A 72,089-nucleotide genomic window follows, 5' to 3' on the forward strand; every position below is an offset into this window, starting at 1 on the left:
CCAAACACTCCCCCACACTTCCTCTCACTGTGTATCTTCAGTCTCCTTGACCATCAATACGACACCTTCAACATACCCGTTGGAAGAAAGTGGTTAGGGGCTGTGGAAATATGAAGGAAAAACATTCCAATTTGTGTTGATGACTAAAATTGAAAAGTAAAATTTATTGTTTTTTAAAGAGTCTTATCTGTTTTTGTCTGTTTGCACACAGGCACAATCACATACAGATGGATGCACGGCGACACACACAAGCATGCACAATGATGATACAAATAAATAAAAATAATAATAACAATAATTATTATTGTGACAGACTAAAGTAACTTTACGACAGCTGTTAGTGTAGAACATTGAATACTGAGTATGTGGTGACAGATTCCAGGGACGCTACTCTTTATAGCAAAAGACGGTAAGTCACCCTAGATAGCCTCCCTTGATTGCTAGACTGCTACCTGATGCCGCCACTGTCTAAGGGACACAATCGACGATTGTTGTTAGGCGAGGTAACTAATCCTCCACTAGCAGGGGAGCTCTAGATGGCGCTGCACTAATATCAGGCCACCCGGCCTATCGACGCTTTCTTAGAGAAATTCCTCATTTATTCAAACAAACGATCAGTCTTGAATGAATTGAAATTTAATTAAATATTTTATAGTTTATAAATAACTTTTTATCGGTTGTGCTTACAGAAGTGTACAACCACACTAATGTATGCATTAATAATTCCACTCAAAAAAAAAAAAAATAATAACAGCATCTAATCAGCACATCGTTGTCTAAGAGGCAAGATCTCTCATAACCCAACCAACCACTACGACTACTGGCATAAATGGGGTGGTGATGACGATGAGGATGCAGCTGATGACGACGGCAGCAAAGAAAAGAATGGTAGGTCCTAAGCAAACAGCGTCCCTATGGCAATGTGGGCGGAGCCACAGATTCATAGACGTGTGTGGGCGGAGCGGTTTAGCAAAGAGCACAGCACCGTGTCATTCCCCTCTGGCCACTGCTACAGTCTGAATGTCAGGGCATCTGCAATCTCTAGCAGCCTGCTGCCATATCTACACTTGTTAGTGCGTGCACAGTGCACCACACCAGCCACTGCATAAACACGTTCAACTCGTCCTGAGAGAGACAGAGACGCTTGGGGGGGAGAGAATTATAATGTGAGCGAGACTTGCTTTATTTATTACAAGACTTGAGCAACAAATGACGTGAGTGAGTAAACACAGATACACTACAGAGCTGATGATATCTACAAACACAGACACACTAAAGATTTCATGATATTTACACACATTCTTAGTGGTTCACGAGAGTGTAGAGCAGAAAAGACGATTAAGAAGAAAGAAGAAGAAATACAAATCGCTAGGGACACAGCACATCAAGAGTATCACCTCTCTTATTGACACTGTCACCGTCTCGCTCTCTTGTGGCAGCACAAACAAACAAAGTTCCTCGTCTAACATCAAAGTTTCCATGTTACCTCAGGGGTAACAGTAGTAACAATGAATAGACAGCGATACACGGACAACGGAGAACACACAGGGTGGAGGCAACCAGGGTACCCAGCGAACCCCTCCCTCTATTAGTATTAGTATTTCCCTCGTACGTGTTATTAGTTACCCCTTTCTCTCTCTCTCATAAGTTATATACCTTTCTTTGTGTGCTGGGAGAGCTTTGGGTACTGAGAGGGTATGGAGTACAGAGATACTGAGAGAGATACTGAGTACAGAGAGGTTCTGATTAGAGAGGTACTGAGTACAGAGATATTGAGAGAGATACTGAGTACAGAGAAGTTCTGATTAGAGAGGTACTGAGTACAGAGATACTGAGAGAGATGTACAGTGAGAGAAGTACTGAGTGTAGAGATACTAAGAGAGAGGTACAGTAAGACAGAGGTACTGAGAGAGGAAGGAAGCACACAGACGGTTACTGAGAGAGAGGGAGGGAGAAGTGCGAGCTCACAGTGAAGGGGGCGCTGTTTCACCTGCCATGTGTAGCGAGGCGAGTCAGTGGCCGCCTGTGGTGTCGGAGGAGAGCGCGGCGGTTTCCCGCTGCACGTGCTGTGGTTGGAGCAGGCGGCGGACCAGACGCCAAGATGCTGTGCGGCGAGGTGCACGTGGCGACGCCTGGTGGTGACGGTGGTCGGAGTCGCTTGTCTGCCCCTGACGGCGTTGGACGTTACGGCGGATGTGCTTGTGGAAGTCGTTGTCGTATCAGCTGTTGTCGTTGTCGGCGGAGTTGTGGACCGATGACGGCGCCGGCAGTGGTGGTTGTGGTGCTGGTGCTGCTGGTGGTGGTGGGACCTCAGGAATGTGTGGGTAGCAAGGACCAGAGTCACAAGCGGGAGTCGGGTAAGTGAGACATGTTGTGACTCTTGACACACCCGCTTTATTAGGGCACGTGACACACATGCTACCCTGTAAATCAACATCCACACAGTATGTTGTGACACACTCCGCACGTAACCATCTACCCGACATGCATGAACCACGTGTCACGTGATCGTCACGTACTGTAGCTGAACGTGACTCACGGTTTCTATCGCGTTAAACCTTGAGTAACCCTGAATACTGACATGCAATGTGAGTCTCACAGCCATGAGATGGAGGATAAATAATTATAAAACTGTGTAATGGTTGTGTAAAAATGCCAACATTCGGGTACAGGTGCGGGTATTCGTGTCACGTCGTTTAGCGGTGAAAATGTCTGAAATGATGATCTGCAGGTGTTCAACGAGAAGGTATTATAAACACTTTTGTGGTGAAGGAGGAACTTTCTAGCATCAAACCTAAAAGCTATTAAAAGCTTCGTAAGTTTGTATTACGATCCAAAAAGGATAAATTATCATAAACAAGATTTTTACTTAGTTGTTTGTCTTCACGTGGGCGGACAGCTCTTTCATCTTTGGAAATGATGGACGTACTGCGCATCCTCTGTCCCTAGTTGTGTTCTAAAAATAGATTTAAGATACAATACGAGGGCATTGTGGGAGTTGAAACTCAAAAACAAGGACTCATAATTCTTCCTGGATTACCTGCCTTATGGTACTACTCTGGGGACATAACTCATGGACCTTTCAACATGTGGGTTAATGGGGAGTAACTCACTGCAGCCGCAGCCTGGCCAAAGGTAAAATTCCTGATCACGTGGTTAGCACGATTAGTAGGGATACCAGTAAAAACATTTTCGTCCCGTGCCAGTGTGGACGCATCCTTTCAAGATGAGAGGAAGCAGTGGTAGCAGCAGCCTCGCGCTCATTAAGTCGGGAAAAGGTCAGAGGTCAAAACCCAGCCGCCAAGACCTGGTTTTAATTAATTTCTGAGGATGGTTAGAGAGTTATTATCATCGTCATTATCGTTCTCAATGACGATTTTATTACCAGGTTTCGCCATCTGTGTTTTGGGTGGCTGCCCTTCTCTGGGATGCGACCAGTGTCCAGTCAGCCTCCACTTGATTATTGTCTGCCCCTTGTTTTTATATCTCCCTTTTCTTCTGACTCGCTGCGCTGTTCCCAGCATGCTCTCCTATCAAGTCTGGGTGATCTTCGGACCACTGAAGAGAACCAAGGAAAGGGAAAACCGTTTGCAATGAGGGTTTGATCCAGTGTCGACTGAACATTTTTCAGCAGGTGTCTAGATAATTGCACACATTCTTCTCCCACTGCATCCCTAAAGGGCCTCGCATCAGATGGGAGAGAAGGGGATGCCTAGTAAACGGTCTTAGTGACGAATGAAGTTCCTGTGCAGAATCATTAATAATCTTGATACCATTGCAGACTGAAAAGCACATGTGTTCCCAAAAGTTCACCTCCACCCCCTTACACAGCACCCTACCACCCCAGTACCCAGGGTATAGCAGTTCAGACTCTTTTTTGACAGCAGTTTCGACTTTATTGAAGAATTTTTTTTTTAAAAACTTGCCCAATTTTATTCGTGGAAAATTCAAACAAGCAGGAGGTGCCACATACAAACAACAATGTCTTGAAAGCTAATTTCAGATTCATGAAAACAAACATACTAATTGTATTTTATGTCAGTACTTTCCTTTTTTCACTCGTTGACACACCTTTAATCAACCCTTGACCTTTCATCTCCTTGATTTCATTTTATCGTTGTAACGGTCCACGAGTTCTGTGTTGTTTTTTTGAAGTGGAATGACGAAGTCTCTGTATAGAGGTAGGGCTGTTTCCTTGGTGACCACACCTTTGTTTATTGTTTATTGTTTATTAGTGGCACCCAGGGTGGTATTTCAGTCGTGCCTTCCACGTAATAAAGCTTTTGCACCAAATTTACCAATTACCGTTAAACTCACGTGACTTCAACAACTACAAATTGTCCAGAACTTTGCTCACCCACTGGGTTCGGGTGAGTAAAACACATCCCCACCATCCGAGTGAATGCCACCCGGGTTTCCTTCTTTTCTAGCGATTTTCGCACGGAGGTTCAACCTGTGACATTATGAATTTCCACCCAGTAATGTTTATATTCAAACGAGGGACAAGAGATACAAAAAGCCTTTGAAGATTACAAATCTCAAGGGTTTGCAATGAGGTCAGAACATCCCTTCCCATGACCTCACAGACGTTGGCTCTCTGACTGGGTCACGTGACATTAGCAAAAATAAGACAAAGAAGACATTCAGACATACAGCATTCAGTGACTTCCTAGGTAAAAATGTTTGTCAGTCCACTTGTACAAACAAACAAACAAACAAACAAACAAACAAACAAACAAACAAACAAACAAACTTTGCGTGTTTGTAGGAGCTAATGTTCCGATAACTTCAGAAACTCGACCTCAGACTAATATTTGACTCAAGTTAGCCTTCAGCATCTGGTACCCGGTCTCCAGCTGTTTGTTTGTAAACCATTCCTGATATCACAATGTTTGAGCATTTCTTTCTGTACGCGGGATGTGGGAAATTATTCTATTTCACTGATTTCAACCCAACTCTGTGTGTGTGTGTGTGAGCAGTGAGAACCTTCAGTTAAGAATTATTATTCAGTAAGATCATTATTATTACCATTATTTCCTTCGGAAAGAGAGAATTCAGACGGTTGCTGTGGACATATCCAACAAACCAGAAGCAATTTCCATGATCCCAGTGGCTCTGTGTTTAGTCTGGTGAAGGAGGAAATGGCTGACTGGTGCCCACCCTCCCCTCACCGCCAGATGGCATCGCGATGTGTTAGAGGAGGATGGCGGCACTTATCTCCACCCAGGGTATTTAGCAGACGGAATTAACTCTGAGTTCGCTTTCTGAGATCTTCTCTCAGAGACACTGAAGAACAAAGTATCTGTAGGTGTGTGGAGGTTGTAAAGGAAGGTTAGCATCTCACCTGTAGAGCAGCAAGTTAACGGTTCAACGCTTTCTCCAGCCTGTGATTGGAAAACACTTCCATCCAGAAGTTTCCAGAAGGAAGGAAACTGATATATAATAGGAAAACAAAGGCAAAGGAAGGAGAGTCGTTTCCACCTGTCGGCCTAGATACGATGAACCACACACATCAAGTCAATATAAGAGAGATATAATTTTTACAGGAAACCGTGCAATAGATTGTTTGTTTGTTTGTAACTTGACTCCGGGAAAAATAATTTGAAGATCACTCCGAGTCGCGTGCAGGGACCAGTTGCTTATCACATCTCTAATTGTAAACACTGTTCGGCCTTACATCTTTTTAATCAGTTTTATACATATACAGAGCTCACAGTTTTATAAATGTTTGAAGTAAAATTGTTTTAAACAATAAAGAAACTGTTTTCGCCAGACGTTCGCTCCTGTCAGCACGTGTGCACCGCGTGCAAATAGCAAAAGATGGATTCGGGGAAAATCGTTTTAAATTTTCTTCTTTAGAACAGATTGAAGGTTTAGAAACCTGCCCCAGGACTGGAATTTTCAGACATCATGTTGAAGAGTTTATGACAGTTGAGTATTGTTTTTCTCTGACGATTGCATTTTTTTTCTCTGCTGTCATTTGTTGTTGTTGATGTTGTTGTTACTCTCTGGGGTCATCGAGTGCACGTTAATGAACTCTAGCCTTAACCATGTAAATATTAATTGCATCCATTCATTAAATTTCTATCTCAACTTAAAAGTTTCATACAATCATTATTTCAGCAACATTTTATTCAATCACGTTTTCCTCCACAGTTCAGTCAATCCTCAATTTCAGTCTATTTTCAAAATTTTATCGATATTGCTCATGATCCTATATTTCAGTCCATATTTCACACAACATTGATAATTTCAATCATACACACTTCAGCTGCATTTCACTCCAATGTCCAAATTTCAGGCGGACTCTACCCATCGCCAAACTTGTAAACATGGTACATTTAACATTCCATTGCCAGCGACATCTGGTGGAGAGACACGAGGTGGATGTTTGTGAGGACAAAGTGCACTCCAGGGAGGACTGGCACGGTGCACAGAAACTTTTTGTATTTTGATTGAAGACAGGATGGGGGCGAGTAGTGGAAGCCGTGAATTAAATGTCTGAGGCATTCAATCAAGGTGGGACCTTTCAGCTTGGACCTCTGTCAGGTGACTGGAGGACGGCGAGAACCTCCACACCCAGTTAATTAACCCCTCGCCTGCTGTAACACGTTCGTTTCTTGCGCCTGGCAACGAGTGATGGACAGGAGAAGACGAGGGAGGAGAGAGAGATGGATGGGGGAAATAGGGGATGAGAGGTAGGATGGAGGGAAGGAAACAGATTTGTCACGTGACATCCAAACTGCACTCTCCTCCAACAGGGGACACACGATGGCGCTATGGTTACACAGGAAGGAGGAGCTGGCTTCACTTGTGCTGACCTGCACTCAAGCACCTCGTTTCATCAATGTTTCTCCTCTCCTTGGTCATGCGATAGTAAATTTGCTATCCACTAATGCATCTTAATGAAGCCATTATCAAATAATGCCCTCAGTTTCAAGGCAACACGGCGACATGGAGAAGGTCGGACCTCGTGATTTGAGTCAGTAAATGACTTTTGTTGCCCGATGATTGCCGTATCGCTTGCCTGCGCTCAGCCAATCATTGCAATCCTATGATATTCCATGATATTCCTGTTACAGCCATTACAGGATCGATCAGGAGCTGGAGGCTGAGGTCATGGAGGACGCTTAGTTTTGGAGATGGAATATTACTGGTCGCGATCTTTGCTTTATCATGACATCGTTGTTGTCTGTCGATCTGTGAGTCTGTCTGTCTGTCTGTCTGTCCTTCTGTGGGTTTGTCTGACATTCGCACACAAATCACACGAAGGGCTGTGTTTTGAGTTCTCAGTTGTCAGAGCGACTACCCGCAGTCAAAGATGGGTGCAGCCTGTGTTTTGATACAGAGACAGGAACAGGTCCCGGTAGTGAGATGCGTTCAGCCGCAGCGAAACTCGTCCTCTCCCTCCTTCCTTCACTGATCTGCTCCTTACAACCTCGACAACCAGCGTAGCTGCGGGGTACAGCAGACGTGTGCTGTTTCCATCCCCAGGCTGTGGAGATGTTTGACACTCCAGGCAGGAGGGCAACACCTTCTACCCTCAGTCTTTCAGTTGTACAGAATATGATGCGTGTGTCTGTGTGTGTGCGTGAAACTGTGTGGTTGTGCGTTCGTTTATGGATCCATGCGTGCACAGAAATAAATTGGTGTGTACTGGTCTGAACTGAACCTGTCACATCGGGCAACGAGGCACAATGAATGTACCCGCACCCGTCCTCCCCACCCCACTGGTAGACACGTGCCACACACACAAACCATTCGCACGTGCAACACGTTACAGTTCGGCTTGGTGTCACGTGATCAGCAAAAGTGCGTGACATGGACAATAAGTGCACAGAAATAAGGGATGTGTGTGTGTGTCCATAAAGATTTATATGTGAGTTCATGTCCGATTCGAAAAAGTTACATTTTTAATTCGTTGTTTATAATTTTGACGCAGTTTCTGTTTACAATGCAAACATCCTCAGAGTGTGAAGAGGTTAATAAGCAAAACGCTTTGTATGTGAATGGAAGCAGTGAGAGGTAGATGGCACTAGTTGTCATCTTGTAATCTAGGCCTGAACTTTGTATACAAAAAGTGACTGAGAATGACAGTAACGAAGTACGTGTATATAAAAGGTGGAAGTGATGTTGTTCACACAGATATCATAGATATCAACCCATACCTGACACACACACACACCACTGCACACTCACACACTCACACACTCACACTCACACACCACACACTCACACACAGACACTTCATCACCGTGATGTAGCCTAGTTGCTGGCACGGCGTGAAAGGCAAACAACCAACCATCTCGCATCCATCAGCCGATTGCCGGGTGTCCGGTCAGCTGGTTTACCTGCACCTCGTTTGTGTGTTTACACTCTCCATCATATTGTTTGTTTAAGAGGCTGTCGAGCTTTAAGTGCTGCAGCCCCCGTTATGGCGGCTTCCTTGCCTCGAGCTGCGTCTTGCCTCCCTGCCAGTCTTTGTGCTCGTGTTCCAAGAACAGCAAGATTTAAGAAAAACAAAGCAGATACGTAAAGTCACTGATGGTCACGTAGTTGGAATGACAGTAGCCTCTTGATCAAATAGTTGGGTAGGATGTCAGAATAAGTGATCCTACGACAGAAACAGCAAGTCAGTGGACTGTTGCCTTCCCACATGAGATGCTTCTTAAGAAGAATGACTGCCCCTGTTTATACAGAAAAACTGTGACCGTTACTAAACATGAAAAAATTTCTCTTTTTCTGTATATTTACTCTGTAGAAAAAACATGGTTCTACTTCTGTATAAATATACCCCTTTACTCTGTAAAAGTATATCTTGACTTGTGTGGAGTAATGTGGTGCCAGACTGGGAGGCTAATGGCGGTCGTGTGTGTACACTGGTGTCCAGATTCCGCCACACCCTCCACGCTGCTGCAACGGCGTGTACACAGGCAACAGATGGCGAGGGTTTGTTCCTCAAACACTAGACCGGGTGTGTTACAACAACACCTCCCCCACTACTCCGAACTAGAAAAACAACCCCCCCCCCACTCCTTGTAAATCAGGTTTTAAGAGCAGATCGCGGGTGACTGCATCATTAATAATAATAAAGACTCACATCGATGTGGACTGCTCCTGCTTGGATGACGAAGGAAACTCGTTGTCGCCAATGGCGGCAGGTCTTAGCGGCTCCTCGATGGCTGCCTTGCTCATTGTGTCTTGAACTCGGCAGCAGACTGTCAGAACTGGTCGCCGGCACCAAGTAGATTGAGTTGTTGTTGTTGTTTTCTGGTCTTTCAAACATCAAGGCTGTCCCACAGAAACCTTTCCGAATGTTAATGTCTTTCTTTGTTGGTCGGTTCTTCTGTAGGACATGGCGGACAATACAAACATTTTAGACTTGCCGAAGCTGTTAATCCCGCCAGTAGAACTTTATTACAGGAGGAGTTTGGAAAAGCAAGTTCGCACTTCAGAAAAGGTGGTTCAGGAGGTATGCGACATTGTTTAAAAATAAAAATCCCGGTCAGATCAAGTGGTTAGCGTGAGGACCACGTAGACACGCGCCATTTGTCCATGAGGACCTCACTACAGGTCCAGTGTCCCTTCAAACTGAAAAGTTGGATTAGATGCCAGATAGCCAAATGAATCGTAAACAAGAACAAAAACAACAACAGCCACCAAACCCCCAGAAATAACAAACCTGACACAGTGCAAGCTGTGAAGTATCACCTGGCAAAATGCTCTACCAGCTAGAAAGGAGAGAACACGTGACAAAGGATGTAAGATCTCTTAGTTACCAGTCGCCAGTCTATAGGGCTAACGTCCGTTTATTACAAACTCCAGCGCTCCGCGAAGCTGAGATCAGGTTGTCATGCCACCCGTAAGTTCGCCACGTGACAGCGATGGAGAATATTCAGCCCTCCTCCCAAATACAAAAGACAGAAAGAAAAAACAGCCCACAGACGGTGCGGTCAGCGGGAGATGGAGTTTTGCAAACAAATCATCCGTCATGCCGCCTGGCGCTGGGAGGGAGAGGAAGGGAGGTAATGTCTGGGTAAGTCCACCGCAACAGTTGCCGTTCCTGTTGCAGACCGGAAGGAAAGGGAACACATACTGGAATAAAGTCTGGAATGTCTCCCGCAGCGCCAACAGCACGTGAAATTGTGCGCCGTCACAGGGAGGAAGTTGGCGGCTGCTTGATGAGCAATTTGTATTCACTTGTCTGATGCAGACGACGACGACGACAACAACAACAAACGTATCGGCCCAAAACACGATCTAAAATTAAAAATTAAAAATTAAATGCTTTACAAACATATTTATCATTCACATAGTATTGTATACCTCACATTATTTGAGGATTTGCCGATCTCATGTTTCTATTATTATTTTGAGTATAGCTGCTGGTTTGGTGACGTCAGTGGATTGTATCTGACGTCATGGATGATTACTTCCGGCTGTTAGAGTAGGCGGAGAAGCTGGACCACAATTTGATGGGCTGAGATGGCGGTCATTGCCCGGTAAGATGCAGACGATGTCAGGAAAACGGAAAGTTGTTTGGTGGTCGAGTGGGGGAGGGGTATTTAAAACTGGGGGTGGGAGGGGGAACACGACTTACAGGTTGGTCGGCAGAGTTACTGTTCATTGGCCCTCTTATGGTGCACTTCTGTCAGACTCCAGTCAGGACATGAGATGGGAAACAGCACAGAAGAAAAGAGAAGTATCAATCATTGGTCTCTCACATTAGACTAGGCAAGTAATTATCAATCATTGGTCTCTTTCATTAGATAAGGGAACCATTATCAATCATTGGTTTCTTGCTTTCCATCGGGAAAGTGTACAAAATGCATAAATGTTCTCCACGAGGAAAATTCATAGTTAAAATAAATAAATAGAAACCTGGATAGTTTGCAGGTCAGTCATTTGAACATGTTAGCATTAGCGGTGTTTGTGTGTGTGTGTTACTAGTGTTTCTCTGTGTGTGTGTTACCAGTGTGTGTGTTTGTGTGTGTTACCAGTGTATCTGTGTGTGTGTGTCAGTGGTGTTTCTGTGTTACTAGTGTGTGTGCTCGTGTGTGTTACCAGTGTGTCTGTGTGTGTGTGTCAGTGGTGTTTCTGTGTTACTAGTGTGTGTGCTCGTGTGTGTTACCAGTGTGTCTGTGTGTGTGTGTCAGCGGTGTTTCTGTGTGCGTGGCGGGTATCAAAGGAAGCTGGGTGAGGAGATCACGACGGATGGGGCTGGCAACAAAATAAACAGCCAACATCCTCTTAATTAATCTCGTCAAGGGCAACGAGTCGTCAGCCACCGCAAATTATTTCCATTACCAACGGCGTCCACAAGAAACATTGTCCGCGGTGTGGCGCTGTAATCACAGACCGGAAGTGCGTGAAGCGCCGCCAGACCAGCGGTTTGGTGAGACACGGACACAGCAAAGCCTTCTCTTGCCGGCTCGCCATCCAGAGGAGCAGCACTTCCAGGAATAATGAAATGCGATGCTGATTTATTGCCAGTGTGATGCTGGACTTGCGTGTCTCTTCGCTGTTCTCGAGAAATGAGTGGCTCACTGGATCAAGAGTCAAGCAAGGAACATTAACTCCGACAATTCGTTAGTCCCCCCACTCCCACTCAGCAGACACAAACACTGGCACTCTGTGCTTGTGTGGATTTTGTACAGGACTGTATACAAGGTTGTAGTACAAGACTGTACTTGGGGCCGCTCAACGTATGTAACGGACTGATATACTATCTAAAAAAGTAGTGTGCTCTTGTCACCTCAGACACACCTGGTTGTCTGCCCTTGGCACACGTAGCTCAATGCAAAAAAGACATTTTTTTCTGTAGGAGCAGAAAAAGCAGAGTGGTTCACCTGGTCTAGAGCAAAGCAACGGAAAGACAGAGCGGAGCCTGCATCTCTCTTGTACATCGGGTACCCAGGTACCCAGGTCTGCAGGACGGGTGGTGGTGGTTGCTAGTTACCCAACCTCCAGACTACAGTTCCCTCCCCGAACAGACAGCTTTCTAATGAGAAAACCAATGAGAAATGTGATGGAAACTTTACAATGTTATGAGCTCGGGTAGGAAGAAAAACAGTTGGCTGCAGCGACCTTATCTCACGGTGCCGGCATTATGGTAGTTGTATTTTTCTTTTTGTATTTTGTTTTGAAAGGTTGGAAATGTCAGGTCTACTTACCTGCGCTCAGTAGTCTTGTGGGCGGACTTTCTCACCTGCTGCCTCCATCCATCCTTTTCTTCCCCCTTACAACCCCCTCCTCCCCGGAGGACGAGTGGAGGACAAAGAAGTGAGTAGAATGTCAGGAAAAATATAATGAGAACTATTCTGAGAAAAGGTTTAGTATCGTTTAATGGTTATTGAACTCTGACCTATACAGTGTTTATGTACATTTGATGCACGTGAACGAAGTCTTGCTTCACTGGCTGCTGTATCCAAGAGTCTGTCCAGTTATAGCGAGAGGTGGTCAACAAAATATTTTTGAGTTTATTTGGATGTGGAAGTTATTCTATTTACTGATACGCAAAGTTTGCGAATATAAGCTTCTCTTTTTCTCTCATTCTCATCACACGCACACACAGACACCAGCGCCCTCTCACCGCCCACACGATTTGAACTAGGACTTCCGGCCTGTGATTGGTGGCGGTACAGATGACTGACGGGCCTGGGCGAGCTCTTGGAAAAAAAAAACTGTTTTCTTTTTCTTTGAGTTTGTTTCGGTTGCCAAGAGAGAGGCAAAGCCTAAGTTAAGTCTAGAAGTGTGTGAGTGGTAAAGCGATGCAAATGCAGGTCACGGGACGAGTTTGGAGCCAAAAATAAAAGAAGACCGAAGCCGCTAAAAAATGTTGCAGGTGAATTTTTTAGACTGCAGACTGCTTTTGCACTCCTCTCTTTACCCTTTGTGATTTATGCAACGTTTTTACATAAACTGTGAAGTTAATGATTTCAGCAATTTCTGGCTGCTCCTGCTCGCTCGGCGGTTTTTGTGGAATAAACTTTGATGTCCTGCGCTCAGTGTTCGTGCAGTCAACCTCGGTGGACTCTCGTCATTTTCTGTGCAGCAAACCGTGACGAACGCTTCACAGCAGCTGTTCATCTTGTCTCACAGACTTACGGACGTCACAGGGTCTGGTTCATCACACTGGTCTGCATTAGTTTAAACCTTGGAGAAAACTGGGAGGGAAGGAAAGAGTCAGTAGTGTTGGACAACTTGTCTGTCCCTGCAAGTACCTTTAGTCTGTTGGCCTGTCTTTCCAGTCCTACACCGCACTGCTGCAAGTACAAGTACTTTATTTAAATGGCAACACGAGCTCTCAGAAAAAAAATCGTTGGCAACAGATAATAAAGTATCACAAAAAATATATTCCGGTGATATTTTATGACGAGGAGGAACGAGAAATTTTATATTAATGTTTTTTTTTTTCTGAAGCACATCTGGATTTGTCGAGAAAACAGGAAGAGACCAAATTGTAGTATTTATAGCAATAGCACCGTCTGCATGAGCTACTCGAAGAGGAAGGATGGAATCCTCGGTAGAAGAAAACAGACCAGGACACAATGTGCTGTCGCTGAATGGAGTCGGATTGTACTCATTGTCGTTTCCTACATGAAGCTTAATGAGGAAGAACAAAGTTTTTACATCTATAAATATCTAATTTTGAACAGTAAAATGTCATTACGGCAGTCAGTTGTAACTTTATTAAAACTGCGATGTTGGAAATCAAACCAACTAGCAAAAAAAAAAAAAAAAAAAAAAAAAAATGTACAGGAGTTTATCTTAGGGCAACGGATATTTTTAATGTTTTTATTTTATTAACAATAATACACCTGGAAACATTAACTCCATGACATCCACCGATGTTTGAAGATATATCTTGAAAATTAAGCATAATTATGTATTCATATTTCGGAATTATTATTTAAAAGGAACTTGGTCTTATCCTAAAAAAACAAACTGTTGCCCTCGTGTTGTCCTTTAAGTTTTGCGCAATAAAGTGCGCTCCGCTCTCAACGGCTTCTATGCACCAAGGCGCGATGTTTCACGGCGATGATAGACGACAAATAAGAAGGGAGGATAAAAGAAGCTCGGCGAGGGGACACGTCATCGTCAGGCAGTTGCCGGGCTCCTCCGAGGAAGCACTTCTCCGCTCCTGCCTGCGATAAACACCTGAATATCGCTTTGCCACTCCCTTTCAGATGCCACATTAAAAAAAATCTCAGAAAGTTGCTTCAGCTCCTGTGTGTGCCAGGCCGACGGTGACCCCACGCTGGGGACGAGTGCAGCGGAGGTTTGATGGCGGCCTCAACCCACGAGGACAATTTACATCAGGAATTCCATCATCAGCTGCTATTTGCTTCCAGGGGCTGAGTGCAGCTCGCGGGATCCCACTTCTCTGGTACTCGAGGAGAATAGGGAAGGGACGATTGAGTGGAGGGATGTAACAACCAAACTATCAGAGGAGCTTTCAAACTGGTTTGTGAGGAAAAACTTTTATACACTAGAGTTGAAACAGGTTTATGGGTTTGAAACTGATTCACTGAGTTTTGAAACCGGGTTCCTAGAAATGTTGCAAAGATTATTTTTTACTACAGGAGACTTCACAAAGCAGACTAAAGAATAAGAGCGATTGACAAACAAAATCAAGATGAGCAATTGTCTTTAACAAGTTGATCAACTGATCAACGTGAAAATCACCGTCCTGTAACACAAATATATCGTCTTCTGACACAAACATATCGCCGTAGTCTCTTGTCCAACAGCGCAACTGACGTCACAGGGGTAGGGGGCGCTGCTAGAGAGTCGGTTGCTGTGCAAGATGGAGGAGGAATGCCTTGTCCCGCGGTAGGGGATGGACCCCTGGGGTCGGAGGGGGCAGCAACTGTTGCCGGCACACCACGTGTTCAGTTATCCCCCACCTCACCCTCTGGTCCGGAGGAGCAGAGGCGGGGAGGGAATAGGGTGGGGTACGACCACTGGAATAGTGGGAGGGGTTGGTTCTCACTCGTTGGCCGGTGTAGCAATATGAATCGTTGAGCCATATGAATCGTTGAAGCGAGGCATTCGAAGAGAATGTACTGAACCTAACAAGAAATAAAATACTACAAAGTTAAATTTAACAGTTGATAAACAAATGAAACTTTTAGGTTCCAATTATTATAGCTTGCAAGTGATGTGGATAGTGGACTATTTTTGTTTGATATCACTGCGCGAGTGGGTGTTTGATCGTCTGCTAAAGAGTAAATACGCGTCAAATTTAAATAAAATTAACATGAAAAAGCTAAACACATACAACTCACGCTTTATTATTGGTTTTGATTTAGAAAAATACCACGAAAATGTCTGCTAATTCATTCAACAACACTAGAAGATCCATAGTTTCTACGCATGAGCATGCCTCGCTTCAACGGGTCATATTAGTCAACGATTCATCCTGCTACACCGGCAGCGATAGGGTTAATACGGGTGGAATGTTGGGGTACCAGCACTCGGCAGTTTGACACCGAGATTCCTTCTCGCTGCACATTTCGTCTCACCGCAACAGGGTACTTCTGTGATGTCATATCCGGAGTGACGAGTGCTCACGTGACTGATGATCACGTGTTAAATTTCAACCAGCGTGAGAACATCACGTGGTTATTCCTTCCAGTCTGTTCTTATGAAAACAAACCACTACAGGTCTTTATATCTCTTTATTAAAATAAAGCGTGGGGTGGGTTATTGATGGCAGGTCATTACATCTCCTTATTAAAAACAAAACAGAAGACAATTGGCGTGGGGAGGAAGGGGAAGGGGATGCTGGCCCCCTACCGTGAGTGAGCTGTGTTCGCCCAATAAACTAACAAAAGTCTCCACACACAGACACAGACTCCACATCCGTCCCCAGCAATTAGGCGAAACCCTGGCAGCATCCCTGTGACTGCGGGTACCCGGAGTGTGGCAGCTGCCTGCAGTGAGTTGTGCTCAGGCAGCTAATAGGCAGACACAGTCTCTAACCGTCTCCACAACCCCTCCCGCGGCTTTTATTGTTGCTCGCTCAGTGGAATGCGAACCTTACAAGTTACTGTCAGTTTGAAACACAGACTCACAAAACTGTTTTGTTGAAGCTTTTTTGCGACTGCGAATCTGCGAAGCACGAGGCTCGTCATGAACCACTCACAACAACCTTGCAAGGCTTGTAGTCTGAGGGCTGAGGGCAATCAAGATGGCAGCTTTATTCGCCGACGATGATAAAGATGTTTTGTCAGCGTGAGGCCATCTCGACTATAATCCACATAATGAAAACGCTTCATCAACCTACAAAAATCAAAATTAAAACTTCATAAACCCTCTGTAATCAACATTCACTAGGATGTGGAGCTGATTTTGCTCATCACTGAGTGAAGCTCAGCACTAGATGCCACTACCCCGAGTGTAAGGGACGAGCTCCTCCCTCTCCTTGACATACCCGCCTACAAACAATGTCAGGGTGGAGGAGAGTTCAACAACTCGGATGTCGGGAATTCGCAAACACTTTCCTTGTGAAGATCTCAGCCAATGGGAGAGCTTGGAACAAATGATATAAGTATATGTGTACAACCGTTTCATCACGATTTACCTCCCTCTGCGCAAAGTGATGTGTAGGAGAATGGAAGAAAGATATCTTGCACTCAGCTTTACTCATCCAGTCAAAGCAGATTTCCACCCCACTAGACCGTTAATGAAGATGTCAACCAACAGCTTTTTGCTACATTATACTCGACATTTCATCTCTGTCTCAACACTTCTTTGTCATGTTTTTTTTTTAACCATCCCCCAATATCAGTTTTTGTTACCTCAGCTAACATGCTACCTCTCAGATAGACAAACTAAACACCAAAGATTGGACCACCAGCAAACACGTATTAAAAAAAAGTAAGCAGCTATTTAAAAAAAACTCATTTTGACGAAAAGACATAAAAAGATGATGAAAAAAGAGGGAAACGAGAACAATCTGTCTGCCACGCCCACTGAGTGATGACAGCTTTGACGATAAGTGCGAGGAGGCGGCTCCTGCTCCGGCACCAGGCGTGTCCACGGAGCGTGAAGAGATTTCAGGCGAGAAGCGGAGCATCCTCCTCCACCACCTCCACCATCACCACCTCCACCTCCACCACCACCACCACCACCACCGCCGCCGTTTAATTTGGAGACGTTGCAGTCTTGTGAGGGGAGAATATTGCAGTGCGCATGCCCAGGGCATTCCGGCATGCCAGTGGATAAATAACCGGAAATGAAGGGAGCTGGCAGAGTATAAATAACATCAACTGAATGACGAGGTGCGCACAACCTCTGGAAGCCAACCTGAATTCATTAATGTCCTTCGATCCTAGCGGAAATAGCGAGAAGTGATGATAAAGATAATGAGGCATTACCAATTATTAAAACAGTTTAATGATGACATGGCCGCCAACAGAGAGAAGAGTTACTTGTCTTGCTTCTTTAAAGCAGATAATGGAATAATTCAACTATTCTGTAAGATAAGGCTAGACGCTTGAGATTCAATTTTGTTGTTGTTTACGGCACAGGTCCACGTGCACTGACTGACCCCAGATTTAAACAGAAAATGCTGTTTGACGTGAAAGATGAAATAAAGACAAGAAGAGAGGAATGAAGTTTTCGTTCAGTCGGCAAAGTCCTGCGAGAAGTTGGGAGAATCTCGGAAGGGCTGGTCGTCCCGGTCTGGCTCAGCCTCCAATCACGTGACCCTTCAGGCCGGACAGCGCCCCCTTTGTACGCCATATCAACCAGGAACGATAACCTAAGCCCTGATAAAACGATAACTTCCGGCATATCACAAGTTTGTCTGAGACACACGGCTCCGACTGATCCCTCCATCCCAAGTTGGGAGGAAAGGCGGAAAAGTGGAACATGCATAATGGAGGCAGAGAGCGTGTGCTATCAGTTCATGAATAAGTGTTTGGGCCAGCCAGCCAGCCAGCCATCCAGCCTCTTCCTCCGCCGGAAGGTCGGAAGTTTTATTTTAGTGAAAAAATAATTTTAGATTGAGTCGGGACTGAGGTTCATTCGTTGTGTCCCCGCTAATTATTCAGAAATTAGAGGGTTTATATCAATGAGTGAATGGTCTGTCTGTTTTAGGGAGTGGAGGGATGCTGGCTACTCCCCTTCCCTGTCTCTGTCTCCTGATATGTCGTTTGTTGTGACACCTGCCGGCGTGTTTAGTTTGTAATATTCGGACCCACCGTCTGCCTGTAGGAGAATCATGGCGTCTGGCTCAACAGACGATAAATTCCGAGACCAAAGTAAGAGCACTGCACTGGGAGTCGGACCTCCAGACATTTCCCCAACTTGGAGATTTTATGTGACAAGAGTACACTCCCTTAGTGCGGCTGACGCCCCTTAGTGTCTGTGTTGTGGCAGACTTTCATTGGTGCTGTCGCGAGTCTGTCCTCTCGCACACCCGATGTCTCCCTCTCTGGCCATTTCACAGAAGTGAGGTTGATCTTGTGGTGCACGTGAAACCCGGACACCAGCTGCACTCAAGTGATGCTCGCGCAAGTCACGTGTCTGTCCACAAGAGGCACTCTAGTAAATTAATGCAGTTCATACATTAAAATAGAGTTATGTAGCAGCAATAACAATAACGGTTGCTAACACCGTGGACACACACACACACGTACACAGTCACACACCCACACCTTCTCTCTCTTACATACGGGTGCACGTTTGTAACAAGCCCACCGCCGGGTGGCTGTTGTTTCCGGGGTGCGCGATGTGGGCGGCGAGACGTAAACAACTGCTGCAGGAAGGAGCGGGGAAGAGGAAGGAACTTGAAGCTCTTCTGGAAGGCGCACATGAAAGGGGAAATCCAATTTTCATTAACCTTCCTCAAATCCTTAACCGCTAGATTGCAAGGAAAAGTCCGTTACTAACTGTAGACTGGTCCAGGACTCGTCTTTTCTCTCAGAGGGAAGAAAAATGTTGTACTGGGGTAAGTCTGTAAACAATAAACAACATATTTTCATTATGAACGGGTAAAAGCGTATTAAACAGTGTAGTAATGTAGCAACAGGATTGTCTCAAGCAGCTGAGTCACAGCTGTACACAGTATTTGTACACAGCCACAGCTGTAGAAAATGTCTATATATAGTCACAGCTGTACAAGTCTCTGTAAACAGCCACAGCTGTACAAGTGTCTGTATACTGTCGAAGCTGTACAAAATGTCTATACATAGTCACAGCTGTACAAAGCCTCTGTAAACAGCCACAGCTGTACAAAATGACTCTATACAGTCACAGCTGTACACGTCTCTATATAGTCACAGCTGTACACGTCTCTGTATACTGTGGAAGCTGTACACAGAAGTGAAGTCTGTGGCTTTGCCAACACACACCCAACCTCCGCTCGCACTAGTCTCTGTGATGAAGACTCAGAAGTCGAAGATGCTTTGCCAGTCATTCGTCTTGCTGGGAGTGACAGCCTTCCTGAAACTCTTGCAGGGGAGTGCTGGTGTGAATTCGTTTATAATCCAGATAGCTTTATAATCCAAACCGGCTTTCCTCGGAAAATGAAGAGCTCCACAGGAGATGGTGCTTACATGAGGTGTGTCAGACATGGCGCGTGGCCCAGTGGGAAACAACCTTCAACAGAAATAGAAACAGAAACATGGCGGGTGGGCAGGTCTCGCCCACAAGATGCATGGAGTCTGTGTGGGGCCATCAGGAGGTTAGTCAACGATCGACGCCTGTTTGTCTAGCAATCTTAGCTCCATGGTACTTCTAGTCCAGCAATCATTGCTCACTGGCACTAGAGTCCAGACGTTTCACTCCTTGACACGTGAGTCCAACATTGTATGTCTTGGGATATGGCTCGCTGCATACATTTGACACTAAGCTACTTGACAATAAGAACAATCAACAACAGTTTAATAATGATTTTAGTCTCTTTCTATCTCACCCCAACTCCTCTCTCTCTCACACACCCACACACGCGCTGGAGAAGGAACTAGGGACCTTTGACTAGTCAGGACGGCGAATCCTATTGAAAACCCATCCTCCAGAAGCCCCCGACAGTAATGTTCAAAGCAAACATATGGCAGCTGGCAAAAAATGTGTTCTTCTCGACATCAATCGTTGTCGAGTGTCGAGTCGTACACGCCTCGTTAGCAAAGAAAGCGACGAGTGCGGCGAGCCCCGAGATAAATTACAGAGTCTCCCTCACCCCACCATCCCACTTGAAGGATGGCATTCAGGCATTTCTGCCTCCAGACCAACACCACTACTCATCCCACTTGATGCTTCATAAACGAGAACATGTTGTAAGCAGTGGGAGATGTAGGATGGAGGAGTGTTGCAGCTTCCCAGCCCCTGTACAACACTCCTGGCTGAGGGAGATGCTCTGTGAGTCACTCACCTCACAGGAACATCATTCGCCATTACAGTTAGACATCATAAACTGTCGTTATGGCCAACTTCAAACTTTAATAACAAACTGTCAGAGGAGGAATATTTACAACTCATTAAAATGTACTTAAGACGTATCTGCTCCGTGAATGTTATTCCATCCTGCAAGTTCTGTTTCCTGTTTCCTGTTTATTTGTTTACATTTATTGTTTGCATTTTTTCCCCTTTGCCTGACTTGTCTGATTTTTGTTTGCCTGATGTAGATATGAACACACGTTGTTTGTTCTCTGCTGTTATTCGATTTTCTCCTCTGTCTTTTTTTTTCTTCTTGACAGAAATAAATTCCAGGTGAGCACTTACGTGATATAAAATGAGAATGTCCGATACAAGCAATAAGAATCAAACCATCCTCCTCCTCATCATCATCGTCATTGTATTTATTGCTGCTAATTGTTTTAATGACTTAAAGCGTGTATTCCTCTGATGACTCCTTTCATTATCCCGAGTGTTTTCATTATTTTGAGGTAAGAGGTCACGCACGTAGCAAAGACAGAAAAACGCTGTTTGGTGCTGGAAGCAGTCAGTACAGTGATGGAGTAGATGACGTCGATAATGACAATGACGACGACGACGATGTCAGTGTTAGTGTCGTTTTGTTTCACCTCAGGCCTGACAGCGCCGCCCTCGGTGAATCCCGCTGTAACCTCTCCTCGCGGCAAGTCGCGGTGGGAAGCGAATCCTCGCAAGTTCTCGCGTAATGTGACGTGACGACGTCGCCCCTGCAGTCTGGCCCCCAACTGACGCACGTCACCGTAGATCTTCCACCCCGTGGCAGGTGACGTCGGAAGCTGCTGCTGCACTGCGCTGCACGTCGTCCCACATTAATCACGTGATGCCCTTACGTGCCTACGTCATCGCACATTAATCACGTAAGGCCTTCACGTGCGTGCGCCGTGCGTCTTCCCCAGCAGCAGCAGCAGCAAGGTGTGTGCAGTGAGACAAACAGACATCGTGAGATGTTAGGGCAGAGACCACACAGCTGTGACATGCACCACCCGGGGTGGACTGTGAGACCCTGTTCTCTGGCTCCAAGTTCCCGCTAAGGAGATCAACATGAGAGAAGTGGGAGATAATCACATGACGAGTTTCTCTTTGTCCATCTATTGAATGTTTATTTATCTCGTCAGTCTGCAATTGTCAACACTAACACCCGAACCAATCGCCACCCGATCATCGTCTGCCTGAGATCGACTGCAACACATCTGCTCTGACTTTTTTTAAGATATAAAATTTTAAACTAAGAGTTGATGGTGGCGCTGGCGTGCTGACGTGTCTGTCTTGCACGTGCCGGGTTGAGGCTATCAATCATGCGGGTGCGTCATTACGGGTGGCACTTGTAGAAGAAACATATGTTGCTGGAAATTCACCTTCCTTGCCCCGACCTCCAGTTGCCTGCCTGTTGCTGCGGCGATCCCCCGAGTCTGCATCACGCGCCAGCGACATCGCATCCCTGTGCTGGATACAGGCCGTTGTACCCACGAGTTGTCTCCCATCAAAACTCGTTTATCACCAACAACAGCTGGCGACACAGGGTTTCTCGCCACGAAAATGAGTCTTTCTCCCCCTCCCGCTGTGTCTGGACTGCCGCTTCTTCATCCCTCTCCCCTTCCCCGACATCTTTCTCTCTACAGCGCGCACCGGGAGGCGAGTTCTCTTCCCCTCCCTCTCTCAGTCCTGCTGGCTAGTCCCTCGCCACCTAGCGGGTCCTTTACATGGCGCGAGGCCAGAGCACGTCTGTCTTGGGGTGAGCATGTGTGATGGACAATGTTCTCGTTATTCACTATTCAGACCGAGGCGTTCATTTCGTTTCCAAGAGAAACGTGTAAACAACATTTGTTGTCAGAAAACGTACACCTCAAGTTCCATCATCGTGGAGCAGGTCACCCACAGCGACGAGCGTTAACGAAACTGAATGTTTAGGGCCAGCTGGATCACGTGACATGGTTTGTCACGTGGTGCCCCTAGTAGCGAGGTCGGTCTGACGTCAGCGATAAGCACGTGCGTGATGTTACACTGAGCGCGTCACCTGGCGGTCAGTAAGGTGACGGTGAGCGTGTTTCACGCCATCTTGTTTATCGTTTATCGCAGGCCCAACACCAAACAAAGCTTGCTGCAAGCTGCGGTCCGCTGCCGGCGCCGGCTTCTGGGAGGGTGGGGTTGTGGAGGGAGTTGTCTTCATGTCCCCCGCCCCACAATCCCCCATACGGTAGCCAGGGAAACGCCCTGAGTAGTCTACAGCCGTCTGATGTCGTCTGGTATTATCGTTGGCATAGCTACTCATTATCGTTAGCGCAGCAACTCATTTTCTGACCTTCAACCTTTTCTAAACTCCCCGGGCAGTAGTTATCAAGCTAGAGTCGCTTTTTCAGAAAAGAAAATCGGAGAAAACAAGTAAAGGAAAGGCTCGTTGTTTTGTAGTTTCAACGCGATTCCCAGACCCCCGAGGTCACTACCTGATGTTTCTTTACCCCGGGACATCTTTGTTGTTGCTTTATAACTACAGCTCCATGTGGAGAACATCTGAACACCGCTTTATATTCACAAACAACAGGCTGGTCCTTGAGTTCCTCCTGTTGCAACAACTTGTCCTACATTGTTAACTGCATCCTCCCGACATTCTCGACTTCAATTTGTTCGAAATTCACTTGACAGACTGCGAGAGGTTTGCATGATACGAGTGGGGACATCAAGTGAGATAAGTAAAACTGAAACAAGTCAGAGAAGTCAGGTTCACGATGCGAACAGAATAAAAGATACATTTATTATGATTGTAGAAAGTGTGATGATAGTTTGATGGTCTTTCTGAAATAAATATTTTGGAAATATATAAATAGAGAGAATGTATATATTATATAGCAGACATATACAAAGTGTCAAACTATGTATGACATATCTAAGCCAATGTATCTTGCGTGACCAAGGTGAATGGACCTGCATGCTCTTATTTGTTCGAATGATTAATTACTGATCCTCCGTGTTCAGCAGACGAGTGAAACCTTTGAACTCTTTGCTAAAAGCGTTTATTTCAAATGTTGTTCAATGCTTCAATGTTCCCTCCCACCAACGGTCATGAAACAACAAGTCTCACAGCTTCCTCCTAAAGGTGATACCAAACTGTGTTTATTTTCTCCAATCAGGTAAGGACTCGCAGCTTTACTGTAAATAAACAACTTGTCTCTGTGTGTACAGCTCAGCTAACAGTCGTGGGATCGTGGGATCGTGGGATCTCTAGGATGCGTGCAATAGATTCTGGTTTGCAATAAACATAAGTGCTTATCTGTACATGAAATCCAGTTTTAAAAGAAGTAAAGATGGCGGATGTCAGGGTTGCCAACGAGACCAATCAAAATATAACTGACAGCTTGACGTGCAATCTAGGAAAGTCGGAGACATGACGTGGCGATACGTCACAGATAAGCCAGGCTAGCTCACCCTCAGTAGCTGACCTCTGACCTGCGGATACCAGATAGACACCAGCGCAAAAGTGTGTCAGGGTTGTCACATGATAGATGAACCCATCTCAGCGCTCAGAGCGCCCTCTGTTGCCTTATCTCCCTTGTTGTAGGACGTCAGCTGCTGCCGACTGTGAAAGACATCAGACTAAGATGGCGATAGTTCTACCCAAACTTAAAAACCCGCTACTGTAGGATGCCAGTAATTGGAATGACATCCTGTGTTGAAAGCCGCTGCTATGATGAGCAGAGGATCTGAAAGAGACAAAGACAGACATCAAATGTGATTTTTTCTTTCCTTCTATCATGCCGTGCGTTCGTGTGTATGAGAGAGAGAGAGAAGGGGGGAGAGAAGGGGGCAGAGAGAGAGAGAGTCTGGATGAATGCCATCAGATGACCATCTCAGACATCCCTGACACCATCACTGAGGTAGCGACTAGAAGAGCAAATGCTGCCCCCTGTCTGTTGTATCAGACATCAGGGCCGACCACTCATTAGTCACACCACGTGTCTGTTTACTACCTCAAGATGGAGAGAGTGCACTTGCCTCTATCTGACGAGAGTGAGAGAAGACTAGCGAGAGTGGAGGATGGTGGATGAATGTGATGAATCGTCCATCAATCTTCCGTTTGTTTTCTCGTCGCGAAAGCCGGACTGGGTGGTGGCCAAGGTAAATATTTGTACGACAGGGGGAGACAAGCATCCAGCACGCACACAGACAGAGGGGATCATGGACACCCAAGAGTCCGGTAAATGGGGTTTAACAAACCCCAACCTACAGGGTTCCTTGCAAAACCCAGAGAAAATATCTGGGAGATCAAACGGCTTTTCTGACGTGCTCGGCACGTGGTTAGTCAGCACGCGCATCAGACAACAAGCTGCTGCTATATATATACATCACTATAAATATCCTAGAATTTATTTATATACTACACTGTTGTGTAATTTGTTTTCCTGCAAGAAAGGTTTGTTATTGTTTGTAACTATTTGGGTCTCGACACCCACAATGCTTCATAAAAAGCAGACAAATAGTTTCCATGGACCAGCACCATGGGGGTCCCCCGAGGTAAACATTCAAGTCAGGGACATTGTACATACAGTACATGACAGGTGTAGCTGTGAGTACAACATGTAGTCAGGTGTTACATCATCTCAGTTTCAATGGAAGCTTACTTAAAGTCTGCATCCTCCGTGTCCAACCCATCCAACCAACCTTGTTACAAGCACACCACGTGACTACTATTGGTTAACAAGGTTTTACGAGGATTTTTATACATTATACGAAGGTTTATAATAGGTTTACAAAATTTGTAATTACAAAATTCTAGCAAAATCATTCGTCAAGCTGACTTGCTTATAAATATATAGTTATGTATAGGACCGTCACCTGTCTATAGATATACATATGTAAGTCCCTGACCTGTACAAAGGTCACCAAGCATGCACCATGAAGTGGTCCAGTGGTTTCCGAGTGTCTATCTCTTCTTATTTTGCTCTTCTTCGCATTGCATTCACGAAAGCAAAGAATCAACAGGTTTGTGGGGCTGGTAACATTTACCGACCTCAGCCCACGACTGGTATGTTGCAGTAAATTTCAAGAATGATTCTCCACACGTTCTTGGAGAACCCGGAGTAAACTTGGCAGCACAACAATGGAGGGGCAGAGGGAGGTCTGGTGGCCTGCAGCACATTACCAGCCTTCTGTCAATCACACGATTGAGGTCTGCATCTGCAAGCGAGCAGTGAGCAGGCGGAGAGAGAACGCTTTGTTAAAGTCATTGAAAACATCTGCTTAACTACAGTCTGTGGAGTTTTGTGGGAAACAACAACCAGACTCTGTCCCTGAGTGACTGCAGTGATTAACATTCCATGGACCCTCGCCTTGAGCCGCAAGGGCAAGTCTCCACAACCCTGGATGTAAACTTGGACAACCAAAACACAATCAACCCACAAACAATCAAACAGACCTGAGCAATAGAAACAAACTTTCATTTCCTTGGCCATGTGATGGACACTATACCATGAACTAGTATTTCTTTCATTTTTTACTGATTTTTTTTGTGTTTCCTTCTCTCCATCTCTCTTGCTCTCGGTCTCTGAAAAGCTGAAAAATAAGAACACCCATTAACCAGGGAAAGAAAACTTGGGAAACTCGAAAGCAGAAACAGTTATGAACTTTGACCTCTTAATTAACCTCATTTTCTTGAGGACTGGCGCAGCGGCACATGTTGAAACGCCAAGGCCGGCAACTCCTGCTGGCGTCAGACGGCGAAACAAAAGCAAGTTCCTCTGTAGGGGAACCTGGGGAACATTCACGTAGACCTGCAAATGCCGGCACTGGCGCCATCTGGTGTCGAGGACCCGAAGTGGGGTAACGGACCGGCGGTGTGGCACCCTGTCGAGCCCAGGCAGTGGTGGCCGTTCTTCGGGGTGGCGAAAACAGCTTGTGAAAGGGAAACCACTCTGTTGTGCAAGGGCAGCAACTCTATGGTGGTGAAATGATGAGAAGCGACACTCTCAGGACGATTCTCTCTCTCGGCAGAGCTTGGTGGGTGGCACAGACGGCAATAAATCTGGATCCGCTTGGATACTTTTTTCTTTCTGAATAATTTAGGATGTTTCCTCTAAGTTTATATTTCATAAAGTCCTGAACATGTTCTGGAATTATTTATGCAAGGCATAAAACACTCTCTGTCGACCATCTGACGAAGGAATAGCAAGTAAAAGAGGCTTCTGGACCTAAAGTGACCTTTGACATCGTGGTGTGCAACCTTAAGACGATTCTACTGATGTGTCGAGAGAATAAATTTCTTTACTTTGTCAAATGTTACTTTCGCAAAGTTTGACAGCAAAAACTTTGTTTGCCTTTCATTTCTACAACCTGACAGAGGCGCAGGCGCGTGAAACATCCGCCTGGTGTCAGCATCTGTGTTGCGATGACAGCAACATATCTGTTGTCATGACAGCAACCTCTTAGTGTCATGACAGGTTACTCGGGTTATCGGCCCGCTTTCTGTGGGTCAGATACCCGCTGTCATCCTGATGACATCCTCGACATCCCACCTTCAGCTTCCGCCAGGGGGAAATAACTCTGTACAAGGCACCCTGTAGTCTGACCTCTTGTGGTAGGACAGAGACTTCTACAGACCTGACCTCTGTGAACTCGACTTCACATCTTGGACCGAGAGTTTCGCTAGTGGTATGTGTGTGAGGGTGTTGTGTGTGTGTGTGTGTGTGTGTGTGTTGTGTGTGTGTGTGTGTGTGTGTGTGTGTGTGTGCGTGTCAAATGACACAGCTATTGAATGGGTGAGGTGACAGGGGTGTGATGACTGACATGTGGGGTGAGATGACAGGTGTGTGATGACTGACATGCTTACACTGGGGGGAGCTGAGCTGCGTGAGAAGTGTGGTGTCAGGTTGGAACATGACAGGTGCTTGATTAGGGGGAAACGATTTTCTTTAGATAATCTCCAGACATCACCGACGTAAAATAAATAATAAAAAATAGTCGGATAATAAGCTGATCAGAAACAATAACAAAAGACACACATAAAAAGAATAAACATCTTGATTAAAGGATTTCTCCTTGATCGCCTAGAAAGTTGTCCTCGAAATAAAGTGAAACGAAAGGTTTGAAGTTATCAGGGGAAAAGCGGGGTCAGAGTTCAAGCTCGGTCATAAAGTGGACGGAGGGTGGGCAGGGCTACCGACTCTCTCTTTCTCTCTTTCATGCTGCTAAATATTTCCAGATCGAAACACGAGAAGGCTGCTTGGTGATCTGGTGGAGATTAAAAAAAGTTGACCAAGATGGAGTTCTCGAAATGGAAGCCACATGTTTATGGACGGTTGTGACAAAAAGTGCCGCCTGGTGCTGGGAAAGCTGCATAATGGCAGGTCACATGATCACATATCACCACAACTTTTAGTTGTCGGCTGAATAGGGTACAGCGTGCAGGCAAAAAAAAGGAAGAAAAAAAGATTTTAAAAAGTAAAAAAAAACAGAAAGATTAAAAGAAAAGACGAAAGAGAGAGAAAAATTAATGAAAATTTAAGAAAGATAACAAAAAAAAAAAAAAAAAAAAAAATGAAAAGGGTTAGCAGACAAAAAAACGGAGAGGCGAGAGTAAAAATCGCAGAAAGAAAAATAAAAGGGGGAAAGAGATGAGTAGAACAAGGGTGAGTAGAGTTCATTTGTCACGTGCTGAAGCTCTTGACGCTGACTAAACAACTGAAGTTTTTGTTGCTAAGCTTCTGTCTTTCCCTCAATATTTGCTCAAAGTGAAAGGTAATTCCCCAACTTAGGAGAAACTGGAATTTCAAATAATTTTGCATTAAAAAAGGCAAAACAGCTAACACGAAGTGTTTGTCAAAACTGCCGATGATCCAGTTTCTGCGCCTCCCTGGCTGAACTAATGAGCGACCTAGTGAGGACACCCTGTGTGCATTCTTGTGAGAGGTTGGCATCCTTTCTCGCCAGCAACAGAACTCTTTGTTGATCAGCTTGACATGACAAAGCAGGGGCCCAACAGGAAACTGCACAGGGAGAAAGAAACATGCTTGTAATAAATGTTGCCACCATTATGTGATTACTACGGTCTGTGAGTGCAGCTCACCTCAACACCGGAATGTCGACTTCTTCATGTGTTCACTCGTCTTTATTAGTAGAAAATGTAGAATGTGTCCCCCTGGGTCCCTATCCAGCCCTCAAGGCTCATTCATCTCGGGTGGGACGAAGTGCTGAGTGATTGGAGGAGGTGGTGAAGATGGCGGGAGGGATGGCAGACATGTTGGGCAGATGAAACTTATTTGAGGAGGTCGGGACTAGTGGCATCTGTCACATGCATCGTTCAAACCGGGAGCTTGCTGCTCGGGTGGTTGGGAGCATACAGGGTGGACCTGGTAGCTGAGTCGATGGAGAGAAGACATTCTGAAAGTAGTTAGTCATTGAGGTCACGGTCTAATGTCCACGACAATCAACATAGTATTGTCATTGTCATTGTCATAATCAGTGAAAAACACTCTAGCATTGTCATTGAGAATGATTGAGAATTAATTACCATCCTTACCTGAGCCTGTCTACCTCTGTAAGTTACCTGAACACACTTACCTGTAAAGTTACTTTAATCTACTGTCTATCAATGTTGAGATCCTCTTTCGTGTTTATCCTTTCCTCTTTTTTCTCTTTAACAAAACAAGATGGACAGCAAGACCACACCACCCACACCATCTTCAGATAGACACTCCTTCCGGCTCCGACAAAGTGAACCTGTGTCTACTTTCTTTTGAAGAAGTCAAAAGCCAAGATAAACAAGCCGGTTGTAGAAACCGAACTAGAATTCACCCCGATGTCAATTTATTTTCATTTTGCGATCAAGGCCGATCTGAAGTGGCTGCATCCTAACAGTTTGCATTCTGTAAGAATCTCAGTCGTGTCGGGCTGTGGAAATGAAAGCTGGCGACACAACAGCAAATGGTTAAAAATATTTATTTATTTATTTTCTACCCTCCACCTACCCCACGTCTCGCTGTCAGTTCGCCATTCGTGCTGATTCCGGCGGAAACAGGGATGCATCACATGCGCACTGAGTCTAACAAGCTGCACGTGCAGGGTGAAGCAATGGCCGTGAGATGGCGCCAGTGTGCGGCTTCCTTTGTTTCTTTCATCTTGCTGCTAGAGGATTCCCAACCCTCCCTCACCCACCCCTGTTCCTACGCCTTCCCATCTTCCGCACGCGATTGGTTGCCTCCCTGCCTCGTGACCCCCTGCTCCTCACTTCTCCTCCTCTTGGATGTAGTGAGCGCCTCAGCTTGGACACTGAAGTCTGCGCCGCTACAACATCTCTCATCAAACTCTGGCCACTTCATCTCGAGAGGCTGGCGTCTGGTGTGTTTCAGCGGCCTGCTTCACCCTTCTGTTTGTCTGACTGCCTACCTGCCTGCCTGCCTACCTGCCTGTATGTCCATCTGTCTGTCTGCCTGCTTGTCTGTCTGTCTGTTCATCTGTCTGCCTGTCTGTCTTCCTGTCTGTGTTCACGCACGAAAGGCAAGCGCAAGCACCGAGACTTTTACGAGTCAGTGACGTTTATTTATATTTATCCCGATGAACATCAAGTTTCTAATGAAAGATAAGAAGCACTGATTATCTCGGACACTGTCAGGTTTCCAAAGAAACGTTTAATTGACAAGGATGATTAAACTTCTTATTTCTAACACGTGTGCGGCCACGAACTAATATCCCGGGACTGCTGGCAGACGATTTTTTTCAGTTAACTGCTAAAACGAGGAACTAGACGACACAGCTTCCGGTTTATTTACATTTCAGATTAACTACCAAAACGAGGCAGTAGACGACATAGAGGCCAAGCGCTGGTCTAGTCAGACAGACACATCCACCTGTGCGCGGCTTTATTAAAGGCAAACTCACACCTTTCCAATTTTCGATGTTTGTCGTCTTGGCGAGGTGATGTTTGTTTGTGACAGAATCTTGATATCACTTCACCGGGGAATTAATTCATAGAAATGTCTAGAAAGTTATGGGAGTCTAATCATTCCACTATTTTGCTCGTGTATTTGTGTGTCTGTGTGTGTGTGTGTATTTGAGTTCGTTCGTTACTATCTGAACTTTCCCCCTGAGGGATATACTTTGGGTTCGAATAATTGTTTGCGTTAGGGTGTGTGTTAAAAAAAGCATCTGAAGACAAATAGACACAAAATACCACAGAGCACCTTGTAATATGTTATCTAACACCTGGAGCACACTGCTTGTTGATCAGTAGCCTTCGTCACGTGATCTATGACGTCACGGACGACATCTTGTATTTTCATGCCCTTCAGTTAGTTGTGATTGTATGTCCCTGGGCATGCTGGGAAAAATAATTCTGCTCTTGTAAAGTTTACTCTGAGATGCTGTTGTAGAGATAAATCTAGAGTCTGTGCTCGTTAGCTGACCCTAGTGACCCCAGCTTTACTGGAGATGTTGCAGTCACGTGTTTGCAATGTAGAGGAATAACGGGGAAACGTTTGGTAGAACAATCGCTGTCAGTTGTTACACATGGATCACACTGCTTTCTTACCTTGCATGTAGCTTCATCAAACACTGACTGACCTTCGACCTTTGCCTGCTGCCTGGTACCTCGCTGACGCAGTTGGACATTTTGACTAACATACTTACTAACATACTGTTATTAGTGTTATATCATACAAGCCTGATATACATCACACTTGATGGGAATGTCTAGCAGGCTGTTTATGAGTTTTCATAGAGTGACTTGCTAGGTTGGTAGGTAGGTTGGTTTTCACCTGGCTAGACTGTCAGACACTTAACCGGAAGTTTTGCCGTTAAACTGTGACGTCAGTAGGGTCAAAAAGAACTCTTGAGTGAAGCTAACATCTCTTAAAAGCACAGCAAAGGACAAGGTAGATGTGGTTGATAAAAAATGATAAAGAATGAAAGGGGATGAATAAAAAGATTAAGAACAGCATGACTACAAGATAGAGAGAGAGAGAGAGGAGAGAGAGAGAGAGGGAGGGAAAGAGAGAGAGAGAGGACTTACACGACAGGTAAGATGTTGATTTTTGTTTACTTAGGGGAAAGAGTGTTTTTGAGCATGTCCCTCACCTGCGCATGTAAGGAAGCCGATGCTGTTACAGGTGTGAATGATCCCCTGCAATAGTTTTTCCAGACACGACCAGCAAGTTTCGGTCTCTGTTTCCGTGGCACCGACTGATGCGGAAACTTGATTACACGTGTGCACCGCCGCCATCAGGGGGGAGAACTGCGAATCTCTCGCAAAGACTTAAAAAGTATTTTTTTCCTTCGGGGTGGGAATGGGGGTGGGCAGGGAATTTGGACTAAAAAGCGATGCCGAAGGCTAAAAATACGAAGAAGATCAAATTCGCATGTGCATCTCGTGGACCAAATATTTTCCCGGCTCTGGCAGGCCGCCAAGTCTGCGTCACGTGACGCGTCCGGCCATCGTGGCGGACTGAGCCAGACTCGTCATTGGCGTATTTTCTGGAAGCTTCTTGCAGCAAATGGTTTATTTTTTCTGCCAATGAAGGTACCCGAGATCCTCACAAACTTTTATTTGAAGAGATGAGTGGATATTAATACCTAGAGGAGCGAGGCTTGTGAAGTTGTTTTCGAGGGCTTGTGAATGAAAAGTTGTTTTCATAGCGAACACACCCGGGTAAAGATGAGAATCTGAAGTGAAATAGTGAGGTGGGCATTAATCCACGGGCTGCTGGTTAAAGGGGAGATGATTAAGGAGGTGGTGGGCCTTGAGTGGGGAGATAAGTCACACCAGGGTTTGAGTGATTACAAGAGTTCCCTTGTTTATGTGGCGAGCGTGCCGGGTGGGGCTGGTTAGCACCCAGCGTGCACCGCGACAGATTGTACCAGCGGGGGGTCGAGTTACTGAAGACAACACTGGGTAGCGGGTGGTCTGGGGTGGCATTGAGTTGTCAAAAGAATCTGATCTGAGAGATGGACGATGATAGTGAAGGTGCCTCCAAGTGGAAGTCTGGAAGATTGCTTGGCCCTCCGTTTTGGAGAGACCCCAGCAAGCACGGACCCTGATTGTGAGGCTGATGGACAGACGGGGGACGAAAGGAAGTCTCATGTCTTCTGTCTCTCCTCCTTCCCTCTCGAACCTAAACAAATCATTTGGTTCATTTTTTCTTTTCTCCCACCCTGTTAGTCCCTCCCTTTAGTGTTGCGGGCCTGACTTTGACTTCACAACACCAGCCATTGCAGACTGCCGCAGTTTTCAAAAGCAAGGGTCTGATTTTTTTTTAATCCATAGCTTTGTTTATCCTAACTCCCACTGAAAACTTTGCTCTCATTGTTAAACGATAATAAACATTCTTGTTCATAAATGTCAGAAGCCGTGGGTCCGACACAGATTTCACCCGCTACTGGGATGTAAGCACTTCCTGTTTGTGTGCGCGCGCATGGATGCTCTAACCACACGCATTCTAGAGAACGGTGAAGCTGGAGATGTCTCCGATAAATATGACAATCGTGTGGAATTAGAAAGAGATGCATTTCGATTTTCTCGTGACAGCCTTGTTTGTCCGCCTGTCTTCTTCCTGTCTGCTGAGGTCTGTATGAATGGCTTCCATGCTAAGACTTTGTGATCCCACAATTCGCTTGGCATCATTCACCTGTCACACGAATACAAACTGCCAGCTATCGATAACTTTACAGGAAGTGTTTTTCTGGGGAAAGCGATATCAGGGAGGGTGTCTGACTGGCAGAATGTTCCAGGACCAAAAACCATGGCAACAAACAGCTGAGACAGAGGGGAACAAGATGGGAAGGTGCATGCTGGGAAATTGCTGTTTCCTCCCCTGCATCGTGGTGTGTGTACAAACTCATTCATTAGTTTATTTTGGATGGCTGTTTAGTTGCTAGTTTCTGTATTGTAGTGTCAGCAGACTTCTAAGTGATGAGACCAACAAAGCTGATGTTTGTGAAGGTTGTACAGGAAGATTTCTGCTCGTGCGAGTATCAGGACATGGCTGAAGTGTTCAGTGACAGTTACAAGCGATGGAGCTGGTCCTGCTGCCTCCCCAAATATTTAAGTTTATTCTTCTCTCACCTTAACAGCCCCCTTTCCCCCCTGAGGGAGAGGCACTGGTTGGTGAACCTGAGAAATACATGACCTGCTGTTATTTTAAACTCGTACAAATGCTTGGAGACTCACAATGTTGTCAGTGAAGACACACACTCATCAGCTCACCTGACTTCAGGTGTTTGTCTGCAGCCATGAATTGCAATGACTTGACGATAGATATTTGTTTCTAGATGTGATGTACCCTGTCTTCTAGTCTGTGAATGTAAACAACTCTGTTCATTTTCTCATGTGGAGAACTATTTTCTTCTCGTGCGTCAGTGTGATTGTGTTTGTGTTTGTGTTTGTTTGTGTCACAGACAGGCTGGACAGTCTGCTCAAGGCCGTGTACCACGAGAGATGGCGGGAATTCCCCGAGTACGCCACGTACAGCGGTTACCATGGTTACGACGACGCCCTGGAGTCGTTCACAATGGCGGCATTTGACAGGAGAAAGGTCAGAAACTACAGCGGAAGTGACGTAACGATCTACAGTTCCACAACATTTTGTGATTGTTTTGTCGTTTATGACTTTCTGTAATGTCGTTCACACACACAGACACACACACAGACACACACACCGTTTTCCAGCCTGCTACATTCCAGCCAAGCCGAGCAAGACGATCCCATCATGCTCCTCGCCGAGTGCAAGGCAGCCCTCACCTGCACACGCACCTATGATCGGTGCACCAGACGGGGATCGATGCAGTTTTGATGCCGACAGGTCTCACAGACAATGTTCTTTTGAAGTCGCTGCCCTGACCCACCTTTGACCCACTGATAGCTTGGCTTATCTCCCCCTCGCTGCCTCTCCTCATCTTGATGCTCGACACTCAGTTGGTCTCGCGGGACACACACGGTACCAATCAACAGTCGTGCCATTTGAGAGTCAAGGGGCGTAACGCTCGAGCCGATCTGCAAGGGAGGTCGATGATGTTGACGCTCTCTTATCAAAGCATTCGACTTCCGGCAACATCCACATCGCCCCCTAGCGACTGCCTGAAAGATCCACTGGAGATGCATCCCTTCCTCATTAATACACACTTGGCTGATGAGAAGGAGATTCCGGCAAAGTCCTGGGATTTGAACTTTATTTTGTATGTTTGTTATATTTTCTTAGGCTCTTGTCCAAAATTCCATTGATACATTTGATCTTTGTCTGTCTGTCTGTCTGTCTGCTGTCTGTCTGTCTTTGTCCGTCTGTCTGTCATGAGAAAGAATGTAACTCAAATCATCGATTGCAGGAACTGGTGGAGAAGTGGCTGGCAGAGACCAAGTCCATTCCCACAGACCGTTTGTCCAAGAAGGACCAGCGCGAGGTTCGGATCCTCAAGTCGTTTCTACAGACCTACCTGGACGGCTACAAGTGGCGAGAGTAAGGACAAGTTGTATGCGAGTATCACCTAGAGCCTTCCTTACCATTGTAGGTTCACTGCAGGAACTGGCGCCATCTAGCGGCATGATGAAGCAGTGTATCCTGTCAGCAAAAACCAACATACTTTCGCGCAGTTTTATTCGTTTAATTTTAAAAGGATACAAGACTTTAGATAGAAGATAGAAATGGTTTTACCTCTCAGAGCAGGACACAAATGATGTGAAAGAGTGTTCATAATAATAACAACAACCACAACAACAACAACAACTACAGAATTATTCAGGACACGAGCTGTATTTAAAGCTGTGTTCGCCTCATAGCCAGAGCTGTGGCTTGGACAGGCTCCACTGTTGCATGTTAACAATGGCGGCCGAGGCTGAGCTGGTGTCAGAAATGCGCCTTGGCAGCCGGAGTCGGTGCAAAGAAAATTGGTGTTTTAATATTTCTCTTGCACGGCACCAGGGGGCGCTGCTGAATAATTTTCTCTTTACGTCACCCAAACGTGGCCAGACAGTAATAGCAGCAATCCCAGACTTCCTCAGCCTTCTAAACGGCCAATTACCGCACTTTTCAAGTCTTGTAAACGTCCAATCAGCATTCGCCTCTTGTCGGCAGGCGTGACGACACCAGAGAACACTGGATGTTGTTGTGCAAACTTTTAAATCTGGAGGCTCGCTTACCAGGCTTTTATTTTCTTTCTTACTTTGAATAGAAGTCTGGAAGGCGCTCGGATTTCCCAGATTCTGCTCTGTTTGTCACCCCCATCTGTATCCGAGGGCAGAAATGGATGGAGGGCCTAAGTGAAGGTGGCGTGATGACGCCATTAGTGGAATAGATAGCGCGTGCGGAGTGTTGGGGCGCGTGCACGAGCTGTGCTTATGATAGGTCTGTGCAGGTAAGGTTGCATGTGATTCTCCATTATGATGGGTCTGGGCAGGTCCTGTTGCAAGTTATTTTACATACCGAGGCTGTAATGACACCAAGCAGTCTGTGGCAATAGCCTCTGACGTCTGAACACTTGTCACTTGGTGCTGGGAGGTTCTGTACCAGCGTCCTGCCTGACAGACAACATGGCGCTGCTGCAGCTTATTCTGTAGACATTGGGTTCAGGCGACTGAAAAAGGGAGAAATATTTATCTTTCCTTTTGGTTGCACGAGTTTGAGAAGCCCAAGTCCTGCAGCAATCTTGCTTCACAGAAGCCATCTTAGTGTCTTCACATCTTGACATGAACTTCGGGGGTCGAGTTCTGTTGACACTGTTTTGACGAAACTAAAGTTGTACACATTAAGTCTAAGACAACCAGTGTGCGTATATTATACACAATATTTTATGTAGACTTTTTCGCGCCTAAAATTGCTCTTTATGTACATGTCCGCCATATTGAATCAAAAGCGTGTGGTATGTCTCTTTATTTACTGTCAAAGAAAGTCTATTTTATTCCTAATCTCAAATTGGTGTTGTTTTGGTTGTAGTTATGGGTCGTTGAATTCGGTCAACTTTCTGGAAGGAGTGTCTAAAGGTCCGCAGTGGCCGCTGTACTCCAACCTGAAGGACAAGGACTCCCTGCAGAACTACCTCAAGCGCCTGGCCGCGGTGCCCTCGCAGGTAAGAACTCACCTCTGGGGTAGCTCACTGCCCTGATGCTGTGTCCCAAACCTCGAGAATCCCTTCCCAGAGGTTTGCGTGGGGAGAAGCCACTTTGAATTTGCATGTACTTCCGTGCTGCGCAAACTGGTGTTGATGATGGAGATAATATCATCAATGAGTTGTCTCCTCCTCCTACCCTCCCCTCGCTAATTCTCCCTCTGGCCGTTGCTGCTGACACAGCGTTAAACAACAACCAGCCCTTGTCGCTCTCTTGTCACAATTTTATCTTGTAAGCATTAAAAAAATTCCTTTTAGTTACATTTGGTTACCTCCCTTCATTTATTGCCAGCGTTGCACGCTTGAGCACCAGAGGGCGCTGAGGCGTGCAAGCAGACATCGCATGTAAATTATCGCCACTTTCATCAGCCACTTGACAGGCGATTCCGTCCTCGCAGCACGCGCCTCGCAGACGGCCATGGTGCGTGGCGATAGCGTGCCCGGGTGTGCGCATGCGCGGTTGTCTTTTTTGCCGTCAAAGGTCACGTGTGGAGGGGCGGGCGCGTGCTGGCGTGCTAAGTAGGGAGGGAGAGCTGCGGTGCTGGACTCGGGGATGTGCTTTCTCTTCACACCGACACTCATTTTCCTGACATGCGCCGGAGCGACTGCGCGTAAATCAAATCTCACGCGCTCCTTGAGAACCGCGCATGCCCACGCCACTACAAAGCAAGGGATGGGGATGATGGGATGGTGCGGGGGAAGGGCTGATGGTGGCTGGCGGGTGGCAAGGGGGAATGGCGGGGGAGGGGGAGATAAACGAGTAGAGGAGAGCATGGGCGGACAACCAGGAGAAGAATAAAAAGGTCATGTGACCAAGGTACAAAGCAACTCCTACACATGAAACCAAGGATCTTTACCTCTTGTCCAGAAGCTGGTTGCACGAAGTGTTTTTACAGCCGAAAACTGCGAGAAATATTAAAAAAATTAGAAACTTACAAAATTGTTCCTATGCCACTGACATTCGTTACACACGCGTTTTAACTCCCACTACCATAAACAAATGTGCTGAATGGAAGAAAGTCAAATAGTTTCATCTTATTTAAAACAATTTTAGTTTTAAAAATCTAAAATTATGTTAAGTAAAACCTTTATTTTTCTTTCTTTCAATAACACCATCAGAGAGAGAGAGGAAAGAAATAGAGAGAGCGGGAAGCGGTTGCCTTTTGTTAGAATGTCGACAGACAAAAGTGAGATCACCAACAAACTTAGAAGCCTTCCATTACCTAGCATAGCATCTAGACAAGGTTTATGCAAATAGATATCCTTTGTTTCCTATCCGATGAGTATCACACGCCTGAACGGAAGTCGGTGAGTTATCTCCCTGTGTAATCAGGCACGACTGCCAGCCCCCCCATGATGGAGCAATCTCAGCCGGAATATTGGATGGCGACTGGGGTGGCAGAGCGCAGAGCTGTGAAGTGAGAACTGGACAGAAAAACAAACAAACAAAAAAACAAAACAAACAAACAAACCATTGATATTTACACGTTATCGTCTGACTAACTGTTAGCCGGTCTCTCTATCCGGGGATCAACACAAAACAACGGCCAAACAGACGTGTACCAGGAGGCCGGAGGGCAAGCAATCCTTGTTTCCACACTTGTGAATCATTTTTATTCAAATGTCACGTGACCAAATGCTCGTGAACAGTTTGTGTCTTTGACGTGCAGGTAGAAGAACAAATAACGCTGATGAAAAGAGCGATGAGGCTCAAAAGAACAAATCACATAGTGTCTGTGGTAAGTATAGTTTGTTTTCATTAATGGTAAGTATAGTATGTTTATGTGGATCAGACTTTGTTTGCAATGTCCTGCAGGTTACAACGGCCAGTGTCGAAAAGATTTGGGCATTTATAAGGGGAAAGTGGGGAAAGCTGCGTGTGTGTGTGTGTTTTTGTTTTTTACGTGTGTGTGTGTGTGAGGTTTCGGTGTACAAAAAGCAACAGAAAAAACGAACTTGTAGTTTTGTTAACATTTTATAATCTTTGACATTTATTGCTTCCACGTTCTTTCCTTCATCCCTTCCCCAAGGAACTGGCAGCAGACAGCGTATGTCCTCCTCAACCCCACGCAAACCATACCGACACACTACAGAACCACACACACAAACACACACACACACAACCACACACACAAACATACACACACACAACCACACACACAGACATACACACACACAACAACACACACATACCTTCTCTTAAAAATATTTCCAGATTATCACAGCTTGACTTCAGGACAAGACAATGTCTACATCCGTTGAAGTCCAGCTTTACTCTAAACATTTTCACAATCTAGTAATGATAAATATTTAATTAACACAACCTTAGGCCTTCGCTTTATTGAAATTCTGGGAATGTCATGGCGACCCCTAGAACAATTAATTAGCATAATGCCATCAGAACTCTAGTCGTCAGACTGTTTTCTCTCTCATGAGAAGTCTGTCAGCTGCCTCCTGTCTCCCATAGGACATTGTTGTAAGGTTGCTTTGTGTCCCCAGGATCGAGTCCCGTCTATGATCGACCGCATCCACGTGGAGCAGATGTACGCCATGCCTTTCCAGTCTTCACTAGAGAAGAGTTCGCTCCCTAGACACCTCAAGTACGGTAACTTGTGTTGTCTATCATCACTTGTTACACAGACATCGTATTATTCGTTCTTCACACATGCTGTGTACATTTAGACAGTCCTGTGTATATTCCGGACTGACAGTATCATCATGCTGAAGACAACCTCACTGGAGGCAAAGTCACTCACCCATCCCTCATTTAACTTCATCTCTCACAGCAAGTTTTTTTCTCATTTCAAAATTCATCGCATGATGTCAGACTTCTCCCAGAACGTGTAATTTCATTTCATGGCTCACAACATTTCTCATTCCATCTCACAAACGACAGCACGTGTCACTTCATGACATAATTCACAGCAATTTTATTTCAGTCGGTTGAGTTCAGGCATCACAGCAAACCTTATTTCGTTTCAGGACTCATTTATGGGAAAAGGCAAAAGAACTGATTGACCCCATTTCCAAATCGCTTAAACGCCTCAAAAAGTTCGTTGAGCAGGTGAGTTGAGTACCTGTGAGGAAAGTCAGTAAGATGATGAAAGACAATGGATAAAGACAACAGATGTAAAGACAATGAACAAAACTGTCTTGGTTATATAATTCAGAAACTTCCAGAAAAGACAGTTAGACTACAAAAGAAAATTAATTAGTATACAAAATAAAAATTAATAAGTTGTATCGTGAGACTACAAGAACCGACAGTCAGAGAGAAAGAGAAATTCATTACTTCCATATTGTGTTCTGAGATGGGAAATCTTATAGAGAATTTTTTATGTGTCCAGCCTACACCGACTGGTAAAAAAAAATGGTGGGAGACGAGAAGCCGATGCTACTGAGGAGTTCAAATAGAGGAGTGTGTATTATTTTGACGATGGGAAAATATTTTCTCTGGCCTGGAGATTTCTATGAAGGGAAGATTTTCGTTTCTCCCAAGTGTAGTCTGTGAGTCCTGCCACACCAACAGGCTCATGGAGAACTTGGCACTTGCTTGAAATCGATGAGAAAACTGTTTTCATTTGCTCTCCTATGCAGCATCGGCTTCATTTTCATTGGCTGCATGGCTGGCGCTGGGTGGTCTGACATCTGTCGTCACTTCCCGTGGGAAATTAGCCCATTTCAGGAGTCACTAGAGTGATTCATCTTTGTTTTGTCTGGTGAACGAAGTGTTTTTGCGGGAGAAAAAAAAGAAGATGCTGTTTCCATGTCTGTAGAAATCAGCCTCAAAGACAGAATGTCTTCATCCCAGTGTAGAAAGTCAGCATCAAAGCCAGAACTCGATGCCAGACATCATCCTTGTTTTTCTTTGGAAGACAGAATACTGTAGCTGCAGCTCATCCGGGCTCTGACATTCCAATGCATCTGCGTATAAACTGAAGTGAAAACAACGATGTGCATCACTGGCTCTGCCTTGTGTCATCAGCATGTTAAAATTACTTTGATGGAAAAATAACAGGTCATTAGACATAATTATCTCAGTCCTTGTCAGCGGTCTTCAGTATAAACAAACATCTTTCATCAGTTTACTTGTTGTCGGATGTCAAACCAACGACAAATATTTAGCGTAGAAAGACAAGAACAGAGAAAAAAAAGGTGTTAATCAGTGTTTAAATACTTTACCAGATGGTGCAGGCTGGAGATTTATCGTTCCTTACGGGTGGCATGAAGAGTTACCGTTCGTAATGTGCAGACAGGGACATCACTCTTGTGTGCAGCAAGAGAACATTATTGATGACATCACAGACAAACACAACAGCTGTGGGAGGGTTTGAGAGTATTTGTGTTGTCACTGTTGTAGGAGTATCTGCCAGTCACGCGGTCTGTAGAGGGAGTTCACTCCCTTGCCAGTGGCGCTGAGTACTACCAGGCTTGTCTCGACTGGTACCTCGGCTTCCGCATCACACCGGAAGAAATCTTCGACCTCGGGGTCAGGGAAGTTTCAAGGATCGAAAACAACATCAAAAAGGTGAGGAACCTGTGGCCAATATTCTGTTTGTTGAAGAAACTGGAAACACCTCTCCCCAGTTGTTGGTGGAGTGATTTCCCCCTGGAATGACAGATACTCTTTGAACATTATTTCGCTCCTCCAAACTTCTTTTTAGGTGAATGGTTAGTCACAGAGAGACTTACAAATACATTTACACACACAGAACAAGACAGACATATACCAGTACACAGACATCAACATATCACCTACACAAACAAAGGCAGGAATGCATTATATGGTCTCTCTATCACGTGACTACAACTGCCTGAAGAATTCATAAAATGTTATCATCCCTGTAAAATTTCGCGAGCAGTTTCCAAAAATTCTGTTTTTTGTGAACTAATTGCAGATCATGGAGAACGTTGGTTTCCGTGGCAACCTGAAATCGTTTTTCCAGTATGTTAAGTTCATTCCCAAGTTCTACAACCACACAAAGGTCAGGAGAAGCTCTTCTGTCAGAGAAACTGGAATCAAAGTCCAAACTTTAGAAATTTAATTCATGCGCCAGACTATGTTTATATTTGTGCTTCTAGTCTATTTCTAGCACTGAATAATAATAAAAATCATAAAGCAGCTGTGAGAATGTGAGTTTTTATATAAACCTATTGAACTTTTTTGTATTGGTGACAGGAAGAGCTGTTGCTAAGATACAATCTGATGCTAGATGACGTCATCCAACCCAAACTGTCCCGGATGTTCTACAACGTACCGATCCCAGAAGTTTTGTAAGTGATTTAATGAGCAGGTATTGATGTTAAGAAAGACAAGGGCTGTGAGTGAGGGAGGGAGGGAGCAGTATGTTCAGACATCTCGAGCCTCGATTCAGTTTTATGACGTCACTAAAACTCCATCTGGCGGTGAGCGTCAGGGGCCAGTAATCTTATTCCTTTTTTGTGATGATCGCCCCCAGACTGGACCCGGGTACCAGACGATCCTGGTAATAAAGTCGCCATATTGTCTGGAGGGTTGGGGAGGGCGCGAGGCCTGTTTCTGTTTTTGTTCTGTGTGCGGAGGAATCAGCTATGAATAATTTTATCTCTCACGGCTCTCCGGCGATTTGTCTGGGTCACGAAAAGGTCAGCGGACTGTGGGCAAACTTTGTGGCGAGAATTAAAGTGTGATGATGGATGAAAGTCTGGGTGTACACGAGGCCGTCCCTACCCAGCCTCACTTCACACTTTCATGTTGCTCCATTAAAAAGCGAGACTGGAGCAAACAGCCATTGCGGGTATCCAAGATGTCAGACAGAAATAGATTGTACTCGGTTACAATATGCTACCCGGACACTGAAATATTCTAGATAACAGGTAACAGTGGAGTCAATAGTCGTCATAAACAACAGACAAAAACATTAACATAAATATTGTTTACAAACTGCAGGCCACAGCAACTTGTCAATACAATACATAATAAAAAACTGTTCTTTTCAATATGCAACAACGGGTACAGTGACATGATGCTCTACACAGCAGTAGGTATAGGTTATGTTGGTGTAATGTCACGTGACTCTAAGCAAGTAGCTCGGGGTCATAGGTCACTGAGAATACACCCTTCAAAATGTTGGCTTATTCTGACTTCACCATCGTTTTCAGGGTGGCTCCCATTGAGAATGATGGACCTTGGGGTTCGTACGGTCAGAATGTTTTCTATGTCAACCTGAAGGAACCAAACAAGAGGCAAGTTCTTAAATTAACAAGTTTTGGACTGTTAACATCGTCTAGAGCTAGAGTAATGTTGAGTATCGTGACTTTGGACGCTGGTCACGTGGTGCTGAAAATACTCACTAGATTGTTTGTCCTTTCCTCTTTCTTTCTCTCCCTATTTTCTGAAGCCATTCATCTGTCTCGCTTTGTTTCTTTCGCTCTTTCTCTTTTACGCATGCGCGCACGCTTGACACACAATAAGCTTACGTATGAACTCATACACTGCACCACACCTACCCGACTCGTATGTTTCTACCCAACACTACCAACCTATGAGACAGTTCACTGGTCAAACCCCGAGGCCTTCCCATCATGCCTGATGTTGTGTTGCTGTGGTGGCCCTCAGATCGACCTTCACCATGTTGCCGCTGGCGCTGCACGAGACGAACCCTGGCCACCACTTCCAGGAGTCGTACACCCGCCGCTTCAGCATCCCCGGGTACCGGGCGGACGCCATGAACGGTCGCCTCTTCTCCGTCCCCTTCCACTTCCCCGTCTACAGCGCCTACGCCGAGGTGAACGAGTGAACGAGCGAGAAAAATGTGTGTGTGTGATTGTGTGTATGTGTGTGTGTCTGTGTGTGTGTGTGTGTGTGTGTGTGTGTGTGTGCGTGTGTGCGTGTGTTTGCATGTACAATTTTCTAATGCGTATGTCGGTGTCCAGGGATGGGCCCTGTATGCAGAATACCTGGGAGAAGAGATGGGACTCTTTGACGACCATTTCGACCTGTAAGTTCTGTTACCATATTTCATCAGCCAACCCTCCCGACCCCTCAGATGGTGAATGTAAACTGAATAATCTCTTCATTCCTCTCTTTCTTTCCACACACACACATTACTTGTCATTCAGACAGACCTCAACGATGCCGCTTGTCCAGAAGAAGCAGGTACCCGATTCTCAAAATGTCTCTTGGGAGAGAGGAGTACCCCAAATGTTTTAAATCTGCCAAAGAATCGCATCACGTGCGACTATTTATAGAACACACTCGTGGTGACCCAACCCTCGTCACCACAACAATTTAAGCGATGTCGCCATCTTTTGATCTTCTCTCCCATACAGAGCGCGGGGGAGGATGTTAAATAAATGAACAAAGTACTGAAAGCTAATTGATTCCCTCATCAGGCGGCCCCCATCATTAGCCTCTGAGACAGTTGCTGTGTTGGTCACACTCACTAATCGACAAACTGTGTTGTTGTTGTTTAGTTTCGCCAGGTAACCCTCGAGATGTTGTCACACATCGATTAATGTTCACTAATCGATGAACTCTCCTTGTGTTTCCTATTCTAACCACAGCTTGATGACGATTGAATATCGATGAACGTGTTGCCATTTTCAGTTTCGGCAGATACTGCTCTGAGATCTTCCGAGCCTGTCGCCTCGTAGTGGATTCTGGGATACATGCTTTTGGGTGAGTTTTCTTTGAAACATGTTTTTCGTGTTTCTTGTGTTTTAATGGTTTTTTTTTTCTCTTGTTACCTCCTTTAGTCACAAAAGGTGTATTTACAGACTCCAAGGCAGAAAAAAAGTTGAGTTTGGTAAACAATTGGTCAAAGTCCAGCTTTTGTTTCAAAAGAAATAGAAATAGGCTGTCCTGCTGTCGATCACTTTTGATGGTTTGAATACAACAATGATGATAGTAATGAAGCTAATAATGTTGATGATTAACTGATGTGACTATATACACTACAAATAAAACTCTAGCACAACAAGGATCTGTAGGTAGAGATAGAGATGCGGACACACACGCACATGCACTCACATACAGATATAGGTATGGATACAGAAATAGTCATTCTTACTTTTTTCCAGATGGGATCGTGACAGAGCCATCTCCTTCCTGTCCAACTACAGTGATTTTCCGGCCAGCCAGATAGAAGCAGAAGTAGACAGATACATCACGTGGCCTGGCCAGGCATGCGCATACAAGGTTGGCGAGATCAAAATTAAAGAAATGCGCCAAAGAGCGGAAGAGCAACTAGGTAACCACTCACTCAAAGCTTGCACGTGACATTTCGTGTGCTTGTGTGTGTGTGTGTGTGTGTCCGTGTGTGCGTGCGTGCATTCAGTTATTTTGTATCCTAAATGCAGGTCGTCGCTTTGACCCAAAAGAATTCCACCACGAGATTCTCAAAGTCGGGTACGTGCCGCTGGACATCCTGGATGAGGTGATCACCGAGTGGATCGAGTCCAAGAAAGACCCGCCGCAGATCGAGGAACCAGCAGACGACACCCTCGTGACGCAACAGTCGACGTCACGGGCCACCACGAGCAGCCATCTTGCCTGGCTTCTGCTTCTACTACCTTCAGCACAGCCAGGATCTACAGGTAGCGACGACATCCACAGCCACTCACAACAGGTGCCATTGTCTAGCAAGACTGTCGTCGTCTTTGTCGAAATCTCATCACTTTGTCGTTGGCGATGAAATCCCTGGCAAGTGCCAAGCAGGGATGCAGTGAGAAACACAGACACTGCTAGTGATGCTGAAGACGGTTAGAAAGCAGTTGGGCATCAAACATTCTCTGCTGGAACATTTGACAGACCTGGAAATTATTTTCTGGGATGTTGAAGGTTCCTTTGTGTAGTAGACTGAAGCGATCAGTAGTTTAGACTGTGATAGTGAGAAGCCTTAGGACAACTTCATCAAAATCCTTTTTCTCTTGGTAATTGTGTTTCGTGTATTTCATTGAATCAGTTAGTGCACAACACTATTTTCTGTGTATTACACGAAATTTAGTTAGCGTATTTCATGAGAGTTTGGTTAGTTTATAACATTTCATTAGAGTGTTGCACAAAGTTGTCCAGGTCGCTGAAAAGAGACATTTCTTAGTGTCTCACATCTTAATGAAAGGTATAAAGATTTTTACAACATTTCTGGTATACACTAAAGTGTTTTGTAAATTTATTATTTGCATTTCATGTCATGTTGGATATTTTCAGTTGAAATCCTATTTTGTCCTGGGATTAGCCGTTGCAGTCTTGTTTTTGTCTGGATGTCAACGGTAGTCACAGATGAATGTTTGTTTGGACAGCTAACCTAGCAAGCCAAAGACTAAGGAACAAATTTTATTTCGCATGATCTATCACTTCTCAAACAGAAGTAACAAGCAGGACAAGTGTTAACTGCATTGTTATAAGGCCAAGTCTTATGTTATTATCTTTTCTTTTTGCAAGTCAGTGTTTGCGGGTGTTTGCGTGTGTGTGTGTGTGTTAATTCAACATTTCTTGCTGCTTTTTATGAAGTTTAGTGTAAACAATTATATGGAAATCAACAATAATAATCATGTTGTTGTTGATGATGATGTCATCGATGATGTCGTCCAACTGTAACAGAGGATCATTCCCTTGCATTCCTTGTTATGGTAGTGTTATGCCACTGATGGTTGTTTCTCAATACAGTTTTGTTATGCTGTGATTACCGTCAGCTCACACTGTCGTCGCCCCATCCTTACACTTGAGATAACACAGCTAGGGGAAGTAACCTGCAACAACGCAGCAAAAACTCGACCAGGGTGTTCTCTCCCTTGCTTCACTATCGTGGCATCGCAGACTGTGAAGGCGCTAGCCTAAGGTCAAGGGTCAAAGCGGCGATAACAAGGTTGGAAAACGATGCTTACACAGGCGGACTGTTAGACTAACGAGTAGTTGCCTTCTAATTCCGTCTGCTGCCTGACACATGAGGTAGTCTACCATTTATGCACCCCGGGTAGTAGGCAGCGGGTAGCCAGACACAAGAAGCGCGACGCGTGGAAAGTTGGCAGGAAGTCTGACACATGGACAGCCTGGTACTGAATTTAAAGGTAGTCTGGTAGTCTGAAGCATGGGTGACCTGACACTGAACTTGGAGCAGGGTGAGCCTCACACTTAGGTAGCAGGACACATGGGTAGCCTGGCACATGACAGGCGCTCACCCCGAATGTGACAGCATGACAGTGACATCCATTAATTTCAAACTCTGCTCCAATACTTTGTCTTTGATCCTAATTGAGAAATCGCCTCAGCACCTTCTGCACACGAGTTTCTCTGTTCATGGACGCTAGTGTTGATGAAGACTGAGTTGGAGAAACACATATTTGTGAGATGACCACTGGGCTAAACTCTTACACTGCTGAGGGAAAGATAAGTGAGTTCATCTTGGCTTACCTGTTCTTGCCAACAATTTAGAAATGCTGTTGTGACAAAACCAACAAGTTTTCTGAGGACAGTTTGGCGACGAAGGACGATGAAGGAGCAAGTGAGAAAAGAGTGAATGGCAACTTTTGTTCTCTGGCTACATTATACTACTGAGATAAATGTGATTTGATGTGTGTTTTTATTCTGATGTCGAAAATTGTTTCAAGTAGAACGCCTTGCATTTGTGTTGAGAAGATTAAACATTATTCAAGCTGACTCTGTTCTTGTTGGCAGAATTGAAAGATGAGCGCGAGCAGACAATTGTCTACAGGACGATATCTCAATGATTACTAGAAATGCATTCGATTTACACAAAATATCACCGACATTACAGAAAGTAACGCAGTAACATGACTCCAGGTAACCATTATACCAAGTAAAACAATAACATAATACACAGTAACACGATATTACACAAAGTAGCATTATATAGGTAACAGCAATATTACACAAGGTAACACAATAAAACACAAAGTAACAACATTATACACAGACAGACATGCAGACAGGGTTTTAGAAAGAAACCTGCAATGTGGGCGAGGAGGGGCGCTCTTTTTTCTACACAGACAAGCATAAAAACCTATCTGGAGACCTTGCCTCCCCAACATTTTATACATTTATCCTTAAAACATTCAGGGGACGCAACCTCGCGATGATTCCTTTCTTGTTTCAGGTTGCTGCCCCTGAACTGCTTGTCTCTCTCTCTCACACACTGACACACAGAGTCAGCAGACACCACTGATCACCACGATATGTCCACCATCCACCACACCCACACTTGTAAATACTATCAGATAACAAGTCATCGTCGGAGTCCATCTAATGACAAGTGTGTCTACGATGACAATCATCAACTCAGTCTACATTGGGCAATTCAAACATTTAATCTCATACCAAAGATCAGTAGATAATTCATCAAATGTCAAAGGTCACAATATCCAATATAATATCATGAATTTCCAGTGTTATGATATCATATTTCAGTAACATGTGATCAGGTAACTGATGACAAGTAACAAGAAGCTGCCTGGAATTAATTTCTCGTGAGACAGACTTGCACGAGACGTGAGTGGATTTGGCATCGCGTCCACCTCCGGCAATCAGCGGCAAAAAATGAGACAAAAATAGTTTTATAAAATCACGTGGGAGAACAAGATTATTTGTAAGCGCATCCTATAACAATAATTTTGTAAAATCACGTGGTATAAAAGCAGTTTTCTCGAAGAATGATGCAAGAAAATGAGAATGTCAACAAAACCTATTAATTATAAACACATCAAATGTTGATTACTGATAAACATTGATTAGGTTGGTTCAGTTTTAAGCTATTTACATACATGCACACATACACACAAACACACGCAGGCACGCTGATGCATTTATACTTTCTCTCTCTCTCTTTCATGCGCGCGCGCGCACACACATACACACGCAGAATCCCTCACATGCACACACACACACTGATTATATTCTCTCCCTCGATAAAAACTTTTTAAAGAGTTGAAAACTGCGAAGAAAGACTTGTGAAAATGTTTTTAAAAACACGGTCAAAGAAGAGAGAATTCTATGTCAGTTAAAATACTCTGAAAGAAAGAAATAAAATGCAGGCTTGCATTCCTTTCATCTGCGATTTCTTTGTGAAAATAGCTGCGATGAGTTCTTAACGACAATCCAACAAGAAATAATGTTAGTTTTTCTTCCCTTGCTTCCAAAAGGCCAAAATTGTTTAATATTATTTATTTTCGTGCTTAATCAAATGCGCATTTCAAGTCCTTTTCTCTCTCAGTCCTCTTCGTTTATCGGCTAAAATTCAATTTTCTGTTCGTTGAATAAGAACATCGGAGGACCGCCGACAGCACTGGAGGATATAAAAAAAATGTTTTGGGAGTTGTACTCTCCTGTTTGTGAACAGAAAACATAGACACACGCTAAGATACCAGCCTCTAGACAGGTGGCCGCCATACTGACTGCCAACATGGCGACGACTTGTAAAGGGGTGTGTGTGGTGTGGGTGTGGGTGGGTGTGCGGGTGGGAGACGAAGCAGACGTGCACGAATATTTGGTCGATATAACGGGTGTATTGTTCTCACGTGGACTTTGTGTGCTGATGACAACATTTACCGCTGTCTCACTCTTAAAGGGGTGGTGCCAACTGTGGTACTGCAGCCAAACGATTGCCCGGATGGACACGTGTTTTCGCTTGGAGACACTTGTCACCAGGTGGCGTTGTAGCAAAGGACAAGAAAAAGACCGGCTGTTGAAGGTGCTGGAAAGTCTGTAGACTGATCAGCTTCTAGCATTTTTTAAACAGAAAAATTGAGCTCTTTGGGAGGCAGGTGATTGACGGAGGAGAGTTCTGCCCAAGACTTGAGCGTCCCCTGGCGGCAGCCTGTGGCGAAATGCTCTCCCTTTTCTACAGACATTTCCCAACAGCTTTGTAAATGCGTGTTAAGAAAGTAAGTAATGTGACAAAAACCAGTAGTTTTATTTTTCAGATTCAGTTTCGTTTCTGTGGGCTGTCTTGTGGCATTGTCATGTTAACCAGGCATTTACAGAATTGTTACAACCTGAGTTTGCACTCACGTGACATGTACATAAAACTACAGCTTAACATCAGTAATCTCTTCTTGCTTCCATCCCTGACAGACAGGTTTTCCAAAAACACTTTAATAAGCAAAGTTTGGTAAGAAATAGTATTTGTCCAGATCTTAGAGAACAGCACCATTCGTGTTTTTCAACATGTCTACATGGCTCTATCGTGAAGAAATGCAAGATAATTCTAGTTCTCATAATGGCTGTAGTCATGACAACACAATATACTTCTATGACATCGGTATATCTAGTGCAGGAGTTCAGTGTTGCTTACTCACATTAGGGATATAATATCCTTAAACTCAGTCTAGTAAATAATACATGTGCAGAGCCCAGTCCAGTCAAAAATATTACACGACTCAGAGCAGTCAAATAATATCTTTAATAATAATTTATATGTTTACAGCTTAGTCAAGGCAACTCATATACATATACACACAAAACTCATCTGAGACAAATATTTTTAATAATATATGTAAAGAACTCAGTCCAGAAAAATAAGTAGACAGCTGGAATTAGTCAAATAATATCTTTAATAAAATACCGACACATCAGGTAACGACGAATACAGATGCAGGGAGATAAAAAGCTGGACAGAAAATTACATTCGTTAAAAAATCCTTTAAATTCGTTAAAAAATCCTTTAAATTCGTTAAAAATCCTTTAAATTCGTTACATTACTAACTTAATATTTGCTGATTAATAATACAAAAAAGATTTTTTAAAAAGAAGCACTGAGACAGACTCACCTCAGAAGGTTCCACGTGAATAATTTACAGTGTTAATCAGTCTGTCAGGATCTCACACCCACCAACTCATCCACGCTCGTGCCCACGCACTCCCACTCACTCCAACACAAAACACTTCATCCTGCAACATTTTCGCTCTCAATGAAATAAAATAAAAAGCAGATTTGTGCCAGTGTCGAATCATTACAATGTATAATTTCTAGTTCTCCCGTTGACTGAGGTCTTCACGGTGTAAATAAATCCATGTACATTCTAACTTTGGTGTTGTTGACAAATATTTAGGCATGCAGATGTTTGTTGGTGTTTACATCGAGAACGGCAATGGAGGGAGGACTGACAGCCGTATGTTAAGGAAATAGTACTTCTCCCCAATTTTACTCATTATCAGTCAATAGAAATAAGTGCACCTTACTAGACCTTTAAGAACAATCAGCAGTCACTGTTACAGTCCGAGGAGTTGTCTACCTTGCCCTGACGTCACAGCTGGTGCAGTGAGCACCACTGTAGAGTTGTCTGGCCCTGCATGGTGGAGGAAGAAGCTTTGTTGATCGTAGTTAATTGTGTCCCCTGGACATGAGCTGTGTCCGGTCGCCAGCAGAAAACAAATTTGACGGAGGGTGTTTGTAGAGGCGAGTGGGGATAGGGGCGGGGTGGGATGTGAGAGGGTGCCCCTTGCCCCTTGTTTGCACTGCCACAGGTCACAGACCTACAGATCGACAACATTGCCGAGAAGATGCTAACCTTTAGCCGATGCTTTGAGGGACAGTGAGTGTTATATTTGCTTGCTAGACAATAGATGTTTTTTTGTTTCTACAAATGTTTGACTAACCTTTCAACTTGCCCGTCCTGTTTATAAACAATAACACTATCTTCAGACAAATGTGCCATCCTGAGGTAAACAACTTCGTGTATTAATCTAATGAGAGAGCTCAGCAAAAATCTCTGGAAATAGAGAATAAAGTATCACAAAACAAATTCCGGTGGTATTTAATAATGAAGAGGCAGAAGAAATATTATATTTGTGTTTTTCTCTGAATCACACCTGGATTTGTCAAGAAAACAAGAAGCCACACTCACTGTCACAGAGCTCTCCAGTGTAGGAGAATAATGCTTTCCTAGTGGCAGGTGAGAATGGCGAATGTTTAAAGGAGTATCTCTTAGAAAATAAGCATAATATGTACTGATATTTTGGGAATAACTATTTTAAAATAAACACAACCTTATCATAGAAATTGTTGCACTCGAGTTGACCTTTAGACACATGATGCTGAACAGAAAACTGTTGCAGGAGTAGTCAGAGTTTAAGTGGGTCTCACAGCCCATAAAGGTCATCATTAAAAGGTTAGAGAGATTAAGCAGGTGGCGCTAAAGGCCAATGATGTCCATGTAGAGCACCTAGGTAATGTGATCGTGAGCAGTTGAGGTTTATTGCTGAGCTCTGCTCACCATTTTCATTCATCATTGCTTCTCGCACTTCAAGGCCAGACAGGCCGAGTAAGAAACAGCAACGTGTCGTTTCCTCTGCCTTGCCTTCCTTCTGATTGTTGTTTTATTATTATTTATTATTTATAAAATAGTATTTATGTTAAACTTTAGCTTGTCAACATTACAAAAGACGAGGACTTATCTACTGAAGTAAACTTTTCTAAGTTTCGAAAAGTAAAAAGCGAATTTGATGTTAGCTGGAGCGGAAACAGGAGGAGAGTGAGTAGACTAGTGCAGGCGGAGGTGGAAACAAGAGCAAAAGAAGAGTGAAAAAGAAGCTCGTTTGGAGGATGTTGTGTGTGGGGGGATCATGCACCAAGTGACACCGCCCCTGTTCTTAGGACAACTTGAATGTCCTCCCAGTGTTGAGCACCCAGTACATCTCTCTATGTTGTGAGCGAGCTGTTGTGTTGTGTCGTCTGCTGTTTAATGGAATCGTTGTTTTTTCAGTTAAATGAATTTGAGAAAATTTGAACTCTGGCCTGCTTTTCGTTTTTGGATCAAACGATTTCCTACGAAACAAAGCCCCTGTTAAAGCTCGTGTAGCACTATTTGTTGTTTCTTTGTTAGTACAACTCTGTCAACTTTTACTGTCTCAGTATGTACACTGACCACTTCTTCGCGCTCTCAAGAAAGGCACAAAACAATAAAAATACAATTACCCTCACTCATTCATACATGTAGACAAAGACTTCTCACTTCTTACACTTCACACCCACATACATACACATACATACATGCACACACACACACAAACTCCCTCTACAAGCAGCACTATGACTAAGTTCCTATTTATCTTCCTCATTTTTCCATTCATTCATCCACCAGTCCCTTTCTTTGGCAATGAAAATTGTACCCAGACAGTTCAGTCAGTCTTGACCAAGGTTAAGCATGGAGACCACTCACAGGTGAGCGAGGTAGGTGACAGTAGCACCTGCTCTGATATGAAAACATTGTTAGCAAGGTGATATTTACACTTCCACAATCTGAATTCTTAAGTATTTAGTCGCGTGTAATTATAGAAACGAAGGGAATGACCGCTCAGGTAAACAGCACTCGGTGACCCCAGAGTGGACTTTGTACTAGGGGTGGGGAGGCTGGAGACAAAGGGGTGGGTGGTAGGAAATGTGAGGGTGTATCGATTCCCGTGTGTATTGATTTGTATTGATTCCCGTATCTGTTGATTGTATGGATTAGCGAGTGCATGGTAACAGTTTTGACTACAGGGTGCAATGTCATATCCATGGGTTATCCCTACCCCTGTCTTTGCTTTACTTCTCAGTATCTGAGCTTCGTCAAGTCCTTTGTACTCACAGACCCTACGGGGACCTGGGGATGTTCCAGTCGACCTCCTAGCTGTGTCCCTGTTACTGACTGCACCACCCGAAACACTTGTCCACCCTGGAGTTGATTACCTCTGCTCTGTGGCTCGGGCTCATGCATTATCTTGTGTGGAAATTCTCTTGTAAGCTTTTTACTATTTTCTTTTTTGTTCTCCCTCTTTTTCGTGTTCCTGCTTGTTTTTCTTCTTTCGCCATGTCTTTCTTTAACTTGTCGATGACTTTTCAGAACCGCGAAAATCGTCTGGTCTTGCTGGCTGGCGAAAAAATTCTGCGACAGGATGTGACCTCCAGACCCTCCAGCCGCCAGCTCAGGTTGTGAGTCAGGTTGTGAGACATCGTGAGACAGTCACACAAGGTATCGCACGATGGCTAGGCATTGTTTACCACTTACATTTTTATTTTTGTTTTCCTCTCGTGAGGCAGATCAACAAGCAAATGTGTGTGTTATCTGATTTTCGTGCCTTATCACGTGCGTTTTCTTGTTGTCGTACATGTGCACACACAACAAACCAACACACACACACACACACACACACACACACACACACACACACACACACACACACACACACACACACACACACACACACACACACACACACACACACACACACACACACACACACACACGCACACACGCACACATGCTTACAACTATTAAATTTGAGAAACTTTGCATAGAGGGTAGATAACTCGGACAGGAAAGCGAATGGGCAAAGAAAGCATCCGACAAGTTCATAAAGGAAGGTAACATTTCAAAACCAACAGAGCGACATCGACCTCGTCCATTAGACAGCACGCGCCATGTCCGCGCGGCCAAGCGTGACCGACCCTCGCTTCGATCCCGCCGCCCAAAGAAGTTGCAGGTCGATCGGAGATGTTTGAACTCGGATGACACTAGACAAACACTGACTAAGCGCCATGGCAGGTTCCTTCGTTTCACTGGAAGGAAAAAATTGAAGTAGTTTTTTCCGAGTAAGCGATGGACGAAGCAGAATGTTTTTCACAAACTTGAAGAGAATGAACATTTGGACAAGCCCTCACCTTACCATTGATCGTCTTGTGTTTCAGTTTTCTTTTCGCGGAGGACAATCTGAGTGAATGTTTGCTTCTTGGACAGGTGCTGACATAGCAACACTGGTCTGTTGTGTTGTACCAATGGGGATGTCTACACTTATGGTCATCAGTTGTTCCTGTTTTAAATCTCCTTCTATATTTTGAAAATAAAATTACAAGCACGTATCAGAGCACTAATGGACACTAAAGAGCTTGTTTCTTTGTGTTTTTTGTGTCCCTTTCGTTTACAACTCACAAAGTCTGGGTGGCAGAGAAGATGGTTGATAGTATAGATTGATCTGTCCCTACTTTACTCTGCTTCTTATCTTCAAAATCGCGGTTGTCCATTGGCTAATTCTTCATCGGTCTTTCTCTGTGTTTATGGATCATCAGGTCAATATTGATACGACAAGACCATGAATATTTCACAGAGTCAGAGAGACAGGTAGTAACTGGCTTGGCTTTCTGATACCTGAGACCAGAGGTCAAACTGACAAGGGTTGCAAGCTTGGACACTTGTTAAAACACACTAAAACACACACACACACACATCCAATGGTCCAATAGTCCACTGATGTCCTCTATATTTTCTTGATGTCCGGATGGCTTGGAAGTGAAAGTTTTTGTATGAAATGGACGCAAATCAGATGCCAAATCGAAATGTAAATAATAACAAAGGGTTAAACTGACGCCAACATGAATGTGAAATAAAAAGAAAGAAATGTTCAATGGAAAGCAATGGATACTATTTGACTGCTTCAATAGATGTCCTAAAAATAAATTTAAGTATAAACTCTTTGTCAACTCAGTTTGTTTATTTTTGATGCATGTTTGAAGCATGCTCAACCAAACTTAAAGCAGTTTAGTCAAATTTTTAGACGTACAAAATAGCTCAAGTAGAAAAGAAAGAAGAAAAGCAAAACTAACTTGAAACATTCGCACTGCTTACTTCTCTGTAAAACAACTTCAGCATGACTCCCCAAAGTCCTTACTTTAATAAGTGGACAAATAGTGCAAATATTAAAAGAGAAAGATTTTATTTTCAATTTTTTGTCTCCCACGCTGGTGGAAAGAAAAAGAGAAAGAGAACAACAAACAACTCAGTTATGATTTCTGCTGCATTCTCCAAGTCTTCTCTTCAGCAGTATGGGACCGCAGCACTTGAAAATAAGAGAGAGAGAAGAGTTGGGGTGGGATGGGATGCAAATATCGCTCGTCTTCGTCTCAAAATCTTCGATGTCATAATTTATTCTTCGGCACCAAAGGAGGAAGATGTTTCCCGACATCAACATGAGACGTGTTCATCCTTCTCTCAGCCCTGCAGCCAGTGATCACCCTCCCTTCTCACCTACCATGGAAACATCTCCTGCGGCAATGGAAGCTTCTAGAGAGCGAGCCCAGACTCAGCTGCTAGAGAGCTCTCGAGAGTCGCCAGGGGACGCAGGGAGACGGATGTGACGCAAGAGGCCGCCATGTTTCTTGCTCGGCCTTTCGCTGCACGAACTACCAAAGAGGAGGGATTCCGTTTGTTCAAGTTTGCCAACTCGCTCGTTAAAGCTCGGAGTAAAAAAGTCGACAGATATCTTCTTGTGTGCGTGGCTGACTTCGTTAACTGCCTCGTCTTGAGCTCTGCTTGCATTTACTTGTCTCTGTCTCTAGAGAGCGTGTGCCTCACCTCCACATCTCTCCCACACGACATTCTCTTCCGCCTGCTTGCCACATTCCATTCCTCCATCTTTCTTTCTCAATCCCCTTCTCGTATATTTCGCTTGTCTATCTGGATCTTCCTCCTTTAAATTCGAATTTTAAAAAAAATGATACCAAGTAAATATATGTTAAAGCTGAACATTTCTAAGCTTAGTATATTTGAGATTCGTATCTCTCTGTCCGCAAAGAAGTTCATTTAAGACATCAAATGACCTTTGATCCCTTCCCTGAAAGACGACTCGTGTACGCTCGACAACAGCCTCGTTTTCATAAATGCTTATCGCAATCAATTCGTCGTCGACTCTCCCCGAGCTCAAAGAGCCCCCTGGCGGAGCTACTTACTGTGGAATGGTAATACCCGGCTATTCACAGCTATGGTCGACTTGACAAAGCACGTGATTCGGTTGACCGAGCTTTCCAGGGTCGAGTGTCGTCAGCGTTGTCACCCTCCCCTCAACCCACTCACCCTTTATTTTTCTCTTTTGTTTTCCTCATTTCACTATTACCATTCTTTTCATGCACTCAATTTCCTTGAAATTTTCTTATTTCCGCCACCCGAGGCTTTTGTTTCTTCTTTCGGTTCTCTGAGGACATTGTGTTCCTCACCATCATCGTTTGAATGTTTCTACTTTCTATTGTTTTATTGTTATTTTATTCAATGTCGTTTGCTTCTAGAATTTCGGCGATCAGTTGGAACAGGGACGATGTTTCGTCGTTCTTGGTTTAAGTTTATTTTCATAGTACCCAGGTTGTCTCCTCTTCCCCTCCCATTGTCTTCTTCCCTCTTTTGTAATTACTTCCTCAACCTCGATTTATAAAGTTTATTTTTTGTAAAATGCAATAAACAAAAATGTCAATGAGTGATTTTAATTTTGTTGTTTTTGTTGAGGAATGGTTTTGCAACATTTCTAAGTTAGACATCGTCAAAAGGAATTGAGAATTGAATGGTGCCCTTACACACAGTCGGTGGACGAGTCTTTGCCCTGAAACAGGGGCCATTACAAGGAGGTCGTTGGAAAAACCAATCATAGAAAATGTTTTAAAACTAATTATGACTCAAACTGTTGAGGAAGAAATGTCAAGTTTATTACTTGTATCTCACAGTCTGTGGCTAAGTAAGCTTCAAAGTGTTTTGCATGTAAAGCCGAGAAGACAAATGGTAAGTGTAATAAAATTCTGAAAGATTACTCCATATCGATACAGAAACGTAGGCTGGACAATCAGAAGAGGACATCCCATAATTCTGCCCCATAAGAAGGCCAAAAGTGAAGTTGAGAAGGAGGAAAGGCCAACAAGTTGGAGAGGGTGACAAGCCGCAGTCAGTGGGTTTGTCCATTTTTACACAAAGACAAAAGCCTTGTGACCCTGATGATATTAGATGATGATTTATAGTTGGCTTTCTTCTTTTTTACAAGTTGTTTCCCCTGATCAAAACACAGAGAAAATATAATTAGCAAGCTTTTTCTGCGAGAGGCAGCGAGTGTTGACACTTATCAAGATGGAGAGAGAAGAAAGACCCGCTGAATCTTTCTACCTTGACAAATGTAATTTACAATGCCATTCAGTGAGGGTATACAGATACAGCTTTGTGATTGCACAGCGGAAATACTGAAGGTGCAACGATATTAAGCTTATTAAATGTCTAGTGGCATGCAATTTTTGTTTCTCTCAGTTCAAGTTACTGTTTCCTCACATCCAGGTGAATGTTTCCACTTTATTTACACTTCACAAGTTCACCATGAGCGGGGTAGGTCGGGTGTCAGGTGGTTGTAGTGGCTGTCACCATGGCAGTAAGAACTGGTTATCGTGTTTCTTTTCGCATAAACATTCGACTTGAGGTGGTTCGTGAGTAGACAATGATCTATAGTTCTGTGTGACATACCGATCTTGAATATTGAAACTTTTTGAGCTTCAGAATGTTTATAAGACAAAAATACATGTCTTATATTTAGAAAATATGAAATGACAAACTGCAATATCTAAACTTTACTTTCTTTGAAATAATGACATCCTGGGCTCTGAGAAGTTTGCTTTCTGCCCAAGAACATTTACAGAACTTACCACAGGACCAAGAATTTTTCTGACCAACTTGTAGATAACAGTGTTCTGTGATAACGAGTGTCTATTGACCAAGTCTTCACAAAGCAAATATGTAAACACGATTTCATCTTGACGAGCGAGACTACTGTCTCCAACTTGTTGTCGTTGGCAAAACAATCCACAAGAAATGGCTGTGTACCTCATGCTCCAGGTTTACCTACTTCTGTATCAGTTATTTTATATTATCACCTGGTCAACACAGAAACAAACATTGCACGTGCACGAGGCCTCGGGTTCCTGTGTGTGATATGGAGAACAGTTGCCACCTTGCTCTTTACCTCGGGTGGTTGAGGTATAAATAATGTACAGACAATCCCGCGGATGTGACATGATGGGTGACAGGACGCTTGTGGAAATTAGTCCCATAGGGGAAATGCTCAGAAAGAAAACAGGAAGCAAATTCAATTTGAGAAAATCTTCGTTGAAAGTGGAGTAAATGAAGTGGTGGAGGACCGAAGTGTTCGACATAATCGACGACAAATGAAGGACTTGATCACTTTAAGTAAAGTGGACGCTCCAAGGTCTTGGCCAAAGACCAGTCAGCAAGAGGAAAAAAAAGTAAAGAACATTCTGTAGCCATAGAAGAAACAATTGTTATTTTTGTTTTCGCAGACAAAAATGCTGAAGACACTTGTTTCTGGTCGATTTAACACAACCTGGCCGTAAACAAAAACATTAATTGTCACAAACCTAGTCATTGTTTATTATCGACTTGCCAAGAAAATAACGAGCAGTGGATTGCTTTTCGACTCTCTCAGGATTATAGTCATTGTTCCAAGCCCGGGGATGGTCTGGGAGGAGAAGTCGTCCAGCCGTGAACGACCGACAGATGGCAGAAGTGTGTCTTATCCTGGCGATCATTCCAGTTCCAAAACTGAATTTGCGATCAGCTTCGATTCAGTGACCTTTGCCTATGAATAATGCGATCTCAAATACCTGCCTCCACCATAATCCTTAACTACACACAAGGTGGAATAGGATCAGACAACTAATTACTCGACAAATCATTAGTTCGTCGATCCTTGCAGATGACTGGTTGAGATCTCGTGTCTTAAAAAACAAACAAAAATCTTTTCTCCTCGCGTCCAGACGAACGAAGAAATCATTTCACTGAAGTGTTTTGGATGGTGGGAGTCGCATCCGGGACTTGTCTCATCTTGACTACCCGCCTTCTGGGGGCATTAGTGTTGGAGGTGTTAGCTACAGGTTTGGGTAAATTAAAAGCGATGCCTAGATAATAGTCAACAGAAACCGATTGGAAGCTAATAGGCTTTAATAGAGATCGGACCTGAGGTTGCCGGAACCTGGTTGAGACTGGTTGAGATGGACAGATGAAGACGAGTCTTTGAGAGGACAAATAGCTTATGGAGTCCGCAGACAGCTCGCAGGTTGAAGGGATGCTGCTCTCATTTGGAGTTGCTACCCCATGCCTTCCTTCATTACATTTCTCACCTAGGTGACCAGACTTGACGCTAGGGGGCGCAGGAGGAGTTGCTTAAAGAGGAGGACTCGTAGCTTCGATTTTCATCAACAATCCACACTTCTGGTAGCTGCTGTACAGGCACCCCCATGAAGAAGAGGAGAGGGGTTGGGGGATGGATGAATTCATATTTCTTGGTTTGGCCCGATTAAGTATGCTTGGGGATTGGGTGTTGATTCATTTTCTGATGCGTTCAAATCCCAGCGCAGTGCGGACTCAACATTATAGAATTAAAGGAGAACGCAATGAACTTTTTCCAGCCTTGAGGTTGATATATTATGGGGTTCACTCTGGGTTCTCATAACCCTGGCTGACATGTAATAAAATAAACGCACACATATACAAACATAATACTAATATTTATGTTATGTGTATATTCTGTCACAAGTAGAGCTTCCTCGCTTACAGGAAACGAAAGAAAGCGAGGGAGAGAAGAAGAAAAAAGGTCGGCCTTAGGATTAGTGCAGTGTGTAACACTTCAATACCCAAAACTGAAAGATCACAAGATGACAAGCACCTTTTTGCTACAGTGGTTTGACATTCTCTAGCAACATCAGGAGAGAACTACAAGCTAAACAAACAAAAAGCAAAGAACGAGCATCATCGAGTGCAGTGTTGAGGGAAACTCGATGAGCACTCGATCACTGCTGGAGTCTGTTACAGTTGCAGGTCCTCCAAGGACTGGAGCTTGGCATCAGGCAGTGGGCCACACGGAGGAGACCTGGACTTAAACTGAGACAAAAAACCTGCTCGTCCTTTCCTCAGCTGCCAGAAATGTTCCTCCAGTTTAACATCTTCACCAGACATTATTTTCCTGTCTCCCGGGACCTGGCGGGCGTGTGAATGACGTCGATAATTTCATCATCGTTTTTGTCCTCCAAAGAGACAAGCAGCCATGTCTGGCCGGAAGCTTGTAACAACAACACGGCAGATCGTGTTCCATTCCACCAAAACTTTGTTTATACATCACAAGCTCGGTTTGTAAAGTTCAAGGACAGAAAAACTCTGCTAAATGATGGCCAAAGTTGTTGCAACATGTTAAAATTGAAATGTCTAATCCAATCAACTTGATGTGGGTCATTAGGTCGCACATGACCTTTCTACTACAGTTTTTTGTACGAGGCTTGGAGAGGTTTTAGACTTTCCCAATGATTGAATGTAACCTATTCACCTGTCAATATTGTGAAGTTAGCAACCTCACACTTAAATAAAGTTACCACACTCCAGTCACCATGTCTGTTTGTCTGTGGAATATTCTCTTCATTCTGAGATCTTATGTCCGTTAATACTTAGTATATTAACAGTAAGTAAGCAGTGGATGGACAAACTTGTGGTCAGTAAGTGGCACAAGTTCTATTCCCAGTTTATCTCCTATCTTTTTATAGCAGTCCCTGCAGCAGACCAAGTCGCCCACCCAGAATGATGTTGCAGTGGGACAAGCTTCAGAAGAGTTCCTCCGCTCCTTTCACAGAAACTCCTTTAACCTCTCCGATCCACTCTTCGCCATCTCCAAACTTCCCTGGAAAGACTCGGTCTTTGTGAGAGGGAAAATGAAGTTGTGACAGAACGTGTTATACTTTAAACAACCCTCGTCCTTACAGGCGAGGAAAGGCTCAACGTGATCTCGGCGGAATCTCTACGTCCTCTCTACGTGGTCTGGGCAAAGACGAGCGGAGGGCGATCGCACCACAAACACAAGTCAAGTGCAGGGCACGTGAGGTGTAAACACCACGTGTCGAGGAGACTGCGTGTCTTTCATAGATTTTCTGTTAGTAATATGTCGAGCAAAAGGCGGTTTGAAATGTCGGACTCAGTGTTGAGCAAGACCGTGCCTCCCAACGTGTGCCGAGCTTTTCACGGAGGAGAATGGCAGTTATTACATGAGGACAACAACTCACACAATAACTGTCTTGACATCAGTTTAAATATTATGACATGTCAGGGAGGAGATGGTTCAGTTTGCAATGAATGAGAACTGTTTTCTGTTAACAATGAAACAGATTATATTTTTAAGCACGCAAACAAAGCGTGGGTCAGAACGGTCACAGTGATGATGTGGGCCTTGGGTTCAAATCTCGTCTCGCGCAAACTGTTCTTCGTCTTTATTTGTAATTTGTTTACAGGGCTGGCTGCTTTGCTTTAGCTGTTGGCATTGTGTAGAACACCAGTTTAAAAATTGCAAACTCGCAAGCACATACATGCAAAGATATACTGACATATAGATATTGTCACATTTAGGCGTGCTCGTATACACACCTGAGACAAAGGTAGAGACCAAGAGGAAGAGACAGAAATTGAGAATTAACTCAGTAACGAACGGAAAAAGAGAAAGATTGTGTTTCTTACATTCCCTGAGTTAGCTGGCGGCTCTCGTAGACATTATTCAGATGTCAAGGCAGAGGTCCAAGAGGTTTTGTTTCTTGTTTATTAAGAGCAAATCCCAATCCCAGCAGCCCCCTGTCTCCTCCAACATACGTCCTTTGCCCTCACAACCAGTATCTATACACTGACCACACACACACGGCCACACTCACTAACTCACACACACACTGGCCACACTCACACACACTCTCTGACACACTGGCCACCGCAAACGTCTCATTATCCTGTCCGTATTGTATAAGGGAGGTAATCTGGGAAGTTTTGCTCAGGGGGAGCATCATACATGACCGGAAGCCAGACTTGCTCGTCTCCTGCACTTTTGAGCACAATGGCAGCTGATCTCATTAAGATTCGCGCTTTTGTGAGCTTGCATGATGGTGTGTAGTGCTTGTGGTCCTTTTGTTGGGGGGATCCTCACCTCACGCGCTGTTTGCGGCCCTGAAATAGAGCGGCGCGTGCTGAGGGATGCTGGAGTGTATCCACTGACACACCGACAGACAGACGTGCCCAGGAGCTTGTCACACACACACACACACACAGATTCATGAGCTCAGCGATTCCTCATGGACTATCTCAATATAAACTATAAAAGTGGGGAGGGAGAGTTCAGATACAATCTGACTCACTGACTCACTTCCATATTTTGTCGAGCTCTCAAAATTTAAACCAAAGGCAAGAATATCCTAAAAAATATTAATACAAAAACCTACTTTTTCTCCTAAATATAGGAGGGATCACGAAGATTATGAAAAACATTTTTTCTCTTCTGCAAGTTGCGTAACTCCAAGGGGAGGGAAAAGTTGCTTCCCCTTTACGATGTAAGACTTACACTGTTGTGGTCGTCTGCCGGTGTGGGGGTGGAAGATATTGCTGGGTCGGTCTTCTGGTTTAATTTAGTTTTTCTTGAAATAATAAAGTTGATGAATTCTTTTGTGTTCTTTCTGTCTTATGTCAGACATTTTCTTGTGATCCTTTGCTTTTGTTCCTCTTTCTTTCTTCCGTTGTCGGGACGGTGTTAATTATTTTAGTCTGTAGGAGGCCTCTACTTTCTCATCGACTTATTTCTTCAAGTGCTGCCTTAGATCTCATCTTGATGGACAAACTTTTTTATGTCCTTTTTTTCCTCTTTCAATGTTGTTTTAACTCACTTTTTATTGTTGCGAAACTCGCGCCCTCTGTATGACCGGGCGTTACCCTCGTCTGTCGTCGCCCTCGCTGGTGTTCCTTCATGTTGTCCACGTTGTCTCTACCTTCATCCCGCCTCGCAGTCAGCAAACAATTATCAAAGAATAGCCATGGCGACATAGCAAGCACATCCGGGACATGAACACACGACACTTGGTGATGCTAGCCAGGACACGATTGCTGGAACATTCCGTGGTTTGCTGACCTTTGACATGTACCCGAGACTGACGTCTCGCCAAGATCTCGCAGAACGTAAATTATTGCGACATCACATGCGACAATTATTGCGATCGGCTTTACCTGTGGAAGGACTGGACTGTCCGACCATCTGGCTTTGTTGTTGGCGTCTGCTCCACACCGGTGGTCAGCACCAGCCACTCACATCGAGTGGGCTCAGCCACGCATGCGCAGAAGACAATGTCATTGTGTTTTTGACCGGACAAACCTTCAGCCCTTATCTTTGTGGTTGTATTTTTGTTATGTTTTTGGCACCCTGTGTAACTTCTGGTGCCCTTGTGTCATGTCTGTGTAATCACACACACACACACACACACACAATCACACACACACACACGCACACACAATCGCTTGCAGACGCACACACAGAGAAAAAAATGTGAATCCATGTACCTTTATTGACTGCAATAAACCTGGATTATTAATTACAATAATAACAGTATTTTAGGTCTGAGATATCAAGTCGTATGAACAAACCCTGTTGTTTGTGAAGAGACCTACTGCAGGTTCAAAGGTCATTGCAAGTCACCTGTCATCATAATGTAGAGTATTTATACCTTGCTTTGAAGCGGAAGAAAAGAAAAGTGAACTTTACAAAGTCCGAATTCTTAAAAATCTTACTTACTTCTTAAGTTGACTTTGTTGTGACTGAGGCAAAACGAGGTTTGTTTGTATGTTTCTGTAACTTTAGAAATACTCTGGGCTCTACACCGTACAGGTGAGACAAGACTGACAGGTGAGACAAACGTGTCGAGGTTCAACAATAGTCTCGAGCCTGTTGTAGAGCAGTTGGTGGAGTTGTGTGTGCATCGTTGTCACATGGTGCGCGTCGCTAGGTAACGGTTGTGACAAGTGCTTAACAGTAAGGGTCGGGTGGATTTCGAAGAAAAATATCTTAGTAACCGTCAACATTTATGTTGCACACAAAACACTCCTTGTGCAATCTTCCATTCACGTTTTGGATAATAATAGGTAGCTACATCTGTGCAAAGTAAACATAATTTTACAGACTTGTTGTTTTACAGGATGAGGTGTAAGGGGACATCATTACTCCTGAGAGTGAATCGGGCGTTATTATTAGTTTTAAGACAGTTTTATCGAATTTATTTATTTGCCCGGGGCTCTCAAATATTAGGTCTTTATTTTTCTGCACATTTTCCCAAATACCGACCAAAATGTAAATAAACCTGACAACAAACTGCAGTTTCTTGCCGTGGGCGACATGTTCTTTAGTAAGCAGTGCGATCACGAGGATGCAGATGACTGGAGAGAGCGCGTCCTGCCCTTTGACCTCAGTGATAACACTTTTGCTGTAGACACCACAGGGTAGACCTACTGTCAGCTGACGACTAGAAATTTGCATAATCTCCCCCTCCCTCTTTGTAGCTTCTTGATCTTTTTATTTCTTTTGGTAAATACTAGGAGGGCGGTGCAGCACCATCGTTGTATTTTCAAATACTTACTGAATACAGTCAAATATGGCTTTGTAGGCAAGAATTTGTAGGAAAACAGGACGTGCCTGTGTGTGTGTAACGGTGTAAGTGGAGAACTTATTGCCAGAGCAGACATATCACAGTGCAGCACTCAGTAGTCAATGACGTGAAACAACGTCAACGTATACCAAACTAACTGTGCCTACGTGACATTACGTGAATGGAGTTGAAAAGTGTGAATGTACGTGAAGCATGTGTACGTGATCCTGATCCTGAAACTACGTGAAACTACGTTACAACGTGAAAGTTCGTGAAAATGCGTTGCCAGGAGAAGCACGTGAAAGACAAACAGCTTTTATTTCCAATAAAACTTCATCAAAATCAGCGGAGAATCGGTTGGATTTATTTGAGAAAAATATAGTTTTTCTTGCAAATACTTCTTTCCAGCAATTCCATTTTTTAAAATATAATTTTCGTGTTGTGTGGAGAGTAAGACTTCCGTGAGACGAATAAGACTAAATTAACTTAATTAATTCATTACAACCTCTTTCATCACGCATGCCAGAGAGTTGTCAAGGGTTTTAAATCAATCAAGCACGAAGAAAAGGGAAGATAACTCTAGTGAAGTACCCTCGCTGCATGTGACCGGGTATTCAGCTCCGGAGGGCAAACAGTTTCAGGGGAGATAAACAGTAGGTAAAGGGTAGGCTAATGCTATCCCCCGAAATGAGCTTGTCCTCTGTGCTCGTGTAGTCAGTGCAACATCGATCTCAAGAACGTGCAATCGAAACATAATTTTTGTGGAAATCAATTCCAGGCCGACGGACCTGCCTCTGCCTTCAAATTCTCCTCCGTAGCAACCGACAGACATGTTTAAAATTTGTTGAAATGATCGATTCGAATACCGACCCTAGCGAGTCTTTGTCACTGGAATAAAAGTAACATGTGGAGGGAGCCATCATGATGCAGAAAGAACAGCAAACAGTATTTTACATGCACGTGCAGCATATTTCAAAGGAGGGTTAGAACCAACAGCATTGACAGTGACTTTCTAGAGAAGTGACAAACGAGTGTCAGAAAACATTGATGTACTTGTCATTTCAGAAATTATTTTTAAAGAGAGATCTTGTTTAGTATATCAATGATTTTTAAAACTTTTAATAAGGGTTAGTACTATTTTTGACGAGAAGAGTGTTAACCGAAATATTTGAAAATATAATTTCTTGCGAAATATCAAAGTGACAACGGCAAATCCTTCCAAGGGGCGCTACTCTGCTGTTTTCATGCTTAGTTGTTTCCCATCTCAATATTGTGTTTGTTGCCGTGTGTCATCATCTTGCACGTGTTATCAATGTGCATGAAATTCTACGCATTTATTTGTAATCACAAAAAATTTAAGAAAAATGCTTTCTTACGGATGCAGTAAATGTCAAGGCCACATTACTATAATGTATAATGTATAAATTAAAATGTATAATGTGTTGCCGAGCCTCCACAACATAATGATGTCACTTCCGTCTCGATGCGTGTTCGAAAGGTCTGCTGATCGTGTATTTTGTTTCGAGTACAAATCTTTCTCGTCCCTGTGTGTCTCTGTCTTCAGTGTGTGAAAGGAAAGAACTGCTGGCTCAGTAATTAGGATAATTAATGGCAAATTGTCACAGGGATCCGTGCAGGACATATGGCGATAATTATGTCGTTTACATCACTGAGAAAAGTTCCTTATGATGAAAAAATAACTAGCTGGTAGCTCCTGATCCGCTGACCATGTGTATGTGTCTGCTAAGATATAAAAACACAAACAAGGCAACCGAGGAAACAAATGAAACAAAAAGAAATAAACCAATCAATGAACCTACTGACTAACGAACAAAAGAAAGAACGATATAAATAAGTAATTATATCAAAGAAAAAAATGATGAAGAAACGTATGCAAGAAAAATAAAAAATAAAATGTCATCGTAAATAACAACTGATCAAAAAGTCCCTATTCATATTGCACCTGTCGTCTGTCAGAGAGTTAAGGGACCTGAGCAAGATTTATTGGCTCCTTTCCTTGTGATGTCAGCCATCTTGGTATTCCTCAGTTATCTGTTCTAGAGGAGGGCGAGGACTCTCATCGCACATCCACATCAAGTCTGACTGATTGCTGTGAGCGTTTTGAAGCGCGTGACACTCGCAGTAGCCACAGGGTCACCAGGTCACCTGACTGTGAGTTTACATCTTCCTCCCGACACCTCGGCCTGTCGCCCCCCCTACCTGAGGCAGACATTTCAGTTATTGATTGATTCTATTTGCATGGATGTCCCAGGTAATACGATCATTGATATTAGAACGACATAATTACAAGGGTCTGCCGCTGACAGCGAAATTTTTTTTTCAATTTTCTGTATCTACGATTGCAATTTTCTTTGTGCGCCGATGGCACAAGCACCTTTCATTCCTCACAGCTCCGAGAGCTTTGGTCGCTAAGCCTAAGGCCGAGGGGATGGTCCTCAGCAGACGACCACAGCACTCCCCTGTGCCCCCCACATCCCAACACAGCGCCAACCAAGCAAAAACCACGTGAAAATTAAAAGGTGACCTTTAACCTTTCATGCTACCAGATCCGATTTTACATCTAGTTCTTCCAGCCAGAATAATGGGTTTTGGCTCAGTGCAACTGTTGCTAGGTTTATTTTTTGTTCAGCGGGATTTCTCGTCACGAAAGTGGTTTTCATTCAAAGCGAGCGATGACATCAACTTGGGAAGTGAACCTCCGCCATCATGACGTGCCCTCGTCCAGATGGTCTCGTCCTTTGAACCCGTGTCAACGGCGCACGTGACGCCAGTAGCACTAGTGTACGTGACCTTACCAGAGATGGTAGAGATATCTAACCTTACTACTCTTCTGTACTGCCCAAGCCGTCCTAACAATCAAATTCTGTTCTTCCATATTTTTATTCAAGAGTTTCAACTTTGTTTTCTTATAAACTTCATGATATCGCTTAGAACACCAACCATGCTGCAATATTGGTGTTGTAGGTTTGGACACATTTCAGCCTTATCAACAAACAATACATCATGCGTTATGAAACGATTCTACACATTGTCTATGGTCAGTTGTTCCGCCAATAATGAACGACTACCTTCGTCATCATATTTGTGCATAAAATAAACATAAACTTTTAATAGCTAGGACAGAGAAAATTTTAAGAAGTTCTTAATCATGTCCTTACAACTCGAAAACATTAATTAATAATTCTAAAAACTGACTTTGTGTTGTCCTGTGTATGCTGGGTCTGGAATGTTCAACTGTTGTCCGAAAGGATCATTGAGTCCGAAAACAAAACTGTCCACGTCTGCGGTGAGTGGCTTGCAAGACTAGCGCTCAGTGCTGTAAAGTTCGCAAAATAGTAAACAAACTCGAAAGTTCCAGATGTCTCAGTCGAGCAGGTCGCTAGCAAGAGTGTCCAGGTAACGCTTTGAAACGGATATGACGTCATCAGCTGTCAGCTTGTCGTCGTCGAGGGTCAAGGCCGCGTCCTCCAGGCTGCGCTTCTTGAGAAGGTGGCTGGCGATGCTGTCGATGAATCGCTTGCTGGTCAAGGGTTTGACATCGCCTGTCGTTGCTGTCTCGTCGTCTTTTGAGCTGGTGTCACCGACTCCGTAGGTCAGCACCGGGTAAGCGTCCAGAAACCATCCGGGCATTATTCTGTGGTGTTTTCGCTTGAAGAGTTCCGATGTCTGCAGATCCGCGTATCGTTTTCTCCGTTTGTGAGCGTCCCTCTTCAAGAGGTCTCCAGCCAGGGAGTCGAGGTAAGTTCTGCTGGGAAACCTGCGGTAAGGGTTTCTCTTGAGATTGGCCCAGACATAGGGGTTGAAATAGCGCTTGAAGATGTCCCCTGCTAAAGAGTCCAGGTATCTTTTGGATGGCATGGTCTGTAAGTAGTAACCAAACGAGGCATCCGAGAAAAGAGGCTCTGCTGTCTCCTCCCTCCGTTTTCCTACACCAACCTCATCTCCGTTCTCATCGAAATCTCGTTTGAAGAGATCGCTGGCCAAGGAATCCAGGTATCTTTTATCAAGATGATGCGTGGGACCGTAATACTCTTGTAGCTCTGTCCCCGTCCAGTCTTCTGCATTGCTTTCCGCCATGTCGTCGGTGGCTGACTCAGCAGTCACGTGATCATAGAAGGCGGGTCGTTTCAACAGGTCGCCAGCAAGAGAGTCCAGGTAACGCTTTCCGCGAGCGTTGCGCTTCAGCAGGTGGCTGGCCAGACTGTCCACGTAGCGCTTTCCCTCCGTGGGCCGCTTGAGAAGGTTGGTGGCGATGTAGTCGATGTAGCGCTTAGAGCGGTGGCGGCGCCCCCTGGCGTCTCTCTTACGAACATGAGATTTCTTGCGGAAGAGGCTGCTGGCGATGCTGTCCAGGTAGCGCTTGCTTTCAGAACCTTCTCGCTTGAAGAGACTGTCGGCCACCGAGTCGATGTCACTTTTGTGTCCTGTCTCTCCCCCGTTGACCACATCCACGGATGGCGAGTCACTGTTGTCGCTGTCAGCATCCTGGCGTTTGATGAGGTCACTAGCAATGGAATCCACGAATCGCTTCTCGTCGTTTCTCTTTAGGAGGTCCCCAGCGATGGAGTCGAGGTGGCGTTTGTCGGCTGACAAAAACTCGTTTCTTTCTGGCCGCCAGATGTCAGCTCGGCTTCAAGATCCGAGTCTGTCTGGACAGATTTCTTGATGAGGTCGCCAGCAATAGAATCAGATGGCGCTTCTCGAGTCCTTCTTCGCCACTGTACTCTGGGACATTCACGGGTCTCATGATGTTCTTTTTAATGAGGTCACCCGCAATGGAATCCAGGTGTCGTTTGTCTGGAGCATTTAGACCGTTTGATGTTCTTTTGATGAGGTCATCAGCTATGGATTCCAAATGTCTCTTTTGTGGAAGAGGTTGACCTGCGGACCTTCTGAGAAGGTCACTGGCTATAGAGTCCATGTATCTTTTGTTTTCTTTCTGCTCATCGATGCTTGAATCCCGTTTCAGCAGGTCGCCGGCGATGGAGTCGATGTGTCTCTTGTCTGGTTCCTGCACTTCTGTCATTGATTCCCTTTTCAACAGGTCGCCGGCAAGGGAGTCCACATACCGTTTGTATTTGTCGTCTGCATCAGCACCTTGGTGGCGCTTCAGTAGATCCGCAGCAATGGAGTCCACATACCTTTTTTCTTGCTCACCTTCTCTGAGTTCTCCTGCTATGGCCTCCATGTGCTGTTTCTCATCTCCGAAGGGACCAAAATCTTTCTTTAGCAGGTCTCCAGCGAGGGAGTCGATGTACCTCTTGCATACCGACCATACGGGTGTCCGCGTCTCAGCAATTCACCTGCAATGGAATCCAGATATCGTTTTGCTTTGTCTCCTTGCGCATCACGCTTGAGTAGGTCTCCAGCGATGGCATCTATGTATCTTTTCTGAGCTGTGTATGGATCGCTGGGTTCACGCTTCAGCAGGTCTCCGGCGATGGAATCGATGTACCGCTTGGCACCTCGCTCTGGCACCTGAGGATCGTCCCGCTTCAAGAGTTCTCCAGCAATAGAATCCAGGTAGCGCTTTGCACTCGCCGGCCACCGCGCATCACTTCTCTTCAAAAGATCACCTGCAATGGCATCGACATACCTTTTGTCCCATGGACCACCTTCGCTCTTTTTCAGAAGGTCGCCTGCCAAAGAATCTATGTGCCGTTTGTCATACCTCTCCTCCTCGGGGTCCGGGTTGAAATCGAAAGCAGTCTGTGGTTCACCTTGGTCCTCGTCACGTGATGTTGCTCCTTTGAGCATCTCTCCGTTGACCTCGTGCACTTGGCGACCTGTTGTCCCGATTGAGGAGGTCTCCGGCGATGGAGTCCAAGTAGCGCTTCTGGTCGGCGGGGCGTTTGAAGAGGTCGCTGGCCAGAGAGTCGATGTATCGTCTGTTGACGACATGCTGCTGGTCCTTGGACACAGGCCCTTGCTCGCGATGCTCACCAGAGGGCGACTGATGCAGGCTGCTCTGATTGCTGCTGCTACTGCCTCCATGTTCAAAGCCGACACCCTGACTGCAAACCAAGAAACAACAGCAAGATATCAATAAATATTCAGGGTAAGAATGAACAGGACAGGTTGACATGTGACTTCTAATCAAGTGTTAAATCATCAGGTATGACAGGTGAGGAGAGGTATGGCGGACGATCAAAAGATACATAAAGTTTAGAGTGAAAGCAACAAGCAACTTCTCAAGCATCGTGATTCTAGAAATATTTTCAGCTGACCCCACCCAACAAGATTGTTTATACGGGTAGCGCTAGGCATCAACATAAAAAAAAGTAAAAAAAAATTGTTTCCAGACCAGTTGATCGGAAGCGCAGGTCTGTCTAATGTGTGTGCGTGCAAGCTAATTTGTGTCTTGCCGCCTCCGGTGACGCACAATGGGGGGCTTGACAAGCTGTGGAGCTGGTGGCCTCCCTTCGATTTCCTGTCGAGTTTTGACTTCGCTGCCTTTTGTGTTGGGCCGCAATTCTGCCAGAAATCACTGATGCGTAACACATGGCGCGCCTTTCCTTTTAAACACGACGGAAACTGCGCACAGAGGGCATCGTGGAGAAAGACCACGTGCCCCTGTGGTCCCCGTGACCCCCGTGACCCCCGTGACCCTCTCAAGAACAAAGCGAGGAGCCGCCTTTCACACCTTAGTGACGTCACGCACCACCGACCATCGCCCACCTTGATGATTGTGGGTGAACATCCACCCAAACTGACCTTTCACCTCTAACCTCTAACCTAATATTGTTGCACCGACTTATAAAGTTTAAAGTCAGATTATTCCTGACAATATTAGTTTAGACTTTATAAAAACATCGACAGCCGAGTAAATTAATTTCTATTGTGAGAATGCAGTCAAGTTTATGATTACAAATGTTGTCTGGGAAACATGCGTTGATTAAAATAGTAATGACAAATGTAATCTCAGACAAAAACAGTATTTTTCTAAAGCTTTATGAAAGACAAAATGCTCTTAAAGAAGTCAGTCCACCCTAATCAAACTCTATTTTAATGTCAAAGGAGCATCTAGAAATTATTTTAAAAATGAATGAATGCTTGGGGTGTCTGTCAATCACTGTGTGGTGTCTGTGCAATCAGGGAAAGTCAACTAAAAAGCTTCAGTGCTTCACAATATAAAAAAGCTTTACAGAACTACTCATAAAATTAAATTTAACAGTTTACAGATAATTAAAGAAATAGTGCAGGTCAAAGTGTCAACACTGGATGTCATTTATAAACTTCAAAACTCTCTTTGACCCTGTATTAGTTTCACATTGCACACCATCATTATCTACAGTTACAACAGTTTTTTTTTCTTTAGCAAGTGTGTGCTTTAATATG

The 72,089-nt window shown here is 44.4% G+C and overlaps 2 protein-coding genes across 3 annotated transcripts in view; one reads left to right on the plus strand and one right to left on the minus strand.

Moving 5' to 3' along the window:
• The first annotated feature begins 2,016 nt into the window (after positions 1–2,016).
• Positions 2,017–47,158, plus strand: LOC112555444. Its single transcript, XM_025223849.1, has 16 exons — positions 2,017–2,357; positions 33,820–33,956; positions 34,744–34,874; positions 36,348–36,480; positions 38,190–38,258; positions 39,019–39,119; positions 39,502–39,583; positions 40,880–41,047; positions 41,418–41,504; positions 41,699–41,793; positions 42,661–42,744; positions 43,118–43,286; positions 43,435–43,499; positions 44,108–44,179; positions 44,581–44,750; positions 44,860–47,158. The coding sequence occupies exons 1-16, from the start codon at positions 2,102–2,104 to the stop codon at positions 45,192–45,194; spliced, it is 2,154 nt and encodes a 717-aa protein (XP_025079634.1). The 5' UTR covers positions 2,017–2,101; the 3' UTR covers positions 45,195–47,158.
• Positions 47,159–67,612: 20,454 nt separating this feature from the next.
• LOC112555734 overlaps positions 67,613–72,089 on the minus strand; it is a 14,418-nt gene continuing 9,941 nt past the window's right edge. Inside the window, exon 3 of one of the 2 annotated variants that reach the window (XM_025224227.1) lies at positions 67,613–70,765. In XM_025224227.1, coding sequence (XP_025080012.1) covers positions 68,115–68,828 — 714 coding nt within the window. In that variant the 5' untranslated portion in view covers positions 68,829–70,765 and the 3' untranslated portion in view covers positions 67,613–68,114. The remainder of the gene's footprint in view (positions 70,766–72,089) is intronic. The other variant, XM_025224226.1, reaches the window with a different exon arrangement.

Source organism: Pomacea canaliculata, linkage group LG14 (genome assembly GCF_003073045.1).
Source record: "Pomacea canaliculata isolate SZHN2017 linkage group LG14, ASM307304v1, whole genome shotgun sequence".
Classification (NCBI taxonomy): domain Eukaryota; kingdom Metazoa; phylum Mollusca; class Gastropoda; order Architaenioglossa; family Ampullariidae; genus Pomacea; species Pomacea canaliculata.

Bases quoted from the DNA above. Each gene is read 5' to 3' on its own strand.
- LOC112555444 (XM_025223849.1), top strand. From the start codon at position 2,102: ATGCTGTGCGGCGAGGTGCACGTGGCGACGCCTGGTGGTGACGGTGGT. The intron at 33,957-34,743 runs GTCAGAAACTAC...CATCGATTGCAG, and splicing joins CGGCATTTGACAGGAGAAAG to GAACTGGTGGAGAAGTGGCT. The intron at 36,481-38,189 runs GTAAGAACTCAC...TTTGACGTGCAG, and splicing joins TGGCCGCGGTGCCCTCGCAG to GTAGAAGAACAAATAACGCT.